This window comes from Pongo pygmaeus, chromosome X, assembly GCF_028885625.2.
Source record: "Pongo pygmaeus isolate AG05252 chromosome X, NHGRI_mPonPyg2-v2.0_pri, whole genome shotgun sequence".
Taxonomy (NCBI): Eukaryota; Metazoa; Chordata; class Mammalia; order Primates; family Hominidae; genus Pongo; species Pongo pygmaeus.
Window position 1 is genome coordinate 46819637 of NC_072396.2, and position 72089 is coordinate 46891725.

Below are 72089 nucleotides of genomic sequence, written 5' to 3' on the forward strand. Positions count from 1 at the left end.
TCAGTACACACTACATAGACAAACCTTGAAAACATTATACTAAATGAAAACAGCCAGACACAAAAGGCCACACACTGTATAATTCTGTTTATATGAAATGTCTAGAATACACAAATTAATAGCGACAGAAAACATATTTGTGGTTTCCAGGGGCTGGAGAGGAGGAAGAATGGGATGTGACTGCTTAATGAGTACAGAGATTCATTATGGGGTGATGAAATTATTCTGGAATTAGACAGCGGTGATAGTGCACAACATTGTGATTATAGTAAAAGCCACTGAATTGTTAACTTTTAAATGATTTAGAATGGTGAATTTTACCTCAATAAAAAAAAAATTAGTCTAGGTTGATTGTTCTTTTGTTTCAGCACTTGAAAAACATTGTGTGTCACTTTCGTCTGGCCTCCACGATTTCTTAAGAAAAGTCCAGTAAAATTGTTGTTCTATTATAGGTGATGAATTGTTTCTTTCTGACTGCTTTAAAGAATCTTTCTTTGTTCTTGGTTTTCAGAAGTTTGATTATGATGTATCTTGGCATGGATTTCATTGAATTTATATTATTTGAGATTCACTTGCTTTATTTTTTAAATAAGCTTTTTATCTTAGGATAGTTTTAGATTTACAGAAAAGTTGCAAAGATAGTACAAAGAGGACCTGTATACCCTGCATCCAGCTTCCTCTATTGTTAACACCTTACATCATACTATGATACATTCATCACAATTAATGAATACATTATTATTAACTAAAGTCCATCTTTTTTCAGATTTTGAAAGTTTTCACCTAATGTTCCAGGATTCAATTCTGGATACCACATTATAGTTAGTCATCATATCTCCTTAAACTTTTCTAGACTATGAGAATTTCTCAGACTTTCCTTGTTTGAAATTCCTGATAGCAGTCATTGACAAGCATCACCCAGTTAACTTGTGTCCCAGGATTCACTCTGCCATGTTGTAAACCTGAAAGTATTTTATCTTCTACACTGAATTTTCCCTTGACCTGTTTTCCTTGAGGCCGTTTCTATTTAACATGTTAAACTGTAACTCATCTTATTGAATCTGTATATTTATGTCTTTCTCTGATTTGGGAAATTTTCAGCTATTATTTTTAAAAATATTTTTCAGCCTTAATTTCTTTCCCTTCTCCTCATGGGTGTCCAATGGCATAGATGTTATTGTTTCATAGGTTCCTGAGTGTCTTTTTATCTTTTTTCTAATCTATTTTCTCTTTGTCATTCATATTTGATCGTTTTTATTTAAGTTCACTGATTATTTCCTGTGTATTCTCCATATGCTACTGAGTCCCTCTGATGGTTAATACTCAGTGTCAACTTGATTGGATGGAAGGATGCAAAGTATTGATCCTGTGTGTGTCTGTGAGGGTGTTGCCAAAGGAGATTAACATCTGAGTCAGTGGGCTGGGAAAGGCAGACCCACCCTTAATCTGGGTGGGCACCACCTAATCAGCTGCCAGTGTGGCCAGGATATAAAGCAGGCAGAAAAACGTGAAAAGGCTAGACTGGCTCAGCCTCCCAGCCTACATCTTTCTCCTATGCTGGATGCTTCCTGCCCTCGAACATCAGACTCCAAGTTCTTCAGCTTTGGGACTCAGACTGGCTTCCTTGCTCCTCAGCTTGAAGACAGCCTATTGTGAGACCTTGTGACGGTGTGAGTTAATACTACTTAACAAACTCCCCTTCATATATATGTGTGTGTGTGTGTGTGTGTGTGTGTGTGTGTGTATAGATATATAGATATGTATATATCCTATTAGTTCTGTCCTTTTAGAGAACCCTGGCTAATACAGTCCCCCTAGTGAATTTTTTTTTTATTTTGGCAAATGTATTTCTCAGTTGTAGGGTTTCCATTTTTTACAATGCATTTTATTTATTTTCTGAGGTTTTCTATTTTATTTATTTCAAATGTGTTTCTAAGTGCTTATTTAAGCATATTTATGATAGTTACTTTTAAAATTCTTGTTAGATAATTCCAATATCTGTGCCATCTTGGTTTTTGCATCTGTTCATTATCTTTGTTCATTCGAATGGAGATTTCCTGGTTCTTGGTATAAGTGATTTCCAATTATATCCTGACCATTTTGAGTATTATGAGACTTAGATTCATATTCATATTCATATCTTATTATATACTTTTGCCAGGCTGACATGGTAGTGAGAGCTCTCTTTATACAAACAGCGTCTGCTGATGTCTGCTGCCTGGGAGGCAGAACCACTTATCACTGCTATGGCTGGATGGTAGACTGGCCCTAATCCCACAAATCACATCTGCAGACACTCATGGGTAGTGGAGAGGCAGAGCTTTTCACCCACACCTTATTGTTGTTTTGTGGTATGTTAGTCAGGCTCTACTCTCATAGACAGCATTCTAGATCCCTGCTAGCCAAGAAGCAGAGAAGTGTCATTACCAGGGCCAGTATAGTAACAGGCTTAATTCTCAGGTACAGCTGCTGTTGATGCCTGCCATCCAGGAAACAGAGCCATCTTGTTGCATAGTGGGGTGGTAGATAGTCTCCATGCTCATACTAAGCCTCCCTAGATGCCCATAGGTCAGCATCAGGAGCCGTCTCATTATCAGCACTGGTAGAAAGGGTTAGTTCTTATATGCAGTGTCCATAGACCCCTCCAGTGGGCAGGCAGAGTAGTCTCATTACTGGGGCAGAATGGTAGACAGGCTCAGCTCTCAGGCACAGCCTCCACAGATTCCCACCGACTGAGACGCAGAGCCATCTTATTTCCATAGCATGATGATAAAAAGGTTCACTTCTCAAGCAGAGCATCTGCAGCCACCTGCCAGCCAAGATATGGAGCTACCTTGTTGGAGTAGGGTGGTCAAACAGAGTCTGTAGGTGCCTACCAATCAATATGCAGAGCTAGCTCGTTATTATCAGGGCTGGATGGTAGTCAAATCTCCACTCACACAATCCTGGTGCTGGCAGGGGGTGTGGAGGTGGGCATAGTTTTTCCCATGGTGTTTGGCTATAAGTAGAGCTACTAGTATCAGAAAGGTGCTGTCATGCAAGTCTGACCTCTGCCCAGAAGGTCAGGCCTGTCCTTTTACCTTTTTTTTTTTTTTTTTTTTTTTTGGCTTCCAGTTGTTGTTTCCAGATTTAGATCTCCTATGCCCATTCTGGGACATACAGGAGGTAAAGTAACAACAACAACAACAACACTAATAATAATAATTCAGAGAACTCACCAATGAATCATTCCTTGAATCCTGAGGTCCCCAGATAGTTTGCCTTCTTTTCTCCACCATTCAGAGTCTCCTGCGGTCCATTTCATTTATTTTATCAAGGGCATTTAGGAGTGATAAGGATGAAGACTAGGGTGAAATGTGCTTATGCCATGTTTTTCTGATCCTCCATAAATTTCAAAATGTTTTAATTTTAATTCAGTTGAATATATTTTCTAATTTCCCTTGTGATTTCTTCTTCAATCCAAGTATTCTTTAGAAGACTGTTGTCTAATTTTCAAACATTTTTTATTTCTCAAATACTTTTTGTTGATTTCTAATTTAGTTCTTTTGTGGTCAACGAACATTCTTAGTATGATTTCAATCCTTTTAAATGTATTTGGACTGTTTTGTGGCCTAGCGTATGGTTTATCCTGGAGAATGTTCTACATGTACTTTAGAAGAATGTATTTTCTGCTCTTATTGGGTAAAGTGCTCTAGAGATGCCAGTTATGTCAAGTTGGTTGGTAGCATTGTTCAAGTCCGTATCCTTCCTGAATTGCTGACCACTTGTCCTACCCATCATTGAAAGTGAGATATTGAAATCTTTATTTTTGAGTCATTTATTTCACTCTTCAATTCTGTTAGTTTTTGTTTTGTGTATTTTTTCACACTTTTTAGGTGTATATCTTTATAATTGCTGTATCTTCCTGATGAGTTGACTCTTTTATCATTATAAAATACCCTTATTTTTCTCTAATAACAATATTTTTCTTATTTTGTCCAATATTAATATGCTCACTCCAACTCTCTTCTGGTTGCTGTTTGCATGGTATATCTTTTTTTAACTTTTAAGTTCAGGGGTACATGTGCAGGTTTGTTACATAGGTAAACTTGTGTCATGGAGGTTTGATGCACAGATTATTTTGTCACCCAGGTATTAAGCCTAGTACCCATTAGTTATTTTTCCTGATCCTCTCCCTCTTCCCACCCTCTACCCTCTAATCAGACCCCGTGTGTGTTGTTCCCCTCTATGTGTCCATGTGTTCTTATCATGTATCTCCCACTTATAAGTGGGGACATGCAGTATTTGGTTTTCTGTTCCTGCATTAGTTTGCTAAGGATAATGGCCTTCAGCTACATCCATGTCCCTGCAAAGTACATGATCTAATTCTTTTTTTATGGCTGCATAGTATTCCATGGTGCATATATACCACATTTTCTTTGTCTGCTCTGTCATTGATGGGCATTTAGGTTGATTCCATGTCTTTGCTATTGTGAATAGTGCTGGAATGAACATATGCGTGCATGTGTCTTTGTAACAGAATGACTTATATTCCTTTTGGTATATACCCAATAATGGGATTGCTGGGTTGAATGGTATTTCTGTCTTTAGGTCTTTGAGGAATCACCACACTGTCTTCCACAACGGCTGAACTAAGTTACACTCCCCCCAAGGGTGTATAGGCATTCTTTTTTCTTTGCAACCTCACCAGCATCTGTTTTTGACTTTTAAAAATATCCATTCTGACTGGTGTTAGATGGTATCTCACTGCGGTTTTGATTTGCATTTCTCTAATGATCAGTGATGCTGACCTTTTCTTTATATAATTTTTGACTGCATGTATGTCTTCTTTTGGAAAGGGTCTGTTCATGTCCCTTGCCCACTTTTTAATTGTGTTGTTTGTTCTTTTCTTGTAAATTTGTTTAAGTTCCTTATAGATGCAGGATATTAGGTCTTTGTTGGATGCATAGTTTGCAAAAATTTTCTCTCATTCTGTAGCCTGTCTGTTCACTCTGATGATAGTTTCTTTTGCTGTGAAGAAGCTCTTTAGTTTAATTATATCCATTTGTCAATTTTTGCCTTTGTTGCAATTGTTTTGGCATCTTCGTCATGAAACCTTTGCCTGTGCCTCTGTCCTGCATGGTATTGCCTAGGTTGTCTTCCAGAGTTTTTGTACTTTTGGATTTTACATGTAAATCGTTCATCTATTTTGAGTTAATTTTTGTTTATGGTGTAAGGAAAGGGTCCAGTTTCCATCTTCTGCATATAGAATCCCAGCACCATTTACTGAATAGGGAATTCATTCCCCTTTGCTTGTTTTTGTCAGGTTTGTCTAAGGTCAGATAGTTGTAGGTTTGTGGACTTATTTCTGGGTTTTCTATTCTGTTCCACTGGTCTATGTGTCTATTTTGTATGAACACCATGCTGTTTTGGTTACTGTAGCCCTGTAGCATAATTTCAAGTCAGGTAGCATGAGGCCTCCAGCTTTGTTCTTTTTGCTTTGGATTGCCTTGTCTGTTCAGGATGTTTTTTTGGTTCCATACGAATTTTAAAAGTTTTTTTTTTTTTTCTAGTTCTGTGAAGAATCTCAATGGCAGTTTAGTAGGAATAGCATTGAATCTATACATTGTTTGGGGCAGTATGGCCGTTTTTACTATATTGATTCTTTATTTTAAATTCTGGGGTACATGTGCAGGATGTGCAGGTTTGTTACATAGGTAAATGTGTAAAAAGTCATCGTTCTTACTGGCATAAGATGCTATCTCATTGTGGTTTTGACTTGCATTTCTCTAATGATCAGTGATGCTGAGCTTTTTTTTCATGTTTGTTGGCTGCATAAATGTTTTCTTTTGAGAAGTGTCTGTTCATGTCCTTTGCCCACTTTTTAATGGGGTTGTTTGTTTTTTCTTGTAAATTTGTTTAAGTTTCTTGTACATTCTGGATATTAGACATTTGTCACATGGATAGACTGCAAAAATTTTCTCCCATTCTGTAGGTTGTCTGTTCACTCTGATAGTTTCTTTTGCTGTGCAGAATCTCTTTAGTTTAGTTAGATCCCGTTTGTCAATTTTTGCTTTTCTTGTGATTGCTTTTGATGTCTTTGTCATGAAATCTTTGCCCATGCCTATGTCCAGTATGGTATTGCCTAGGTTGTCTTCCAGGGTTTTTATACTTTTGGGTTTTACATTTAAGTCTTTAATGCATCTTGAGTTAATTTTTGTATGGGGTTATTATTAAATAGGGAATAATTTTTAATATGTGGTGTTGGGAGAACTGGCTAGCCATATGCAGAAATAAGATGTGCAGCCTTATTTCTGAGTTCTCTATTCTGTTCCATTGGTCTATGTGTCTGTTTTTGTACCATGCTGTTTCAGTTACTGTAGCCTTGCAATATAGTCTGAAGTCAGGTGGCATGATGCCTCCAGCTTTGTTCTTTTTGCTTAGCATTGTCTTGGCTATACGAGTTCTTTTTTGGTTCCATATAAATGTTAAAATGGTTTTTTCTAGTTCTGTGAAAAATGTCAATGGTATTTTAATGGGAATAGCATTGAATCTACAAATTACTTTGGGCAGTATGACCATTTTCACAATATTGATTCTTCCTATCCATGAGCATGGCAATGTTTTTCCATTTGTTTATATCCTCTCTGATTTCCTTGAGTGGTGGTTTGTATTAATAGTTCTCCTTGAAGAGGTCCTTCACTTCACTTGTTAGCTGTATTCCTAGGTATTTTATTCTCTTTGTAGCTATTGTGAATGAAAGTTCATTCATGATTTGGCTCTCTGCTTGTGTGTTGTTGGTGTATAGGAATGCTAGTGATTTTTGCACAACGATTTTGTATCCTGACACTTTGTTGAAGTTGCTTACCAGCTTATGGAGCTTTTGGACTGAGGCAATGGGGTTTTCTAGATATAGGATGATGTCATCTGCAAACAGAGACAATTTGACTCCCTCTTTTCCTATTTAAATACCCTTTATTTCTTTCTCTTGCCTGATTGTCCTGGCCAGAAATTTCAATACTATGTTGAGCAGCATTTTTTTGTGCCCGTTTTCAAGGAGAATGCTTCAAGCTTCTGCTGATTCAGTATAATGTTGGCTGTGGGTTTGTCATAGATGGCTCTTATTATTTTGAGGTATGTTCCTTCAATACCTGGTTAACTGAGAGTTTTTAACATGAAAAGATGTTGAATTTCATCCAAAGCCTTTCTGCATCTATTGAAATAATCATTTGATTTTTGTCTTTAGTTCTATTTATGTGACAAATTACATTTATTGATTTGCATATGCTGAACCAGTATTGATTGCTGGGGATGAAGCCAACTTGATCATGGTGGATAAGCTTTTTGATGTGCTGCTGGATTCAGTTTTCCAGTATTTTATTGAGGATTGTTGCACTGATGTTCATCAGGGATACTGACCTGAAGTTTTCTTTTTTTGTTGTATCTCTGCCAGGTTTTGGTATCAGGATGATGCTGGCCTCATAAAATGAGTTAGGGAAGAGTCCCTCCTTTTCAGTTGTTGGAATAGTTTCAGAAGAAGTGGTACTAGCTTCTCTGTTTACTTTGGTAGAATTCAGCTGTAAATCCATCTGCTCCTGAACTTTTTTTGGGTAGTAGGCTATTTATTACTGCCTCAATTTCATAACTCATTATTGGTCTATTCACGGATTCAGCTTCTCCCAGGTTCAGTCTTGGGAGGGTGTGTGTGTCCAGGAGTTTATCCATTTTTTCTAGATGTTCTAGTTTATTTGCATAGAGGTGTTTATAGTATTCTCTGAGGGTTGTTTGTATTTCTGTGGGGTCAGTGGTAATATCCCTTTTATCATTTTTTATTGTGTCTGTCTGACTATTCTCTCTATTCTTCTTTATTAGACTAGCTAGTGGTCTATATATATTATTAATTTTTTCAAAAAACCTGCTCCTGGATTCATTGATTTGTAGAAGGACTCTTCATGTCTCTATCTCCTTCAGTTGCACTCAGATCTCAGTTATTTCTTTTCTTCTGCTAGCTTTGGGCTTTGTTTGCTCTTGGTTCTCTACTTCTTTTAGTTGTGATATTAGGTTGTTAACTTGAGATCTTTGTAGCTTTTTGATGTGGGCATTTAGTACTATAAATTTTCCTCTTAACACTGCTTTAGCTGCATCCTGGAGATGCTGGTACATTATCACTTTGTTCTATTTAGTTTGAAAGAACTTCTTGATTTCTACCTTAATTTTATTATTCAGAGGTGGTTCCAAGATGGCCAAATAGGAACAGCTCCAGTCTACAGCTCCCAGCTTGAGCAATGCAGAAGAAGAATAATTTTTGCATTTCCAACTGAGGTACCAGGTTCATCTCACTGGGGATTGTCAGACAGTTGGTGCAGGACAGTGGGTACAGTGCACCAAGTGTCAGCTGAAGCAGGGTGAGGCATCACCTCACACAAGAAGCTCAAGGGGTCAGGGAATTCCCTTTCCTAGCCAAGGAAAGAGGTGACAGACGGCACCTGGAAAATCAGGTCACTCCCACCCTATTACTGCACTTTTCTGACGGTCTTAGCAAATGGCACACCAGCAGATTATATCCTGTGCCTGGCTCAGAGGGTACTACACCCATGGAACCTCGCTCATTGCTAGCACAGCAGTCTGAGATCAAACCGCAAGGTGGCAGTGAGGCTGGGGGAGGGGCGCCCTCCATTGCTGAGGCTTGAGTAGGTAAACAAAGCAGCTGGGAAGCTCAAACTGGGTGGAGCCCACCACAGCTCAAGGAGGCCTGCCTACCTCTGTAGACTCCACCTCTGGGGGCAGGGCATAGCCAAACAAAAGGCAACAGAACCCCTGCAGACTTAAATGTCCCTGTCTGACAGCTTTGAAGAGAGTAGTGGTTCTCCGAGCACACAGCTTGAGATCTGAGAAAGGACAGACTGCCTCTTCAAGTGGGTCCCTAACCCCCGAGTAGCCTAACTGGGAGGCACCACCCAGTAGGGGCAGACTGACACCTTACACGGCCGGGTACTCCTCTGAGACAAAACTTCCAGAGGAACAATCAAGCAGCAACATTTGCTGTTCACCAATATTCGCTGTTCTGCAGCCTCCACTGCTGATACTTAGGCAAACAGGGTCTGGAGTGGACCTCCAGCAAACTCCAACAGACCTGCAGCTGAGGGTCCTGACTGTTAGAAGGAAAACTAACAAACAGAAAGGACATCCACACCAAAACTCCATCTGTACGTCACCATCATCAAAGACCAAAGGTAGATAAAACCACAAAGATGGGGAAAAAACAGAGCAGAAAAACTGAAAATTCTAAAAATCAGAGTGCCTCTCCTCCTCCAAAGGGATGCAGCTCCTTACCAGCAATGGAACAAAGCCGGATGGAGAATGACTTTGACAAGTTGAGAGAAGAAGACTTCAGACAATCAAACATCTCCTAGCTAAAGGAGGAAGTTCAAACCCATGGCAAAGAAGTTAAAAACCTTGAAAAAAGATTAGATGAATGGCTAACTAGAATAACCAATGCAGAGACGTCCTTAAAGGACCTGATGGAGCTGAAAACCATAGCACAAGAACTACATGATGAATGCACAAGCCTCAGTAGCTGATTTGATCAACTGGAAGAAAGGTTTTCAGTGATGGAAGACCAAATAAATGAAATGAAGTGAGAAGAGAAGTTTATAGAAAAAAGAATGAAAAGAAATGAACAAAGCCTCCAAGAAAAATGGGACTATGTGAAAAGACCACATCTACATCTGATTGGTGTACCTGAAAGTGACGGGGAGAATGGAACCAAGTTGGAAAACACTCTGCAGGATATTTTCCAGGAGAAGTTCCCCAATCTAGCAAGGCAGGCCTACATTCATATTCAGGAAATACAGAGAATGCCACAAAGATACTCCTTGAGCAGATCAACTCCAAGACACATAATTGTCAGATTCACCAAAGTTGAAATGAAGGGAAAAATGTTAAGGGCAGCCAGAAAGAAAGGTTGGGGTACCCACAAAGGGAAGCCCATCAGACTAACAGCTGATCTGTTGGCAGAAACCCTACAAGCCAGAAGACAGTGGGGGCCAATATTCAACATTCTTCAAGAAAAGAATTTTCAACCCAGAATTTCATATCCAGCCAAACTAAGCTTCATAAGTGAAGGAGAAATAAAATACTTTACAGACAAGCAAATGCTGAGAGATTTTTTCACCACCAGGCCTGCCCTAAAAGAGCTCCTGAAGAAAGCACTAAACATGGAAAGGAATAACTGGTACCAGCCACTGCAAAAACATGCCAAATTGTAAAGACCATCGAGGCTACGAAGAAACTGCATCAACTAATGAGCAAAATAACCAGCTAACATCATGATGACAGGATCAAATTCACACATAACAATATTAACCTTAAATGTAAATGGGCTAAATGCTCCAGTTAAAAGACACAGACTGGCAAATTGGATAAAGACTTAAGACCCATCAGTGTGCTGTATTCAGGAAACCCATCTCACGTGCAGAGACACACATAGCCTCAAAATAAAAGGATGGAGGAAGATCTACCAAGAAAATGAAAAACAAAGGCAGGGGTTGCAATCCTTGTCTCTGATAAAACAGACTTTAAACCAACAAAGATCAAAAGAGACAAAGAAGGCCATTACATAATGGTAAAGGGATCAATTCAACAAGAAAAGCTAACTATCCTAAATATATATGCACCCAATACAGGAGGACTCAGATTCAGAAAGCAAGTCCTTAGAGACCTACAAAGAGACTTAGACTCCCACACAATAATAATGGGAGACTTTAACACCCCACTGTCAACATTAGATAGATCAATGAGACAGAAAGTTAACAAGGATACCCAGGAATTGAACTCAGCTCTGCACCAAGTGGACCTAATAGATATCTACAGAACTCTCCACCCAAAATCAACAGAATATACATTATTCTCAGCACCACACTGCACTTATTCCAAAATTGACCACATAGTTGGAAGTAAAGCACTCCTCAGCAAATGTAAAAGAACAGAAATTATAACAAACTATCTCTCAGACAACAGTGCAATTAAATTAGAACTCAGGATAAGAAACTCACTCAAAACCACTCAACTACATGGAAACTGAACAACCAGCTCCTGAGTGACTACTGGGTACATAACGAAATGAAGGCAGAAATAAAGATGTTCTTTGAAACCAACGAGAACAAAGACACAACATACCAGAATCTCCGGGACACATTTAAAGCATTGTGTAGAGGGAAATTTATAGCACTAAATGGCCACAAGAGACAGCAGGAAAGATCTAAAATTGACACCCTAACATCACAATTAAAAGAACTAGAGAAGCAAGAGCAATCACATTCAAAAGCTAGCAGAAGGCAAGAGATAACTAAGATCAGAGCAGAACTGAAGGAGATAGAGACACAAAAAACCCTTCAAAAAATCAATGAATCCAGGAGCTGGTTTTTAGAAAAGATCAACAAAATTGATAGACCTCTAGCAAAACTAATAAAGAAGAACAGAGAGAAGAATCAAATAGATGCAATAAAAAATGATAAAGGGGATATCACCACCAATCCCACAGAAATACAAATTACCGTCAGAGAATACTATAAACACCTCCACGCAAATAAACTAGAAAATCTAGAAGAAATGGATAGATTCCTGGACACATACACCCTCCCAAGACTAAACCAGGAAGAAGTTGAATCTCTAAATACACCAATAACAGGCTCTGAAATTGAGGCAATTGTTAGTAGCCTGCCAACCAAAAAGAGTCCAGGACCAGATGGATTCACAGCCGAATTCTACCAGAGGTACAAGAAGGAGCTGGTACCATTCCTTCTGAAACTATTCCAATCAATAGAAAAAGAGGGAATCCTCTTTAACTCATTTCATGAGGCCAGCATCATCCTGATACCAAAGCCTGGCAGAGACACAACAAAAAAAGAGAATTTTAGATCAATATCCCTGATGAATATCAATGCAAACATCCTCAATAAAATACTGGCAAACCGAATCCAGCAGCACATCAAAAAGCTTATCCACCATGATCAAGTGGGCTTCATCCCTGGGATGCAAGGCTGGTTCAACATACAGAAATCAATAAATATAATCCAGCATATAAACAGAACCAATGACAAAAACCACATGATTATCTCAATAGATGCAGAAAAGGCCTTTGACAAAATTCAGCAACCCTTCATCCTAAAAACTCTCAATAAGTTAGGTATTGACGGGATGTATCTCAAAATAATAAGAGCTATCTATGACAAACCCACAGCCAATATCATACTGAATGGGCAAAAACTGGAAGCATTACCCTTTGAAAACTGGCATAAGACAGGGATGACCTCTCTCACCACTCCTATTCAACATGGTGTTGGAAGTTCTGGCCAGGGAAATCAGGCAGGAGAAGGAAATAAAGGGTATTCAATTAAAAAAAGAGGAACTCAAATTGTCCCTGTTTGCAGATGACATGATTGTATATCTAGAAAACCCAATCATCTCAGCCCAAAATCTCCTTAAGCTGATAGGCAACTTCAGCTAAGTCTCAGGATACAAAATCAATGTACAAAAATCACAAGCATTCTTATACACCAATAATAGACAAACAGAGAGCCAAATCATGAGTGAACTCCCATTCACAATTGCTTCAAAGAGAATAAAATACCTAGGAATCCAACTTACAAGGGATGTGAAGGATCTCTTCAAGAACTACAAACCACTGCTCAACGAAATAAAAGAGGATGCAAACAAATGGAAGAACATTCCATGCTCATGGGTAGGAAGAATCAATATCGTGAAAATGGCCATACTGCCCAAGGTAATTTATAGATTCAATGCCATCCCCATCAAGCTACCAATGACTTTCTTCACAGAATTGGAAAAAACTACTTTAAACTTCACATGGAACCAAAAAAGAGCCCACATTGCCAAATCAATCCTGAGCCAAAAGAACAAAGCTGGAGGCATCACACTACCTGACTTCAAACTATACTACAAGGCTACAGGGACCAAAACAGCATGGTACTGGTACCAAAACAGAGATATAGACCAATGGAACAGGACAGAGCCCTCAGAAATAATGCTGCATATCTACAACTATCTGATGTTTGACAAACCTGACAAAAACAAGCAATGGGGAAAGGATTCCCTATTTAATAAATGGTGCTGGGAAAACTGGCTAGCCATATGTAGAAAGCTGAAATTGGATCCCTTACAAAAATTAATTCAAGATGGATTAAAGACTTAAATGTTAGACCTAAAACCATAAAAACCCTAGAAGAAAACCTAGGCAATACCATTCAGGACATAGGCATGGGCAAGGATTTCATGTCTAAAACACCAAAAGCAATGGCAACAAAAGCCAAAATTGACAAATGGGATCTAATTAAACTCAAGAGCTTCTGCACAGCAAAAGAAACTACCATCAGAGTGAACAGGCAACCTACAGAATGGGAGAAAATTTTTGCAATCTACTCATCTGACAAAGGGCTAATATCCAGAATCTACAATGAACTCAAAAAAATTTACAAGAAAAAAAAAAAACCAACCCCATCAAAAAGTGGGCAAAGGATATGAACAGACACTTCTCAAAAGAAGACATTTATGCAGCCGAAAGACACTTGAAAAAATGCTCATCATCACTGGCCATCAGAGAAATGCAAATCAAAACCACAATGAGATACCATCTCACACCAGTTGGAATGGCGATCATTAAAAAGTCAGGAAACAACAGGTGCTGGAGAGGATGTGGAGAAATAGGAACACTTTTACACTGTTGGTGGGACTGTAAACTAGTTCAACCATTGTGGAAGGCAGTGTGGCGATTCCTCAGGGATCTAGAACTAGAAATACCATTTGACCCAGCCATCCCATTACTGGGTATATACCCAAAGGATTATAAATCATGCTGCTATAAAGACACATGCACATGTATGTTTATTGTGGCACTATTCACAATAGCAAAGACTTGGAACCAACCCAAATGTCCATCAATAATAGACTGGATTAAGAAAATGTGGCACATATACACCATGGAATACTATGCAGCCATAAAAAATGATGACTTCATGTCCTTTTTAGGGACATGGATGAAATTGGAAACCATCATTCTCAGCAAACTATCGCAAGGTCAAAAAACCAAACACCGCATGTTCTCACTCATAGGCAGGAATTGAACAATGAGAACACATGGACACAGGAAGGGGAACATCACACCCTGGGGCCTGTTGTGGGGTAGGGGGAGGGGGAGGGATAGCATTAGGAGATATACCCAATGTAAATGATGAGTTAATGGGTGCAGCACATGAATATGGCACATGTATACATATGTAACAAACCTGCACGTTGTGTACATGTACCCTAAAACTTAAAGTATAATTTAAAAAATTTTTTTTATTATTCACCAGGAGTCATTCTGGAGCACATTGTTTAATTTCCATGTTGTTGTGTGGTTTTGAGTGAATTTCTTAATCTTCAGTTCTAATTTGATTTTGCTGTGGTCTGAGAGATTGTTTTTCATGATTTCAGTTCTTTTCCATTTGCAGAGGAATGTTTTACTTCTAATTATGTGATCAATTTTAGAGTAAGTGCCATGTGGTGCTGAGAAAAATGCATATTCTGTTGTTTTGGGGTGAAGAGTTCTATAGATATCTATCAGGTCCACTTGATCCAGACCTGAGTTCAAGTCCTGAATATCTTTGTTAATTTTCTATCTCGATCTGTCTAATATTAACAGTGGGGTGTTAAAATCTCACACTATTATCGTGTGGGAGTCTAAGTCTCTTTGTAGGTCTCTAAGAACTCGTTTTATGAATCTGGTTGCTCCTGTATAGAGTACATATATATTTAGGATAGTTAGGTCTTCTTGTTGAATTGAACCCTTTACCATTATGTAATTCCCTTCTTTGTCTTTTTTGATCTCTGTTGATTTAAAGTCTGTTTGGTCAGAAACCAGGATTGCAACTCCTGCTTTTTTCTGTTTTCCATTTGCTTGGTAAATTTCCCTCCATTTCTTTATTTTGAACCTATGTGTGTTTTTGCATGTGAGATGGATTTCTTGAATACAGCACACCAATGGGCCTTGACTCTTTATCCAGCTTGCCATTCTGTGTCTTTTAATTGAGACATTTAGCCAATTTGCATTTAAGGTTAATATTGTTATGTGTGAATTTTATCCTGTCATTATGATGCTAGCTAGTTATTTTGCAGACTTGTTAATATAGTTGCTTCATAGTGTCATTGGTCTGTGTAATTCAGTGTGTTTTTGTAGTGGCTGGTAACAATTTTTCCTTTCCATATTTAGTGCTTCCTTCAGGAGCTCTTTCAAGGCAGGCCTGGTGGTGACAAATTCCCTCAGCATTTGCTAGTCTGAAAAGGATTTTATTTCTCCTTCACTTATGAAGCTTAGTTCAGCCAGATATGAAATTCTGAGTTGGAAATTCTTTTCTTAAGAATGGTGAACATTAACCCCCAACTTCTTCTGGCTTGTAGGGTTTCTGCTGTGAGATCTGCTGTTAGTCTGATGGGTTTCCTATTGTAGGTGACCTGACCCTTCTCCCTTAACATTTTTTCCTTCATTTCGACCTTGGAGAATCTGATGATTATGTGTCTTCAGGCTGATCTTCTCATGGAGTATCTTAGTGGGGTTCTCTGGATTTCCTGAATTTCAATTTTAGCCTGTCTTGCTAGGTTGGGGAAGTTCTCATGGATGATGTCCTGAAGTATGTTTTCCAACTTGATTCTGTTCTCCCTGTCTCTTTCAGGTATCCCAATCAGTCATAGGTTTGGTCTTTTCACATAGTTCTCAGAGGTTTTGTTTGTTCCTTTTTATTTTTATTTTTTTCTAATCTTGTCTGTCTGTTTTATTTCAGAAAGATAGTCTTCAATCTCTGAGATTATTTCCTCCACCTGGTCTATTTGGGTATTGACACCTGTTGTTTCATTGTGAAGTTCTTGTGTTTTTCAGCTCCATCAGGTCATTTATGTTCCTCTAACAGCTTGTATTAGTTCATTTTCACATTGCTGATAAAGATATACCCAAGACTGGGAAGAAAAAGAGGTTTAATTGGACTTACAGTTCCACATGGCTGGGGAAACCTAAGAATCATGGTGGAAGGTGAAAGGTACTTCTTGCATGGTGGTGGTAAGGGAAAAATGAGGAAGATGCAAAAGTGGAAACCCCTAATAAAACCATCAGATCTTGTGAGACTTATTCACTACCATGAGAACAGTATGGGGGAAACCACTCCCATGATTCAAGTTATCTCCCACCAGGTGCCTCCTACAACATGTGGGAATTATGGGAATACAATTCAAGAGATTTGGTTGGGGACACAGAGCCAAACTATATCACAGCTCCTGTAATGTTTTATCATGGTTCTTAGCTTCTTTGCACTGGGTTAGAACATACTCCTTTAGCTCAGTGAAGTTTGTTATTGTCACCTTCTGAAGCCTACTTCTGTCAGTTCATCCATCTCAGCCTCAGCCCAGTTCTGTGCCCTTGCTTGAGAGATTTTGCAATCATTTGGAGGAGAAAAGGCACTCTGACTTTTTGAGTTTTCAGCATTTTTGTATTGATTCTTTTTCATTTTCATGAACTTCAATCTTTGAGGCTGCTGACCTTGGATGGGGTTTTTGTGGGGTCTGTTTGTTGATTTTGTTGTTGCTTTCTGTTTGTTTTTCTTTTAACAGTCAGGCCCCTCTTCTGTAGGGTTGTTGCAGTTTGCAGGGGGCCTACTCTAGAACCTATTTGCCTGGGTCCATCCCACACCTGGAGGTGTCACCAGTGATCCTGCAGAACAGCAAAGATGGCTGCCTGTTCCTTTCTCTGGGAGCTCCATTCCAGAGGGGCACAAACCTGATGTCAGTGGGAATGCTCCTGTATAAAGTGTCTGGTGACCCTGTTGGGGGGGGCGGTCTCACCAAGTCAGGAGGCACAGGAACAGGGACCCACTTAATGAAGCACTCTGGCTGCCCCTTCATGGAGCAGGTGCACTGCACTGTGGGGAACCTCCGTCTTCTGGACTGCCCGTACTCTTCAGAGCCAGCAGGCAGGAAAGACTAAGTCCTCTGAACCATGACCACCCCTCCTCCTGAAGGGCCTCCGTCTTATGGAGATCAGAGTTCTGTCCATAAACCCCTAGCTGGAGTTGCTGAAATTCTCCCAGGGATGTCCTGCCCAGTAAGGAGTAATTATTCCGGGTCCCACCTAAAGAAGCAGTCTGGCCATGTTCTGCCACAGCTGCTGTGCTGTGTTGTGGGGAATTCCTCCCAATCTAACCCACCCAGTCTCCCCAGCACCAGCAGGGGAAAATGGCAGACTGGAGCTGCAGTGATGGCAGCCGCCCCTCCCCCTGGGGAAATCGGTGGTCTTAGGCAGTAATCCAGTCTGCTGCCACTGGCCACAACCCAAGTGGTTGCCAAGCATCTGCACAGCTCTGTGCTTGCGACCCAAGACCCTGGTGGCATGGTCTCATGGGGAGATCTGATCCTTGGGTTGCACAGATCCATGGTAAAAACGTGGTTTCTTTGGCAAGGTAGTGCAATCACTCACTGTCTCCCTTGGCTGAGGGTGGGAGCTCCCCTTGCCCCATGTGGCTCCCAGATGGGCCGTTACTCCATTCTGCTTTTCCTTGCTCTCTGCCGGTCATGCCAACTGCCTAGTCAGTCCCAATAAGAGAACTTGGATACCTCAGGTGAAGGTGCAGGATTCACTCACCATTTTTGTTCTTCTCAGTAGGAGCCACCAATGGTAACTGCTTCTAGTCAGCCATCTTGGCCCCTCTCAATATTGATACTTTCTATCCATGAGCATGGAATGTTTTTCCATTTGTTTGTGTCATCTCTTTTTTTTTTTTTTTAGCTGTGGCTTATAGTTCTCCTTGTAGAGATCTTTCACCTCTCTAGTTAGCTGTATTCCTAGGTATTTGTTGTGTGTATGTGACAGTTGTGAATAGGCGTTTGTTCCTGATTTGGCTCTTGGCTTGACTATTGTTAGTGTATTGGAATGCTAGTGATTTTTGCACATTGATTTTGTATCCTGAGACTTTGCTGAAGTTGTTTATAAGCTTAAGAAGCCTTTGAGATGAGACTCTGGGGTTTCCTAGATATAGGATCATGTTGTCAGCAAACAGGGATGGTTTGACTTCCTCTCTTCCTATTTGGATGCCCTTTCTTTCTCTTACCTGATTTTCCTCCCCAGGACTTCCAATACTATGTTGAATAGAAGTGATGAGAGAGGGCATTCTTGTCTTGTGCCAGTTTTCAAGGAGAATGCTTCGAGCTTTTATCCATTTAGTATAATGTTGGCTGTGGGTTTGTCATAGATGGCTGTTATTATTTTGAGGTATGTTCCTTCAATACCTGGTTAATTGGGAGGTTTTTTTTTAACATGAAGGGTTGTTTAATTTTATGAAAAGCCTTTATGCATCTATTGAGATAATTATTTGGTTTTTGCCTTTAGTTCTGTTTCTGTGATGAATCACACTTATTGATTTATGTATGTCAAATCAACCTTGCATCCCAGGGATGAAGCTGACTTGATCATGGTGAACAAGCTTTTTGATTTGCCTCTGGATTCAGTTTGCCAGTATTTTGTTGAGAATTTTTGCATCAGTGGTCATCAAGGATATTGGCCTGAAGTTTTGTTTTTTTTGTTTTTTTGTTTTTTTTTATTGTATCTCTCCCAGTCTTTGGTATCAGGATAATGCTGGCCTCATAGAATGAGTTGGGGAGGAGTCCTTCCTCCTCAATTATTTGGAATTGTTTCAGTAGGAATGGTACCAGCTCTTCTTTGTGCATCTGGTAGAATTCATCTGTGAATCCTTCTAGCCCTGGGCTTTTTTTGGTTAGTAGGCTATTTATTACTGCCTCAACTTCAGAGCTCATTACTAAAGTGTTCAGGGATTCCATTTCTTCCTGTTTCAGTCTTGGGAGGGTGTATGTGTCCAGGAATTTATCCATTTGCTTCTAGATTTTCTAGTTTATGTTCATAGAGGTGTTAATAATATTCTCTGATGGTTGTTTGTATTTCTGTGGTGTCAGTGGTAAAATCCCCCTTGTCATTTCTGATTGTGTTTTTTTGAATCTTTTCACTTTTCTTCTTTATTGGTCTTGCTAGCTGTCTATCTATTTTATTAATCTTTTCAAAAATTTAGCTCCTGGATTCCTTGATCTGTTGAATGGCTTTTTGTGTCTCAGTCTCCAATTCAGCTCTGATTTTGGTTCTTTCTTGTCTTCTACTAGCTTTGGGTTTTGTTTGTTCTTGGTTCTGTAGTTCTTTTAGTTGTGATGTTAGGCTGTTATCTTGATATCTTTATAACGTTTTGATGTGAGCATTTAGTACTATAAATTTCTCTCTTAACACTGCCTTAGCTGTGTCCCAGAGATTCTGGTATGTTGTATCTTTTTTCTCATTACTTACAAAGAACTTCTTAATTTATGCCTTAATTTCATTATTTACCCAAAAGTCATTCAGGACCACGTTGTCCAATTTCCATGTATTTGTATGGTTTGGAGTGAATTTCTTTGTCTTGATTTCTAATTTGATTGTGCTTTGATCCAAGAGACTGTTTTTCATGATTTCAGTTCTTTTGCAGTTGCTGAGGAGTGTTTTACTTCCACTTATGTTATCAATTTTAGAGTGTGTGCCATGTGGTGCTGAGAAGAATGTATATTCTGTTGTTTTGGGGTGGAGAGTTCTGTAGATTTCCATCAGGTGCATTTGATCCAGTGCTGAGTTCAGGTCCTGAATATCTTTGTTAATTTTCCATCTTGATTTTCTTTCTAATATTGTCAATGGGGTGTTAAAGTCTCCCACTATTACTGTGTGGGAGTCTAAGTCTGTTTGAAAACCTCTCAGAACTTGTTTTATGAATCTGGGTGCTCCTGTGTTAGGTGCATATATATTAGTTTATAAGATAGTTAGCTCTTCTGGTTGAATTGAACCCTTTACTATTATGTAATGCCCTTCTTTGTCTTTTTTTTAATCTCTTTTGGTTTAAAGTCAGAATCCTGTTTTGTCAGAAACTAGGATTGCAACCCCTGCTTTTTTCTGTTTTCCATTTGCTTGGTAAAATTTCCTCCATCCCTTTATTTTGAGCCTATATGTGTCTTTGCACATGAGATGGGTCTCTTAATGACAGCATACCAATGAGTCTCAGCTCTTTATCCTGCTTGCCACTCTTTGTCTTTTAATTGGGGCATTCAGCCCATCTACATTTAAGGTTAGTACTGATATAGGTGGATTTGATCCTGTTATCATGATGCTAGCTGGTTATTTTGCAGGCTTGTTTGTGTGGTTGCTTTATGGTGTCACTGGTCTGTACACTTCAGTGTGTTTTTTTAGTGGCTGGTAATGATCTTTCCTTTCCATATTTAGTGCTTCCTTCAGGAGCTCTTATAAAGCAGGTTTGGTATTGACAAATTTCCTCATTCCCTCACCATTTGCTTGTCTGAAAAATATCTTATTTCTCCTTTGCTTATGAAGCTTAGTTTGGCCAGATATGAAATTGTGTGTTGGAATTTATTTTCTTTAAGAATGTTGAATATTGGCCCCAAATCTCTTCAGGCATGTAGGGTTTCTGCTGAGAGGTCTTCTGTTACTCTGATGGGCTTCCCATAGTAGGTGACCTGACCTTTCTTTCTGGCTGCCTTTAACATTTTTTCTTTCATTTCGACCTTGGAGAATATGATGATTATATGTACTGGAGATGATCTTTTTGTGAAGTATATTACTGGGGTTCTCTGGATTTCCTGAATTTGATTGTTGGCCTGTCTTGCCAAGTTTGGAAAGTTCTCATGGGTGATATTCTAAAATATGTTTTCCAAGTTGGTTCCATTCTTCTCATCTCTTTCAGGGACACCAATCATTCACATTAGTTTGGTGCAAACATAAGTGTGGTTTTTGCCATTACTTTTAAGTGGCTATTTTGTCTGTCAGTTTCTGCAATGTTTTATCATGTATTTTAGCTTCCTTCCCTTGGGTTACAATGTACTTCTGTAGCTCAATGAACTTCTTACCTATCCATATTCTAAATTTTTACCTCCCTCATTTTAGCCATCTCAGCCTTCGCCCAGTTCCAAACCCTTGCTGGAGAGGTGATGTCATAATTTGGAAGAAAGCACTCTGGCTTTTTGAATTTTCGGTGTTCTTGTGCTGATTCTTTCTCATCTTTGTGGGCTTATTTACCATCAATCTTTAAGGCTACTGACATTTGGATGGATTTTTTTTTCTTTCATCTTATTTGATGACTGAGGGTTTGATTGTGGTATAAGGTGGATTCAGCCAACTGGCTTTGTTTCTGGGAGATATTAGGGGTCCAATGCTCAGCTCCCAACTTCTGGACTGTGTGCTCTAACTCTGGGGGACTTGTACTGAGTCCCAACTTTGTTCTCTGGCCCCTCAAAGTTTGGAGTCCATTGTGATGCAGGGGGCCAAGGTGTGGCAGCTGCAGCAGAGTGCCAGCAGATTCAGGGGTGCTTGCCTCTTTGCCAACGTTCATCACAGTGGTGAAGGCAAGGCAACTGGGAGGGGGAGTGGGGGGGGCCACTGCTGGAGACTGTGTGCACAGTTGCACTGGAGGTGGTGTTGGCTTGGGGAGGGATGCTGCCCAGTGCAGGTCTGGGTGCCTTCTCTGTGCCCCACAAGCAGGAGTGATCACTCAGGGTGTGGGAGGATCCCCTGTTCACTTCACAGTGTTAACACAAGGGCAAGGTGCTAGTAGGGGCAGGGCTTGCTGGCTCTGTGCCCACCAAGGCTCTGTCTGCAATGGCAGTTGGCAGGGGTAGGGAGTAGGCTGCATTCCCACATGCTGCCAGGGCAAGTAGAGCAAAACCTGCTCATGCAGACACGTTCTAGCAAAGTGATATGGGGAGTTGCCATGGGCTAAGGGGAAGCTTCAGTATCTGGAGGGAGCATGCAGGCTGGTGCGTGGCTGTAGGGGCTGCCTTGCTGGAGTTCTCCACTGTTCAGGCATGGTCCATTGGTACTGAAGCTATGGTGTGGGTCCCCAGGGCACCCAAGACTGCCGTGTAAGCTGGTGTGGCCAGGCTGGGGCACTGGGAGAGACCAGCAGACCAAGGGGTGCTCACTTTGGATCAACACCATCAGATGTGCAAGACTGCCCTGCAGAGATCAGGTTCAACAGTTCCCCCAGGGCAAAAGTCTTTTATGGGAGCAAGTTGAGCCCAAGGGGATGGCTGTCCCTGGCTGTGCTCCTGCACCAACCCCTCTGTGCTCCACATCCACTGTCTTGCTGCTCCACCATTTCTCTAGGCAGCTCTCCCTGCCACCTCAAGTGTCCATGGCAGTTGAGGGATCCTCTCATGATGGGGTTCCAGAAGCCTGTGGTGAGAGCGGGTTGCTCCATACAGTTCAATTCACTCATTCTCCTGGAGCTGTTGTGGTTCAAAAATGAGTCCCAGTGTGCAGTAGCCCATGCATTTGGTTCCCAGCTTTCTCCTTCTTCAGCCCAGCTTCTGTGTTTTCCCTCTATCCACTCTTGGCACCTTTCCCTCTGAAGATCTATTAAAAGTATGCCAGTAATCTCAGTCCCTCTGAGGGAGCTGTTCCACTTGTCTGTGTCTGGTCAGCTATCTTGCCCTCACATGGTATATCTTTTTCCATCTTTTTACTTCCAACCTTTCTGTATCTTTGAATATAAAGTGTGTCTCTTATAGACAGAATAGTTATGTTTTTAAAAAATTATGGACTGACAATCTCTGCCTTTTGATTGGAGAGCTTACACAATTCACATTTAATGTTTTTTTATAAAAATATGATTTTATTTATATCTGCCATTTTGCTATTTGTTTTGTACATGTGTCATGTCTTTTTGGGTTCCTCTTTACCCCCCTTTAATGCCTTATTTTCTTTGTTAAACCAATATTGTCTAGCACAGTATTTTAATTTCTTTTTTGGTTCTTGACTATATTTTTTGAGGTATTTTCTTAAGGGTTGCTCTGAGGGTTACTATATAGATCTTAATTTGTCACTCTTTCTTTCAATTAATGCTAATCCAAATAAAATATAAAAACTTTTTTCCAATAGAGATTCATTTACTCCTCCTACCCTCCGCTTTTGTTGGAATATATATTATACTTTTTTATGCTTTGTTAAAATAATTAAATCGAAAGCCATTAGAGGGAGGTGGCTTTAATGTCCTCCATTCCTACATAAAGAAACTGAAACCTAACTAAGAATTTTAAAGAAAACCAAACATAAGCTCAAGCAATCACAGATGCCGATTTGGTATTAGTTATATTGTCTTGAACTTTCTCATAGGGATTGTCTAAATAAGGCAATTATTCAAAATTTAATTAATCAAATAACTTCTTTGCTCTGCTTCCACATTCACCCTATAAAAGGCTTCCCTCTGTTCCCTTTAAACAGAATTTTGAACCACTTCTGGTTTTGGAGCAGTCCGATTCATTAATTGCTGTTTGCTCAAATAAATTCTTTAAAATTTTAATGTTCCAAAGTTTGTCAACAGTTCTAAGCCTAAAAATAGTTTTATAATATTGTTTTTGAATTATGCTTTGAATTAGTTAAGAGAAGAGAGTCACACTTTTCTGGGTTTTTTTCCATGTCTCATAATTTTTTGTTGAAAAATGTATTTTTGAAAATAGTATATTCTAGCAAATCTGAATTCTGGTTCCTTTACTCCACACCGAGGAATAGATGTTGATCATTGTTAATTGTTTAGCCTCTTGCAAGGACTGTTTCTGTGGAGAATGTTCTTTCCTCAGTGTGTAGCTATTGATTTCTCTATGAAGTTGTTTTTTTAATTTTATTTTGTTTTTAATTTTTAAGCCTAACCTCCTAGGAGTCATTCTTGGGTCAGCAGTGCAGCATAGCTTAGTGATCAGCCAAATATTGGTCAGAGGTTGTGCTCAAACACATTAGGAAGTAAGATTTCTACCCTTTGCTGATGGATTTGTGTGCTGCTTGGGGAAAGGATTCAACATTCAGACATCTTACAGGTCTATTACAGCCTTTGCCTTTCTGCACTTACACAGCATCACAGTTATCCAAGAATAAGTAAGTCACTAAGGCTCTCTCCAGTCCCTCCTGAGCGTGAGCACTGTGCTGTACACACACACTCAGCCTCCCAGACCCCCAGGGATTTTTGACAGCTTATCAAGGCCCACTATGGCTATCTTATTCTCACCATTAAATTTCTTGCTATTATGCTGTTCTATTGTTTGTCCAACCAGTACCATGATCTCAGGCTAGCTGTGGTGTTAGCCCTTCCCGATTATTTGCCACTGAGATCACTGTTGTTTTCCAAAATACCCCTCAGCATGGTTTTTCTGTGCTCCAATACAAATCAAGTACAGCTCCCTCATGGAGCTGAGAAGAAATAGGAGCAGCACCAGACTAAAATGCCGCAGAATCACACTGTTGCTGCCTAAATGCTTCTCAATTTGATGTTTTACTTTAGTCAATTTCCAGAGTCCTGATATGGTTGTTTTTGTTAATTTTATCCAGTGTTATTATTGCTTTTGATGGAGAGGACTTACTGAGCTCTTCACTCCACCATTCTGGAAGTCTTGTTCCCTGGTCAATGCAATTTTATCTCTGATTAGGATATTGATGTGTTGAGCATCCTATGTAGCATAAGTTTCTGATTCTTGTATTCTTTCCCTTTTCATATATTTAGTAATATATAAATGAGTGGGTTAACATGAGCTCAATGGGATCGTGGAGCCAGAAACTCAGCTGAGGCAGTACCACAAGACCCAACAGTATATGAACAAATAGGGAAAACATATTTATGCTCATGTCCAGCTAAGAATACGTGACATTTTTTCAGGTATTCTTCAATACAATGGATCCAATTTCTTCAGTTACAAAGTCTATACTGGTGAATTTGAAGATAACTAGGGGTGCTCTCAGTCGTTTCGAATAGAATTTAGTAATACTTAGATGCATGTGGCCATGATTCTCACAAAGAACCAAAGATCAAAGCAGTTGTTCGTGCTATATTTTGTGCTTCTTCTAGTTTCTGAAAATTACCTCTTATTTCTGGATTGTTACCTTAGGCTTAGAGTGAATTTGGCAGAATTATATAATGTCAGTATGAACTTCATTGTTTTGTTAATTAATTGTGTCACACTTATTCTGGTTATTGACCCCTAATTATTGTGGCACCATTTTGAGGAAAGGAGTAATTTTAGGGATTGGCTCATTTTTTACCTAAACCCTAGTTGATGTAACAATAATTTAGCATTTGACAATTAGCTAGGTCAGATATGGACCAGATGCACAAGAAATCTGTGAATTTTTGTTTCTGATGTCTTTCTGCTTGGAAACCTCTTCTCTTCCCACAAACCTTTAAACTCAGCCGAAGAGAAAATGCCATTTCCAAGAAGGTGTCTTGGATGTTTATTGTTCAGAATTAAGCCCTCCTCACCTTATATTACCAAAAGAGTTTGCTGATAGACTATTTGAGGGGATTGCTTTCTTCTCTTCTCCCTGGATTCTCTTCCCCAATTTACTCTTCATGGGAGAGAAGTTGTTTAATATGATTGATAAGCTTGGGGAAAATAAACTGGGCAACCTCAGCTCAGCTCTGCTGTTTTTCTCCTTGAGGGCAATCCTACTTTCGGGTAGCAGAAGATCTCTGGAACTCAGTAGCATAGTTTTGACCCAATTTTGCCTGTGACAGAGTGAGTTAATCTGCCTAATTAGTTGGCTATACCCTCCTATTTAGCCTTTATTAGTAATAAAAGTTCGTAATTTGGCCTCTCAATCATTCTTTTACATTTTTTTCTCAAATTACTCAAAATCTCTTGAGGGTGTGGAAAGAAAGAGGGACTATTTATTTGACCCTCTTGTAGAGCACAGCAAAGATTTTAATATCTCATAATTCAGGTGGCTTTTTACCATGAATATAGTAGTTATTATTGAAGCACACTTTCCTCTAGAACATTGCTACACAAACAGTGGTACAGGGGCCAGGTACATTAGTATCACATGTGATCTTCTCAAAAATTCAAAATATTGGTCCTGACCCCAGACTTAAAAAGTTATAGCCTTCATTTTAACAAGATCTCCACTGCAGATTTAGGTGCACATGAACATTTGAGAAGCACTACCCTAGATGTCTCACCCCTAGAGAACAGGTGCATACACTGGTCATTCTCTGATTTCTCTCAGTGCTTAATACACTTCTTGTGCCATAAGGTTCTAATGATTTGTTAACTAAATTTCTTAAAACAAATTCTAAAAACTGAAAATGCACTCATACTTTAATTTTAATTTTTTCTTGAGATAAAATTTACATTACATAAAATTCACAATTTTAACCATTTTAAAGTGTACAATTCAGTGGGATTTAGTATATTTACAATACTGTAAAACTAACACCACTATTTAATTCCAGAAGATTTCCTTCATCCTAAAAAGAAATTCTATACCTTCCAGTATCCCTTCCCCCCACCTCCTGGTAAGAACTACCTTGCTTTCTGTCTCTGTGGATTTGCCTATTCTGTACGTTTCATATGAATGGAATGATACATTGATACATTATGTGGCCTTCCTTTTGTGGCTTCTTTCACTTAGCAAAATGTTTTCAAGGTTCATCTATAAAACTTTATTCCTTTTTATGGCTAAATAACATTCCATTGCATAAATATACCACATTTTATTTATCCATTCATCAGTTGGCAGGCATTTGAGTTGTTTTTACTTTTTGGCTATTATGAATATTGATATTCATAAGAAGATTTGTGTACAAATTTTTATGAGAACATGGTTTTTAATTTTGGAGGAGTATATTAGTAGGAGTGGAACTACTAGGTCATATAGTAAGTATATATTTAACTTTGAGGAACCGCAAAACTATTTTCAACAGCGGCTGCACCATTTTACATTCCCACTAGCAATGTACAGGAACTAAAATTGTTTATACCCTTGCCAACCCTTGATATTTTTCATTTTTAAAAAATTATACCCATTCTAGTGAGCATGAAGTGCTACCTCATTATTGGTTTTATTTTTAGTAGAGATGGAGTATCACTATGTTACCCAGGCTGGTCTCCAACTCCTGGGCTCAAGTAACCCTCATGCCTTGGCCTCCCAAAGCACTGGAATTATAGGGGTGAGCCACCACATCTGGCCCATTGTAGTTTTGCTTTGCATTTCCCTAATGACTAATGATGTTGAGCACATCTCCAGGTTCTTATTGGCCATATCTTCTTTGGAGAAATGTTTACTAAAAAGCATTGCCCATTTTTAACTGTTACTCATCTATCGTTGAGTTGTAGGAGGTCTTTATATATTCGGAATACTAGACGTTTAGCAGATATATGATTTGCAAATATTCTCTCCCATTGTGTGGGCTGTCTTTTCACTCAATTAATAGTTTCTTTTGATGCACAACTTTTAAATTTTTGATGAAATAAAACTTATCCTTGTTTTATTTTGATATGTATGGTTTTGGTATCATATTTAGGTAACCATTGCCTAGTCCAAGTTCACAAAGATATACATCTATGTTTCCTTCTCAGAATTTGACAGTTTTAGTGCTACATTTAGGTCCCTGATTCACTTTGGGTTAATTTTTGTATATGGTGTAATATAGGCGTGCAGCTTCATTATTTTGCACCTGGATATCCAGTTTTCCTAGCACCATTTGTTGAAAAAACTATTCTTTCCCTATTAAATGGTCTTGACACCATTGCAGAAATAAGTTGACTGTAGATGGACGGACTCATTTCTGGATTCTCACTTCTATTGCATTGAGATTACATAGATAGGTAGATAGATAGATAGATAGATAGATAGATAATAGACAGGTAGATATAGAGATATCTTATGCCAATACCACACTGTTTGAATACCATTGTTTTGAAATTGAAAAGTGTGAATGTTCTGACTTTGTCCTTCTTTTTAAAGAGTTTTGGCCATTTTTGGTCCCTTGCAATTCCAAATGAGTTTTAATATCAGCTTGTCATATAAGACCATGTCATCTGCAAATAGGGATAGTTTTATTTCTTCCTTTCCTGTGTGGATGCATTTTGTTTCTTTTTTCTTTTCTTTTTCCCCCTAATTCCCTGGGTAAAATTTCCAGTACAAAGATGAAAGGAAGTGACAAAAATGGACATCCTTGCCTTTTTCCTGATCTTAGAAGAAAAGCTTTCAGACTTTCAACATTAAGTATGATGTTAGGTGCGGGTTTCTCATAGAAACCCTTTATTAAATTGAAAATGTTTTCTTTATTCCTAGTTTGCTAAGTGTTTTTATCATGAAAGCATATTGGATTTTGTCAAATGCTTTCTCTTTGTCTATTGAAGTGATCACATGTATTGTTCCTTTCATTTTATTAATATGGTGTATTACATTGATTAATTTTTAAATGTTGAACTACCCTTGCATTCCTGGGATAAATCTCACTTGGTAATGGTGTATAATCCTTCTAATGTTCTGCCATAGTCGGTTTGTTAGTACTTTGTTGAAGATTTTTGCATGTATATACGTAAGGGATATTAGGCTGTAGTGTTTTTCTTAAAAAAAAAAAAAAGCTACATGTCTTTGGCATCATACTGAAGTAGTATTAGCCTCATGATATGAGTTAAAAATCATTCTTTCCTCTTCGTTTTTTTTTTTTTGGAAGAGTGAGAAGGATTAGTCTTAACCCTCCTTTTAATATTCGGTAAAATTCACCAGTGAAGCTATTTTGCTCCTGAACTTTTCTTTTGGGAAGTTTTATGATTATTAATCCAACTTTCTTATTTGTTATATGTCTATTCAGATTTTCTATTTCTTCTGAGTCAGTTTCAGTAGTTTGGGCCTTTCTAGGAATTTGTCTGTATTATCTAAGTTATCTAACTTTTTGCCATACAGTTGCTCATAGCATCCTCTTATAATTGTTTTCATTTCTGTAAGGTCAGTAACAGTGTCCTTACTTTCATTCCTGACTTCTTGCTACTTTCAAAATTATCTTTGTTTTTTTCTTTCAATAGTTTGATTATGATATGTCTAGGGGTAAATCTCTTTGAGTTTATCCTGTTGGGTTTTGTTAAATTTCTTGGGTGTGCAGATTAGTGTGTTTCATCAAATTTGGGGAGTTTTGAGCCATTATTTATTTAAATATTCTTCTGCCTTTTTTCTCTTCTCTCTCCTTCTAGAACTCCTCTTATGTGTATGTTGGTATACATGATGATGTCTCACAGATCTCTCATGCTGTATTCATTTTTTTCTTTATTCTCTTCTCTTTCTGCTCCTCAAATTGGATAATCTCAATTGATTTATCTTCAAATTAACTGATATTTTCTTCTGCCTGCCCAAATCTTCAGTTGATGAATTTTTCATTTTAGTTATTGTACATTTCAACTCTTAAATTTCTATTTGGTGTCTTTTAATAATTTCTATCCCCTTATTTCTAGTCTCTATTTTATGAGATGTTCTTTTTGTAAGCAGGATTTCCTTTAGCTCTTTGAACATATTTAAAATAGCTACTTTAAAGTCTTTGTCTTATAAGTGTAATGTCTGGGCTTTCTTAGGAACCAGTTATATTAATTGCCATTTTTTCTATGTATGGGCCATACTTTCCTGTTTCTTTTCGTGCCCCCAAATTTTTGTTGCAAATTTGACAAGTTGGATATTACAGCATGGAAACTCTGGAAATCAGATTCTTCCCCTCTTCAGAGTTTGCTTTTTCTGCTTGATGTAGTTGTTGTTTATAGTTTGGTGATTTTTTAAAATTAGTTTTAAAAAAATTAAGCTAATTTACAAAACTAGTTTTAAAAAATCACTAAAATTAATTCTGTATTATTTGCCATGTGTGCCCCCAAAGTCTCTGTTCTATTAGCTTAGTCGTCAGCTAAAGATTTAACAAAGATTTCTATAAATATCCTGAACAAAAAAATTTCCCAATCTTTCCAGAAGTGTCTGTTTTGATGCATGACTTCAATATTCAGCCTGGCAATTTACAACTCAGCTATAGCTTTCACTTTCTGATTGCACAGAGCCTGAGGATCAGCCAGAGGTGAGAGCTTATGGCTTTCTCAAGTCTTTCCTGAGCATGCACACAGCCCTGTGCATGTCCATGGCCTTCTAGATTTTTGGAATATGTTGGAGATTTTCAAAACTTTTGTTCCCTGAAATATCTCATTCCCAGCCTTTCTGATCAATCATTTTGTTTAGTATATTGTTTTCCCTGTTTTCCATTGCCTCATGTGACAGGGGAAAAAATATTTGCCTGTAAATGTTTTTGAGCAACGCTTTCCAAGTAGTGGCTTTAGTACGGGGTGACTTCTGACTTAGGTAAGATAAAACAAATCTTTTGAGTCAACCTTCCAAGGAACCACCAGGCAGACAAAGGATGATCTTTGCAAAAGAGGTTTATTCTGCTTCTTCAGTGCTGGAACTGGCAATGCAGGCTGCTATTGTCAAGGCTACTGCTGAGCTGAGGAAAAAAGGATAGAACTAGTGTAAGTTAAAACACCACAAAGCTCACTATAATTATAAAGATTCAGCAGTTTTTCTTGAATAAATGCTCCGTGGGTTGTTGCAAGCTTTTGTTAGTTTTCAGCGTTCCAAAAATATTGATTCTGACAGGTTTTTTTCTCCATTTTTTAGTTGATTTTAATGAGGGATAGACTTTTAGATGTGCTGACATCATTCCTCTGCACACATACTTTTAATCAGAATGAGTCAGGTACATAAAGGAGCAAATGCATTGTAGGTCAACAGGTTACTTTCCAAATTGTCTCTTCAAACTCTCTTTTCTTTATGAGAAAATATTTTGCTGAGACTTGCTTCTTAAGAAAATGACCTGTGATTTATTTCGTGATTCAAACTTTATGTTGCAAATCTTCATATGAGCAAACGCATCTCTGAAGAGATCCAGTGAGAGAGTTGCTCAATCATCAAGATGAAACGAGAGCGCCAGGCCAGGATGAAAAGAAACTAGTGATGAACAAGAAGAAAGATAGATGGTGAGTGCTTATCCAAGTTACAAGTTTGAGCAACGTAATGGGTAGTGACAGCCCAGGTAAATCAAACTTGGGCAACCTTATCTAACAGTTTTTGCCACCTCAATATGGACATAGACCAATAAATTCAAATTAAGAACCTATGTTTACCTCATGGAAAAGTGAAATCATTTCTATGTTACTTCAAAATACAGAAGATCAAAACAAAAATCGGATGCTTCCTTCCTACAGAGCTAGACACTGTAGACTGTAGTAGGACCACATTGTGTTTGGGTATGCAATAAGAAATATATTTAATGATTTTATTGACTCTTATTCTCAAATTAATGCCCTGTTCATTACTGGTAATCTACTTAGGAGGCCATAGCATGTTTAAACAGTGTTTCTTGAGCAAAGAAAAAAATGCATTGTGATATACTTATATTCAATACCTTTCATGTACTAACAGACTATGAGATGCAAATTAAATAAACTAACCATTAAGAGGACACAGAAAAGTCAATCAAATAATTTGCTCATTAGATGATCTTTGAGAGAAGTTGTCTACCATATTTATAAGTTATTAAATCAATTATTTATTTATTTATTTATTTATTTATTTTTGAGACGGAGTTTCACTCTTGTTGCCCTGGCTGGAGTGCAATGGCTCAATCTTGGCTCACCACAACCTCTACCTCCTGGATTCAAGTGATTCTCCTGCCTCAGCCTCCCAAGTAGCTGGGATTACAGGCATGCATCACCAGGCCTGGCTAATTTTGTATTTTTAGTAGAGACGGGGTTTCTCCATGTTTGTCAGGCTGGTCGTGAACTCCCAACCTCAGTTGATCCGTCCGCCTCAGCCTCCCAAAGTGCTGGGATTACAGGCGTGAGCCACCGTGCCCGGCCAATCAATTTATTTTAGTTGCAAGAAGTCTTTGTAATAACCAAGTCCAATATTTTCACTTAAAAATTATTTATTAATATTATTGTCAATTATTCTAAACATAAAATATGAAAAGAAAATAATATAATAAACTTCATACATCACCATCCAACTTTACAAAATATGAACATCGAATAAGTATTTAGTTACATCTAATGATTTTCATGGGTAGTACTTTCATTGTTATTTATTTCTAGATATTATATAATTCTCAAAATGATCCATAAGTCATTCAGATGTGCATGTGAAGTTTTCAAATGTGTATATTGTTTATATATGTATCTGTTTGTATTTACTCTCTTTTTGTTGTTAATTAGTAAATTGTAATAAGCAAAAATTATCTATATGATATTGGCTTTTTGAAATATCTGAGACTACTTTGCAACCTAGTATGAGGTAAATCTTCATAAATGTTTTGTGTGAACTTGAAAAGAAAGTATATTCTCTACCTATTCTGTATACACCCATTACGTATAGATTATTAGTTTTTCTACTCAAAGTTTAAAAATTCTTACCAACATTTGTGTCTCCTTGTCTAATAGAGGTATATTAAAGTTCCCCCATGATTATAGATTTCTCAACTTCTCTTATAATCCTGGCTTTAAAAATGTTATATATTTTAAGGATATGGTATCAGGTGGCTACAAGTTCTCAACTGTTATATTTTTGTTTCTTTTAATGTGTGTCAATGTGATGTGTAGTATGTTGGTCACGATAGACTATGTACTTCTATAGTGACAAATAATCCCAAAATCAATAATGTAAAACAGTTTAAAAAAGTATTTTGCTCACACTACACTGCATGTTCAACATGAGTGGACCCCATTGAGGTTTTATCTCGATATCTCACCTGTTTCCATGATCACCACAGCAGTGAAGAGAATATGGCAACTTATGCAATGCCTCTTAAAGCTTCCACCTGAACGTAACACACATCCCTTCTACTTACATTTCATTTATCAAGGCAAATCACATGGCCACATCTATCATTAAGAGGCTAGGGAAACGCAATTTTACCACGTGCTTGAAAGGGGAAAGAACTAAAACTATTTGGTGAACTGTATTAATGACTGCAATATGTAATGCCCCCACTTAATTCCTACAGAAACCAAAAGCAGTAGCTGATGAATAGGCAAAAATAAAAAGGATAAAAAGGCATAATGTGACTCCTTTTCCATTATGTGTTTCTGAGCCTGAGGGAGGCCTGAGCTGTGGGAATGGGAAGATGCTTTGAATTCATTAGAGAGTGACGTTTTCATTCAAATTGACTTTTTAATACCTAGAAATCTGACTTTCCCCATGTCAGAGAAAAAAATTTAAAAATTATTGGATCTGTGCTAGAAATGTCATCTAGTTAGGAGAGAAGAGCTAGAATAGTTCTGAACATCAATGGTAGAGAATAGATTTGCTCTCCGTTAACACATCCAGTCGGATGTGTTAACACATTTCTGACTATGTGTCTCACTAATTAAGTCAGCTTTTCATTATTTCTATTCTGCCCCAGTCTAGAATTTAAGCACTGTTTATTGAACACCATCCCAAATCTGATTACTGCGTCGAATTTTGGCTTTCCCCTAACAAACAAACAAAAAAATTAGGATGCAAGCAGAAAACAACTTCATTTATTTCACTGTCTCTTTTAATTTGTTGAATAATTCTTTCCTTATCTCTGAATGAAATCCTAGATTGCTCTCTAGCTTTCATAATTAGCATTATATAACAAAAAGCCCTCTTGTCATATTCAGTCACAAGAATACATTCAATTTAGTACTTCAAAACACCTAATCAGTGTGCTAATCAAAACTCCTGTCTGGTCTAGTGTTATAAACCACTCCAGCTCATACCCACTTGATTTGTGGATGTCCCTAGTGTGGGAGAGGGCATGGTGGCCTGCTCCTGTCTTCCTTATTCTTCTCTTCCCATTCATTAATTTTCTGGTTCCTAAGGATGAGAGGGATTAGGGGAAAGGGCAGAATGTTAAGTTTTTGGTACAGGTGTCCTCCGACATTGATCACCTCTAGATGTGGCGTATGTATAATTGCTAGCCCTCTCCCTCCTAGAAATCATGTGGGTTTTTCAGAGACTGTACCACTAGGACTACTGACCGCAGCTCCTTTGGCAGAAGTTTCAACCGCAAATGGTTAGCACCCACAAAAGGTTTTCATGAGTAATTATTGTAATTGAACAAATATTGCTTGTAATTAGCACTGTTCTCTGAATGAATAAAATAAATCAAGTAAATTGGTGGTACTCTTGACATCTCATAGTTACCTAACATTTACTTGACATTTGTTTTTTTAATCATACATTTCAGTTCAGCAGCTTATATTATAAAAAAAATAAACCCACACACCATAGCTGGAAATAACCAAACTTCATCATTTTCAATATTTTGTATAAAGACACTTACATAGGTTAAAAATGTTTCTGCTCTGCAGCTATAAAGTAAAAGAAGGAGCTATTTGGGATTCCAACTCTATTTAAATGTTCTTGATACAATCAGCTGTATGTTCAGTGCCCTGGGTCATATTTGTAACTCTAAGAAAACCCCTGAAGTGATGAACACACAATTATAAAAAAGAAGAGCCCTAGTTTTTAAACCAGATAAAACCACATAGGCCTTCGCAAACTACAGCCTACAGGCCAAATCCAGCCCACAGCCTGTTTCCACACAGCCTATAAGCTAAAGATTTTTTTAAAAATATGTGTTAGATAGTTAGAAAAAAAACAGAAGAAGAATATTTTACAACATGTGAAAATCATATGTAACTCAAATTTCAGTGTCCACAGATAAAGTGTTACTGGGACACAGTCACCCTCATTCATTTATGATTGTCTATAGCTGCTTTTGTGCTACAAAAACAGAGCTGAGTTGTTGTGGCAGAGACTATATGACCCTCAAAACCTAAATTGTTTACTATCTGGCCCTTTGTAGAAAAAGCCTGTTGATCCTTGATTGTCGATTGTCTGTTTGTTCAATTCAGAGTAAATATTGTTCAATTAATGCATCAATTTTAAACTATTGGCACAGCAAACTGAGGTAACTCCATAAATATCAAATTATTTCTGCCTGATTAGTTGTCCTGACGGTGATACCACCCCGCAAATGTTTCTTGTTCAGCAAACCCTATTAGTCGCCCACCCAGATCCCTCAGACCTTACTATTTCAGCGTCCTCTGTTCAATGTTCAATGGCTGGTATCTGCATTTCTCTATCCAAAGGCTTTGTGTCAGAACTGGGAAAGGCTGTTCTGCCTACTCATGTGTAGTAGGCTGAAAATGCCAGGCGATTAACACCTCCCCTGCCCCAGCAGCCCTCAACAAATGACTTACAGGATTTGCTGTATAAATACCCCAGTTCTATTGACTATGGAGTGGGCTAATTCTGAGCTGTGGTGTTTTTTCTTTTTCTTTTCCTTTCTTTTTTTTTTTTTTTTTTTACACCATTTCTCAAGAGTTTCTGTCTGAGATTAAGCACCAGTTGCCCATTATAGCAACTAGCTTAATAATACACTTTTCTTTTCTGGCTGCCTTTTCTTCCCAGTATTAGTTCTCCATTTCCCTACCTGCACCTCTATCCACCCCTGAATAAACTACTGGCACTGAAATCCTTGTCTCAGGATCTGCTTTGAGAATCCAAACTAAGACATCACACAATTAGACAACATTTAGCTTCTAATATTGGCTTCCTAGACAACCTCAAAATATCCTCGTTCTCAGACAGCAAGGCACCTCAGTTTCAATATTATTCTTACAATTCTGAGCTTTTAGCACCACTTAACAATGGAGGTTGAGTGAATGTGAGAAGTAGAGACCATGACATGAATCAAAGAAAGGCTTGAAACACGACATTAGGGGAACTAATGTCTTCCATATATCTGCACTCTTTAGCTAGATGTCCTAAACACTCCTCAAATTCTACCAAACTTTCCCAATATATTTCTAAGCCTCTATGAAGTCACCATTTTTCACATTAGGATGCTGAGATTGAGGAAGGTTAACCCAAATTACCAGCATGTTGTACATTTTCATCAAAGACAGACCAGAGGAAAGGGGCTGAAAAAATAGTTATGGTTTACATTTGATACTAAAGAATTTTGAACTGAATAAATGTAAGTTGCTAAATTGGCTGCCAGAAAATGAAACAAGTTAGGGAAATCAGCATAGTGTGGAGTTACACAGACTCAAATTTAAAATTTGAGATTCTCCACTTAAAAGCTGTATGATTTTAGGTTAAGTGGCTTAACCTTTTAAAGACTCAATTATACATCAATGAAACAAGAGGTAGTGATTGAAAAATTAAATGAAATAATGTGCACTCAATAAATAGTAGCTTTTATAATTTTTTAATTTCCATTTTTTAATTTTTAATTTTTATCGATACATAATAGTCATACAAATTTATGGAGTATATGTGATATTTTGATATAAGCATATAATGCGACTTTTTATCATTTTTATTTTCCTAGGAGTTTGTTTTTAAGTAAGATATTGCTTTGGATGAAGATTCTGGCATTTCCCACAGTTATTCCACTCCAATATGGAAAAGGAGCTGATCTTCTACCAGCACAAATGCTAGCTCATATTCAGGATAAAAAGTTCAACCTTTTTGTCCTGTCCCACAGTTTACAAATCTGCACTTAAACAGCAGAATGCCATTGGTCACTCATTAGAGAATATAATTTAAACTCTCTGCTATTCATCATTTGTTGAAAGCACAACAAAAATAAATAATGTAAAAGGAGGGTAATCATATTTCTACCTTTGGAACTGGGAAAAACTTGAATTCCTCTAGGTGAAGTCAATACTCCTTTCTGGTAAGAAGAGCCATGTACTTTCTCGCATTTTCGTCTTTGCTTTGGCCTTAGACTTCTAGGGATTTAGACTCACATTTTCTTATACATATTTATGTATTTATAATGAAATATTCTATGTATTCTTTTTTTATATATAATTATTTTTCCTCAAATCAAGTTTTTATACTTTTTGTTTTGTCCTTGTTATTTCTGTAATTTTTTTAAAAGCTACTTCATTTTTGTTGTTTATTTGTTCATTTGGGTTTTTGCGAAAATGTGGTTAAGAAATAAACTCAATAACTTAAAAAATGGAAATTAGCCCAGTATATTTGTTTTTAGGGTAGATTAAATGCAGTGAAGCTTGGCATTGGAGGCAAAGATTTTTGCAGGCTCATTTGAACCATGACTCTATTGAGCTAGAGTCTTCTTTCCTCATAATTATGGTTCCTTCTGGTGTATCATTTATTCTCCTAAATATGTCATTTGATATTTTGTATCATAAACAAAATGAAAAACGTGATGCCATTCTTATTTCTTTGTTCATTCCCTCAACAGATATTTATTGAGACTATCCAGAGCTGAAGATACAGCAGTCATCAAAGCATAGAAATTCTTGACTCTCAAGGACCTTACATTCTAGTAAGAGAAGAAGAAAATAAATAAACCCTGTTCTCTCTGTTCTGTCATCTATAAAGAGCCACAGTATGCTGGTGATTTGGTTTAACCTTACTTGACCTCAGTTTCTTCATGTGACAGGTAGTGATCAAATAGAGGCGTAGAGATATGTTGGGAAGTTTTGAGTTTTTGAGTGCTATGTAGGAAATATAGGCAGGGTAAAAGTATAGTAAGTAACGAAGAAGGCTATTATTTATGACAGAGTGGTCAAAGATGTCTTTGAGAAAGCAGCATATAAGCAAAGACCTGAGTTGAAGTGAAGGAGCATGCCATTCAGTTATCTGGGGGAAGAGTGTGCAGCAGAGAGGACTGCAGGAGCAAGGGCCTTGAAGTAGGAATACACCTGGCATGTTCAAGAAATAGCAAAGAGGTCAGTGTGGATGAAAGGCAACAGGCAAAGCTGGAGCATTCAGAGATGAGCTCAAAAAGATAGGCAAGGAGCAAGATCACATAAATCAAAAAAGCCTTTGGTTTTATTCTGATTAAGATGGGAAGCCATTGCCGGGAGGGGAGAATAAATTTAGGAATGACATTATAGCTTTAAGATACTCTTTTGGCAACTATATAGTTACAAGCATAGACACAGAGAGACCAGTTAGGAAGTTGTTGCCATAATCGGGGCAAGAGATTAGATTATTGAGACTTGGACCAGGGGATATGGTAAATCATCAGTGGTCAGAGTCTAAACATATTTTGCAGGTAAAGCCAACAAGAATTGCTTAACGGGTCGAATGTGGGAGAAAGAAAATGAAGAATTTTCTCACAGACTAGCTTCTGGTAATGAAGCCGAGCACCACTTCATGAGCTGGGCACCATAAGATAGGTTCATATCCTGATATGAACTCTGGCTCTGCATCTTCATGTCAACATATCTGGTGAGTCAGCATAGTGGGCAGTAAATGTCTTTCTAGAAGCCATTTCTACAGCTAGCAGTAACTTAGCTATATATGGAAGTGACTGTGAATGTAACCCAAACTAAATATATTCTTAACTCAATTTCCCTTTAGCTGGATCTCAGAATTGCCCATGGCCACTCCAACATCACTCATCTCAAGGGAAATTGTGATGGAGTGAAAGTTGAAGTAGAAAGAGCCAGCGGTTTTTAACTGTTTGCAGTTAAAATATCTAATTTTTGCAAATTTTACAAAGCTGAAGGGTTATAAGAACACGTTGCTAGGGCTTTCCCAAGAGCCTTAGAATGAGCTTTTTTAAGTGCAGGCCCCTGCATCTTAAAGCCAATTAGCTTCACAATCTTTTCACTTCTGTATGTAGTTTTGGAGATAGGAGTAGGAATCAGTCTAGGAGGCTGAGTGAATGAATTGTCAATGCAGAAGGAGAACTAAGAGAGAAGAGTAACTTATAAGCCAAATAAAGATCTTAACGATGAGACCAGTCAGATGAGACTAAGAACTGAGAAATGTATTTGGCAACACGAAGGTCATAGTGAACTTAAGAGAAGAAGAATTATTGGAGAGCAAGAGTAAATTGAATGAATGTGTTCAATCAAGAGAGACTGGGGGAAGAAGACAATGAGTAAGCACAATCCTCTTGACACTGTCTTTTCACTTACTTTAAAGATCCAAATCTTTTGTGAGTTATATGAGTAGTTATTATATCAAGAATTCTTCCTGTAAAGAAATAATCCATCCTCCACTCAGTCCACCTCTTATATCACACTTCAGGTCCTACAAAATTTTCAGCATTTTCCCAACCACATCCACCTCCTTGGCACATTAAAATGAGTGTTGTACCAAATGCCTATCAATGATAGACTGGATAAGGAAAATGTGTTACATATACACCATGGAATATTATGCAACCATAAGAAAGAATGAGTTCATGTCCTTTGCAGGGACATGGATGAAGCTGGAAGCCATCATTCTCAGCAAACTAACACAGGAATAGAAAACCAAACACCGCGTATTCTCACTCAAAAGTGGGAGCTGAACAATGAGAACACAGGGAGGGGAACATCACACACCAGGGGCCTGTCGGGGGATGGGGGGCAAGGAGAGGGAGAGCATTAGGACAAACACCTAATGCATGTGGGGCTTAAAACCTAGATGATGGGTTGATGGATGCAGCAAACCACCATGGCACATGTATATCTATGTAACAAACCTGCACATTCTGCACATGTATCCCAGAACTTAAAAAAAAATTAAAAAGAGTGTCATATTGCTTTATCCTATGAAATGTAGTGAATTTGACATTTAGAAAATTAAACAGGCATTTATTAGAAATATGGGAAATTCTCTATTGATATCCACGTTAAGACATTTGTATGAAAACTGTAGAATGATGAGGAGACCCTCGTCTGTGGCACATGCCAATGAGATTAAATATTGGCACTTAACATATCATGGGAATCTGGGGAGAAGCCCAGTATTATTAAACATAGAGGATGGGGACTACAGAATAACGTGTAAAACACTACTTATTGAGTAGAGTTATGAACTAAAAATAGCATTGCTATGCTATTGGGAATGAGGTGAAAAGAGTGAAAAGGGAGTTTTCAATGAGAACAATATTAAATCCCCTATCTATGCTGATAATATCAGACCTAACAACTGCCACCAAAACCAGAGCAATGATATAGTGCGGGTTCAGGATGTAGGGATGTCAGTAAGGCAGGTTAAAACCTAAGGCAGGAGAACAAAACAAGATGTGATCCACTGTGATTCTGAAGAAGGGAAAGCCAGTAAAAACATTCCTTTTTTGCCTTTATTCTAAAGGATGTGCCTTTGGGTGATTTATAAAATGAAGTTTAGCTCCTTCTCAATTTTGTGAACATCTCTGTTGCTCTAAGGGCAGCTATTTCTAGACATTGCCAAGCTTGGATGGAGGTATACGTTTGGAAATGTTATACAGGCAGAGTAGTACAGCGGGGAAGAGAGCTACATTCAAGGTCAGAATATTTGGATCACATCCTGATTTTTCAATGAGGCTTATAATATTTTATTTGTATACAATTAAGGGGTACAAGTATACTTAATGTTACATGGATATATTGTGTAGTGGTGAAGTCTGGGCTTTTGGGGTAACCATCACCTGAATAGTGTACATTGTACCCATTAGGTAATTTCTCATCCTTCACCCCCCGATACCCTCCCACCCTTCTATATCTCCAGTGTCAATTATCTCACATTCTATGTCCATGCATACACATTATTTATCTCTCACTTATAAGTGAAAACATGCAGTATTTGACTTTTTGTTTCTGAATTGTTTCACTTAATATAATGGCTTCCAGTTCCATCCATGTTGCTGCAAAAGACATGATTTCATTCCTTTTTATGGCTGATTAGTATTTCATGGTATGTGTGTACATACATATATATTTATGTGCATACATATTTATATGTAAATGTGTTTATATGTACATATATTTACATGTACATAATGTATGTATATGTATATGTGTACATATATTTATATACATATATATTTATGTATATACACACACGTCACGTTTTCTTTATCCAATCATCCATTGATGGGCACTTTAGAGACAAACTCTGACTTCAGCTGCAATACTTATAATTACACATCTAGTCATGTCATTCCCTTATCTAAAACCTTTCAGGTGTTAAAAATTGTGAGAAAAATGGGGCTCATGCTCTTCATCCACACAAGGCCCCCTATGGCTGTATCCTACCTCTTTCACCAGTGTGATCGCTCTCTACCCTCCACCTGACTCCTAAGAGCCTAGTGAGACTGAACTGCTTGACATTTCCTCCTGAACTGTGTTCTTCCAGAGGAGACATTGTTCCCTTCTTTTCCCACCAAACTCATTTATATTTATTCTCAACGTTCAGTTCAGCTGTTATCCCCTTCAAAAATCCTTCACTGGATCCAGTTAGACTGAAGCCCTCTCCCTGCTGTTTCCATAACATGTCATATTAGGATGAAAAACATCTGTGACCCTGACTATGAGGGCATGGCCTGTGTTTTTGTTGTCTCTATATCCCGAGGCCCATCACGGGAAAAATAGTCACTCCAGAAAAAAATCTATCGAACCAAACAATAATAAATTGAGGGAAATAACACTTGCCTAATACCTAACAGATTACTGGCAAGCAAAAGTTGGGTATTAACATAATACATGTAAGAGTGTATAGAGGAATGAGCATTTACTTAACCCTTAATATGTTTATTTATGAATATCAACCATGTGTCTGCAGTACTGGAGATATAACAGAGAATATCATTGACCAAGTCCTTCTCTTCATAAAATCTACCTTGCAAGAGGAACATATGTCTGCCTGTATGCCATTTCCAAACATATACCTCCATCCAAGCTTGGCAATGGCTAGAAATAGCTGCCTTTAGAGCAATAGAGATGTTCACAAAATTGAGAAGGAGCTAAATTTCATTTTGTCAATCACCCAAAGGCACATCCCCCAGAATAAAGACCAATAAATATATATCCCATTAAGTGAAGAAATAGTATAAAGAGAAACAGAGCAATGTGAGCAAATGGAGATTGAGGAGCGTTACTATTTTAAACATGGTGTCCAGTAGGACCTGTTTGATGAGGTGGTGATTAATCTAAGGGAAGTAAGAAAGTAGGCCATTTGATACTCTTTCTGACAATGTTCTAGACAAAGAGAGTTCATCAAGTCTGAAGGCCTGGAGACAGGACCTTGTTTGCCATGTGCGAGGAATAGCAAGGAGCCTGGTGTGGATCGAGGGCACTAAGTGAGGGAGAGTCTGATAGGAGATGAAACAGAAGAGGTAGTGAGGATACCAGATGATATAAAGGCCTTGAAAACCACGGACAGGACTTGACTTTTGTTTTAAGTGAGGTGAAAGTCAGTGGTAGAAAAGGTGAGGGAGCAGACGTGATCTGACTTATAGTTTAGAAGGCTTCCTCAGGTAAGCTGGACTAAATGGGAAGCAAGGATAGATGCTAGTGATCAGAAGATCATAGCATGGACTGGGGAGACAGCAGTCAGATTTCGGATTTAGTGTGAAGACAGAGCAAACAGGATTTGCCAAATATTTGAATGTATGAGAGAGAAAGATGAGTTAAAGAGGCCTCTGGGATTTTGAATCCCCAAAAGACTGGAGTTGGATTTATGAGATGTGAGGAGCTACAGAAAGGATACGTTGGGGCAAGGGGTGGGTAGGTAATCAGAAGTCTGGTTAATTAATGTCATAGCATGGTTATATGCTAATGGGAGTTATGCAGCACTAAGTAAAAAAAATCATGTAGGAGAGTGGCAAATTGCTAAAATGATGTCTGTGAGATGACAGAAGGGAATGGGATCTAGCATTGACCTTAGATAAGGGCATAAACAATATCAGATATTACACTGGGGGTTTAGGCCCTGTGAAACACTGCACAAACATAAGTCACTTATAGGCACAACTTCATTAACTAGATTTATGAATATTCTAGCTGTTGTATTCTTTGAGGGCTAAGTATATTTTCCAGTTGAACTAGTTCAATGAATTAAAATGTCTAAAAGGCCATAGCAATGACATGGTGCATATTGGATTTGTGCTCCCTGGAGTCATCCTCAGGCATAGAACTGCAAATTTAAAGATCATTTGGCCTTTTCAAGATTATATCCGTTTCCACGGTCTCCCTTGATCCTCAAATTCAGGTAAAGTAGGCATTATAATCATTTTATAAATGAAAAAAAAACAACCAACAGAGGCCCAAAATACTAAAGAGTTTACCCAAAATCACATGGTTTGTTAGTGATAGAATTAGGACTGGAACCTGGGTTTTCTGTCCTACACCCCAGGGCTTATCCTAATAATTGGAATCACAGTCATATTATGCACCTGCCTCCTTAACCGTGTCCTGACCCAGAAGAAACTTACATAGTTCCAAATGGGCATTACCCTGGCCACTTGGTCTTTCAGTTCACTAATTTTTCCTGCTTTCTTTTCTTCATCATTCTCATTCTTGGAGTAATTGAAAAGGCTTGTAACCTTCTCATGGGAAAGCAATTAACTATGGGGATAAAGAACTGGACTCCTGTTAGGATGCACAAGAAAAACTATGTCTCTCCTCCTCAGGTAACAAAGCTAACCTGTTGCCATGGTTCTTTCTGACATCCTGGTTTAATGTTTCTCATCTGCACGCAGGGGGCTTAAAGGATATTGATTCTCCAGGCATTTTAGATAAGTAGAGAAATTTCCACATGTTTGTTTATGGGTTATATTGCAGATTCTGCATTTTTTTCTTCCTCTCCCTCCTCTTCTTCTATTTTCCAAATGCCTTTAAAGGGGCTTACAGAATTCATACTGTCAAACATAGCAAAAATAAATAGCAGAGAAAAAAAGGATGAAGGGAAGATAATAAGGACTGGATGATTCTCAAGTGAGATTAAATAAAACGGCCAAAGCCCTACACATCTTCTAGAGGTAGCATGTATTCTTGGCTCTGTGCTTCTCAACAGCCAAAGCAAAGGGGAAAACATGACCAATAAAATATCCATGAGCATCCACAGAATTATGACAAATTATTTGCTCAGAAATGTAGCCTTTTCTGGTACTAATATGAAAGAGAAATTTGCCCCATAGGCCATTAAAAGAGGACTTGGAAAATAGAATAGATGAAGTCCTTATAAAATCCTCACAGTGAATACTGCAGTGTTTCCCAAGGCTAGAGACTAGAGATTAGACTCTTCTAAGAGGAGAAGAGGGAAGAGGAGAGGAAAGGAGTCTGATAATATAAGGCTTTAGATGAACTCAGTTCAGTAATAGTAACCCAAGGAAGAGACATCGCAAATTGATCCAGGTGAAAAGCTTTCTGTTAATCTGACTTGATGCATTTCTCAAACATTTTGATCTCAGGACTACTTTGCATTTTTTAAAATTATCGAGGACTCCAAAGAACCTTTGTTTATGTGGAGTATATCTACCAATATTTACTTGATTTGAAATTTAAATGACAACTTTGAGAAATATATATTTGAAAAATTCATTTAAAAATAATCCATTACATGTCAACATAGCAACATATTTTTCAAAACAAAAAATTTAGTGAAAAAGTGACATTGTTTTATATTTTGGCAAATCTCCTTAATGTCTGGCATAATAGAAGACAGCTGGGTTCTCATATTTCCTTCTGCATTCTAATTGTTAAGACATATTTTGGTTGAAGTATATGAAGAAAATCCATCATCACATAGATATGTCATTGGAAAAGGGAAGAGTATTTTAAGAGCCTTTTCTGATAACTGTGAGTATTCCTTGGTACTACAACAAAATTTGACAAGTGGCTATTTCTTAAAGGTTAGTTGCAATGTGGAATCCAAAAGTATATTGACGAACTTTTCATGTGCTGTTACATTACACTTCATTGCTCTATCTTGCACTTTTAATAGATCTTTTACCCATGCATGATTTTGTAGTATCATTCGTCATTCAGAAAATACAGATTCACTAAGTTGAGTAGATCTTCTAAATGTTGATATATTTTATTATATCAAAAAATCACATTTGCTAATGTTGCCACTGATCTCATTAGAAAGCCCTTAAGTATTTGGAAGCTGTCAAGCTCACAGTAACAGATATAAGTTTTCCAAATTTCCAATTTTCAGTTGAAAGCTAAAATTTTATCTTTGGTAACAAATATGATCAGTTGTTTTACTTGAAGTGACAGGTTCTTTTTGATCATTTTGAAGAAAATATCTGCCGAATGCCCAAATCTGAATAACCACAGTTTGATTGTTAGTCATTCTTCAAGTAAAAATGGTGTTTGAAGGAAAAAAAAAAAGAGAGACTAGTCAGCTTATGAGTCAGTTGCACAAGTGCTCTTCCTGGAGACAACCCTCATGCTTCAGTGTGCAGTGGAATTGTTTTATTCGTGCTTTCCATTGCATCACACATTCTGTGAGTTCAAAGGTTGAGATTTAATAAAATTAGTCACTTTTACCTTAGCATCAAGGACATTCTTAACTAAAATTTACTCTTTCCCTTTATTTTGCTTGTTGTTTCTTTTTGTTTTGTTTTATCTTTTACTGTGAGGGAATGGCATTGAAGAAGATGATGACTACTAGTATAGTTGGTGCCACTGCCTTGATTCATGCCAGGGTGCCAGCCATTTGCCATTATATTTGTACCATCACAGTGTAAAAGGCAATAAATCTTAGTATTAATTAGTATAATTATACATTAAAATATAAAAGCATATCTTGTTTAATTGCACTTCACTTTACTGTGCTTTGCAGATAATGTATTTTTTTATAGATTGATGGTCTGTGGCAACCCTGTATCGAGCAAATCTATCGGTGCCATTTTTCCAATAGTATGTGCTCACTTCGCTTCTCTGTGTCACATTTTGGTAATTCTCACAATATTTCAAACTTTTTCATTATTATTATAACTGTTTTAGTGATCTGTGATCAGTGAGCTTTTATGTTACTATTGTAATTGTTTTGGGGTGCCACAAACCGCACCCTTGGAAGACAGCAAACTTAATCAATAAATTTCACATGTGCTCTGACTGCTCCACTGACTGGCTGTTTCTCCATCTCTCTCCCTCTCCTTGGCGTCCCTATTCCCTGAGATACAACAGTACTGAAATTAGGCCAATTAATAACCTTACAACGGCCTCTAAGTGTTCAGTTCGAAGAAAGAGTTGTGCACCTCTTACTTTAAATCAAAAGTTAGATATGATTAAACTTGATGAGGAAGGGAAGCTGAAAGCCAAAATAGGCCAAACACTAGGCCTCTTGTGCCAAACAGTCAAGTTGTGAATACAAAGGAAAGTTCTTGAGGGAAATTAAAAGTACTACTCCAGTCAACATATGAATGACTAAAAGCAAAACATCCTTGTTGTTTATAAGGAGATAGTTTGAGTGGTCTGAATAGAAGATCAAACCAGCCACAACATTCCTTGAAGCCAAAGCCTAATCCAGAGCAAGGCCCTAACTCTCTTCAATTCTGTGAAGGCTGAGAGAGGTGAGGAAGCTGCAGAAGAAAAGTTTGAAGCTAGCAAAGGTTGGTTCATGAGATTTAAGGAAAGAATCCATCTCCATAACATAAAAGTGCAAGTTGAAGTAGCAAGTCTTGATGGAGAAGCTGCAGCAAGCTATCCAGAAGATCTAGCTAAGATCATTGATGAAGGTGGCTACGCTAAACAACAGATTTTTAGTGCAGACCAAACAACCTTCTATTGGAATAAGATGCCTTCTAGGATTTTTATACCTAGAGAGAAGTCAATGCTTGGCTTCAAAGCTTCAAAGGATAGGGTGATTCTCTTGTTAGGGCCTCGTACAACTGGTGACTTTACAGTGAAGTCAGTGCTTATTTACCATTCAGAAAATCCTAGGACCCTTAATAATTATGCTAAATCTACTCTGTCTGTGCTTTATAAATGGAACAAAGTCTAGATGACAGCACATCTGTTTACAGCATGGTTTACTGAATATTTTAAGCCCAGTGTTGGTACCTACCGTTCAGAAAAAAAAGATTCCTTTCAAAATATTGCTGTTCATTAATGGTACACTTGGTTACCCAAGAGCTCTGGTGGAGATATACAAGGAGATTCATGTTGTTTCTGTGCCTGCTAAAACAACATCCATTCTGCAGCTCATTGATCAAGGAGTAATTTCTATTTTAAGTATTATTTTCTAAGAAATACATTTTGTAAGGCTATAGCTGCCATAGATAGTGAATCCTCTAATGGATGTGGGCAAAGTAAATTGAAAATTTTATGGAAAGGATTAACCATTTTAGATACCATTAAGAACATTCATGATTCATGGAGGGAGGTCAAAATATCCACACTAACAGGAGTTTGGAAGACATTGATTCCAACCCTCATGGATGACTTCAAGAGGTTGAAGACTTCAGTGGAGAAAGTAACTGCAGATATGGAAATAGCACAAGAACCACAATTAGAAGTGGAACCTGAATATATGACTGAACTGCTGCCATCTCATGGTAAAACTTGAATGGATTAAGAGTTGCTTCTTATGGATGAGCAAAGAAACTGGATTCTTGAGACTGAATGTGCTGCTGGTGAAGATGCTGTGAGTATTCTTGAAATGTCAACAAAGAATTTAGACTATTCCATAAACTTGGTTGATAAAGCATGGGCAGGGTTGGAAAGGATTGATTCCAATTTTGAAAGAAGTTCTACTGCAGGCAAAATGCTATCAAACAGCATTGTATACTATAGAGAAATCTTTTGTGAAAGGAGGCATCAATCAGTGTGGCAAACTTCATTGCTGTCTTATTTTAAGAAATTGCCACAACTCTCAAAAAACTGGGTATAGAGGGACCATACCTCTACATATACATAATAAAAGCCATATACAATAGACCTACAGCTAACATCATACTGAATGAGGAAAAAACTGAAAGCCTTTTCCTGTAAGATATGGAACATGACAAAGATGCCCACTTTTACCACTGTTATTCAACATGGTACTGGAAGTCCTAGCTAGTGCAATCAGACAAGAGAAAGATATAAAGGGCATCCAAATTGGAAAGGAAGAAGTCAAATTATCCTTGCTTGCAGATGATATGACCTTAGATTTGGAAAAACTTAAAGACTCTACAAGAAAATTATTAGAACTGATTAACAAATTCAGTAAAGTTGCAAGATACAAGATAAACAGACAAAAACCAGTAGGGTTTCTATATGCCAACAGTGAACAATCTGAAGAGGAAATTGAGAAAGTAATCCCATTTACAATACCCGCACATAAAATTAAATACCTGGGAATTAACATAACCAAAGAAGTGAAAGGTCTCTGTAATGAAAACTACAAAACATCAATAGAGGAAATTGAAGAGGACACCAAAAAATGGAAAAATGTTCCACATTCATGGATTACAAGAATGAATATTGTTAAAATGCCCATACTGCCCAAAGCAATCTACAAACTTAATGCAATCCCTGTCAAAAATACCAATGACACTCTTCACATAAATAGAAAAAACAATCCTAAAATTTATATGGAGCCACAAAAGGCTCAGAATAGCCAAAGCTATCCTAAGTAGAAAGAACAAAACTGGAGAAATCACATTACTTGACTTCAAATTATTTTACAGAGCTATTGTAACCAAAGTAGCATGGTACTGGCATAAAAATGGATACATAGACCAATAGAGCAGAATACAGAATCCAGAAACAAGCCCACACACCTAGAATGAACTCATTTTTTACAAAGGTGCCAAGAACATACACTAGGGAAAAGACAATCTCTTCAATAAATGATGCTGGGAAAACTGGATACCCATATGCAGAAGAATGAAACTAGACCTCTATCTCTTGCCATCTTAATCAAATCAAGATGGATTAAAGACTTAAATTTAAGACCTGGAACTATGAAACTAATACTAGAAAACATTGGGGAAAATATCCAGGACATTGGTCTGGGCAAAAATTTCTTGAGCAATACCCCACAAGCCCACAAATGGGACTGAATCAAGTTTAAAAGCTTTTGCATGGCAAAGGAAACAATCAACAAAGTGAAGAGACAACCCACAGAATTGGGAGAAAATATTTGCAAACTACACCTCTGACAAGGGATCAATAACCAGAATGTATAAAGAGCTCAAACAACTCTATAGAAAAAAAATCTAATAATTCAGTCAAGAAATGGGCAAAAGATTTCAACAGACATTTCTCAAAAGAAGACATACGAATGGGAAACAGGCATATGAAAAGTGCTCAGCATCACTGCTCATCAGAGAAATGCAAATCAAAACTGCAATAAGATATCATCTCACTCCAGTTAAAATGGCTTATATCCAAAAGACAGGCAATAACAAATGATGCTGAAGATGTGGAAAAAAGGAACCCTTGTACACTGTTGGTAGAAATGTAAATTAGTACAACCACTATGGAGAACAGTTTGGAGGTTCCTCAAAAAACTAAAAATTGAGCTACCATATGATCCAGCAATCTCACTGCTGGGTATATACCCAAAAGAAAGGAAATCAGTATATGGAAGAGAAATCTGCACTTCTATGTTTGTTGCAGCACTGTTTACAATAGCTAAAATTTAAAAACAACCTAAATGTCCATCAATAGATGAATGGATAAAGAAAATATGGTACATGTACACAATGGAGTACTATACAGCCATGAAAAGAATGAGATCCAGTCATTTGGAACAACATGGAAGGAACTGCAGATTATTATGTTAAGTGAACTAAGCTAGGCACAGAAAGACAAACACACATGTTCTCACTTATTTATGTGATCTAAAATTCAAAACAATTGAATTCATGGACATAGAGAGTAGAAGGATGGTTACTAGAGGCTGGAAATGGTAGTGAGGGCTGGGGTGTAGAGAGTATGTTTAAGAGGTACAAAAAAATAGAAAAAGTGAATAAGACTTACTATTTGATAGCACAACAGCATGACTATAGTCAATAATAACTTAATTGTACATTTTAAAATATCTTAAGAATGTTATTGGATTTTTTGTAACTCAAAGGATAAATACTTGAAGGGATGAATACCCCATTCCCCATGATGTAATTATTTCATGTTGCATGTCTGTGTCAGTACATCTCATGTACCCCATAAATATGTACACTTACCAAATACCCACAAAAATTGGAAAAAAAAATTTTAAGAAATTGCCACAGCCACCCCAACCTTTAGCAATCACCACTCTGATCATTCAGCAGCCATCAACATGGAGGCAAGACCTTCCACTGGTAAAAAGATTACAACTCACTGAGAGCTTAGATGATCATTAGCATTTTTAGTAATAAAGTATTTTTAAATTAAGGTGTATACTTTTTAAAGACATAATGCTATTGCACACTTACTACACACTACAATATGTATAAACATAACTTTTATATGTACTAGGAACCAAAAAAATTATGTGACTTGCCTCATTGCAATATTTGCTTTATTGCAGTGGTCTGGAATTGAACCCACAATATCTCCAAGGCCTGCCTACATTAGTATGTATTCAGTATAATTGGCCTTTGTATTAATATGCAAACAGTATTGACACTTAAATGCTTTCAAAAGGTGTCTGTAGAGAACTCTTTGAGAACTGCTCATCTTGGGGAAAGGATGGGCTGCATATCCACCAGGTAATTTTATATACATATTTTTATATATTTTGTATGTATATAAAAATTTTAAAGGTCATATAGTATCCTTAAAATGGATTTTTAAAATTAAATTTCATATTTTGAGACCATTATAAATTCACAGGCAGTTTTAAGAAATAATAGGAAGAGATCCTGTGCATCCTTTGCCCAGTTTCCCTCTAGTAACGTCTTCCAAAACTACAGTACAATAGCACAAACAAATCATTGACATTGATACAATCAAGATACAGAATAGCTTCTCCACCACAAGAATTCCTTGTATTGCCTTTGCATAGTCACACCCACTTTTCCCCTTTCCATTGCCACCTATCTCCTTCTCCCCACAATCTTTCATCTGTTTTTATTTCTAAATTTTGTCATTTCAGTAAGATTATCTGAATGGTATGGTATGTAACCATTTGGGATTTTCAATCTACATAATTCCTTGAGGATTCATCCGTGTTGTATAAATATTTTGTTCCTATGTATTGCTGAGTAGTATTCCATTCCATGAATATGACACAGTTTTTTAATTAATTCACCCTTTGAAAGGCATTTCAGTCAGATTCTGGTTATTACAAATAAGCTGCTGTGAAGATTGATGTATATGTTTTTGTGTGAATGAAAGTTGTCTGTTCTCTGGGATATTTGCGGGTTTTTGTTTTGTTTTGTTTTGTTTTGTTTTGTTTAAAGACATGGTCTCACTTTGTCACCTAGGCTAGAGTGCAGTGGCGTGATCATAGTTCACTGTAACTTCAAATTCCCGGACTCAAGCCATCCTCCCCGCTCTGCCTCTGGAGTAGCTGCGAATGCAGGCACACACCGCCATGCCTGGCTAATTTTTTTTTTTATTGATTTTTGTAGAAATGAGGTCTTGCTATGTTGCCCAAGCTGGTCTCAGACTCACGGCCTCAAGTGATCCTTCCACCTCTGCCTCTCAAAGTGTTGGGATTACAGGCATGAGCCACTGTGCCCTGCCAGGTTCATATTTTAATATACCGTCAAATTGTTTTCCAGAATAGCTGTGTTATTTTCCATCCCCACCAGCAAAGTATGAGTGATCCATTTTCTCTACCTCCTTGCCAGCATTTGGTATAGTCATAATGTTTTTATTTTAGCCATTCTGATATGTGTATAGTGACATCTCCTTATGGTTTTAATTTGCATTTCTCTAATGATTAATAATGTTGAATGTCTTTTTATGTGCCTATTACCATCTATATATCCTTGTCATAAAAATGTGTGTTCACGTTGCACCCATTTTCTAATTGGATTGTTTGTTTTTTTTACAGTTGAGTTTTGAAAGTTCTTTATAAATTCTGGAAACTAGTCCTTGCTTTTTTATAAAACTTTTATGGTTTTACATTTTACATTTAAGTCTGAGATCCATTTTGAATTACCTTTTGTATAAGGCATGAGACTTAGGTTGAGGTTATTTTATTTTATTTTTGCCTATGAATGTCCAATTTCTCCTGTGCTGCTTTTGCACTTTTACCAAAAATTAGTTTGGCATATTAGTATGGGTCTATTTCTGGGTTATTTTCCATTGAGCTATGTGTCTATCACTGCTTCATTACCACACTGTCTTGACTATTGCAATTATATAATAGGTTTTAATGTCAGGTAGAGTGATCACTCCTACTTCATTCTTTTTTTTTTTAAAGATTAGTTTAGCTATACCAAGGCCTGTGCCTTTCCATTTAAATTTTAGAATAAGCTTCTCTATGTGCACAAAAAATTTGCTGGGATTTTGATTGCATTGAACTTCTTTAGTATGCTTTATCTTTCCAATTCGTGAAAACAATATATTTCTCCATGTATGTATTTCTTCTTTGATTTCTTTTATCAGCATTTTGTAATTTCCAGAATAGGGATTCTGTGTGTGTTTTCTTAGGTTCGTACCTAAGTATTTAATTTTATTTGGAACAATTGTAAATGGTATTGTGATTTAATCTCGGTTTCTACATGTTCATTGTTAGTATGTTGAAAGGAGATTTCTGTGCTTTCATTTTACATTCTATGACCTTGCTAAACTCATGTGTTAGTTCTAGGAGTTTTTCTTGAATAGACTTCTTTAGATTTTCTATGTAGATAATCATGTAACCTGCAAATAGGGAAAGTTTTTTTCTTCCTATTCAATTGCTACTCCTTTTCTTTCTTTTTCTTGCCTACTATAGTGGCTAGAACTCTCACTACTATGTTGAATAAGAGTGGTGAGAACAAACATGCTTTCTTTGTTCCCAATCTGAGAGGGAAAGCATTCAATCCTTCACCATTAAGTATGATGTTAGCCGTAATTTTTTTGTAGATGTTCATTAAGTTTAAGAAATTCTTATTTCTTTCTGCCTGGCTGAGAGATTTTATCATGAATTGGTATTGGGTTTTGTCAAATAGTTTTTCTGCATTGATTGATATGAAAATATGGTTTTTCTTCTTTAGTCTATTGATATGATGGAGTACACTGACTGATTTTTGAGTGCTGAACCAATTTTAATAACCTTACTAAATCTCACTTGGTCATGGTGTATAATTCCTTTTGTAAATTGATGAATTTAATTTGCTAATATTTTGTTGAAGATTTTAATATCTAATTTCATGAGAAATATTGATTTGTCTTTTTTTCTGTCATCTTTCTATTAATTTTGTATAAGGGTAGTACTAGTTTATAAAATGAGTTGAGAAGTGTTCCCTCCTCTGAGATTTTCTGAATGAGATTGTGTAGATTGGTGTTAATTTCTCTCCTCCTCCTCCTTCTTTTTGTAATTCTTCTTTAAATGTATCTCCATTAAAAATCATCTGGACCTGGAGATATCTTCTTTGAGAGCTTTTGAGAGCTTTAAAATTACAAATTCAGTGGTTGTAGGGCTATTTAGATTGTCTATTTCATTTTACTTTAGTTTTGATAGTTTGCGTTTTCAAGAAATTGGCTCATTTCTTCTATTAAATTGTCAAACTTAGGAATGTAAAGTTGGTTGTAGTATTCCCTTATTTTCTTTTTCATGACACAGGATATGTAGAGATAGTCATGTTTCATTTATAATATTGTGTTGTCTTTTCCCTTTTAAGTTTTCTAAAGGTTAATGAATTTTGTTGATTTTTTGAAGAACCTGATTTTTGTTTTATTGATTTTCTTTATTATTTTCTTGTTTTCAGTTTCATTGATGTATCCTCTTATCCTTATCATTTCCTTCCTCCTGCCTGCTTTGGATTTATTTTCTGCTTCTTTCACTGATTTCTTGAGGGAGAAGCTTAGATTATTGATTCAAGACTTCTTCTTTTCTAGCATTTAGTGCTGTAAATTTCCCTTTCTGTTTTAGCTGCATTCCAAATATATTAATATGTTGTGGCTTTATTTTCTTCATTTCTATGTATTTTTATATCCTTTGAGCCCTTCTCTTTAGTCCAAGGAATATTGAGAAGTGTATTGTTTAATTTCCAATATTTGGATATTTTCCTGCTGTTTTTCTGTTATTGATTTCTAATTTGATTCCATTATGGTCAAATAGCACACTTTGCATTATTTAAATTGTTTTAAATTTGTTGAAATTTATTTTATGGCCCAGGGTATGGTCTATCTTGTTGATTGTTTCATGAGTCCTTAAAAATGTATATTCTGCTATTGTTGGATGGAGAGTTATAAGTATATCAATTATATTTTGTTGGTTGGTGATATTGCTCAGTTCTCCTGTAGTCTTGATGATTTAATGTCCAGTAGTTCTATCAATTGCAGAGAGAGGGACACTGAAGTTCCAAGAATAGTTGTAGATTTGTTTATTTCTCTTTTCACCTCTATTAATTTTTGCTTCATATATTATGAGGCTCTGTTGGTTGGCATATACACATAGGATTGTTGTGTCTTACTGGTGGGTTAATTTTTCTATCATTATGCAGTGTAACTTTTTGTATCTAGTAATTTTCTTTGCTCTGCAGTCACTTTACCAGATGTTAACTTGGCCACTTCTGCTTTTTAAAAAATTAATATTTGCATAGTATATATTTTTCCATCCTTTTATTTGTAATCTACTGTTATCAGTTTTCTAGGGCTTTTGTAAAATATGTATCACAAACTGAGTAGCTTAAAATGACTAAAATTCATTCTCTCAAATTATGGAGGCCAGAAGTCTGAAATCAAGGTAGACCAGGCCATGGTCTATCCAAATCCTGTAGGAGAGTATCCTTCTTCGCTTCTTATAACTTGTGGTAGCCCCAGGCGTTCCTTGGCTGTGGCAGCATAACTCCAATTTCTGCCTCTTTCTTCACATGATGTTATTTATCCCTATGTCTCTGTGTTTTTATGGCCATCTTCTTATAGGAGCATGAAATGTATTGGATTAGGAACCCACCATACTCCAGTATGACCTTATCTTAACATATATCTGCAATGACCCATACAATTTACATCTATCAATGTATTTGAAGTGAGGTTTTTATAGACAGCATATGGTTGGATGACTTCTTTTATCAATTTTTGTCTTTTAATTGATGTATTTAGATCAGTTACATCTAAGGTAATTATTGATATGTTAGGGAATAAGTCTCCATTTTATTATTTGTTTTGTCAGTTTCTCTCTCTCTCTCTCTTTTTGCTCTCCTGCAGGTTATTTGAATATTTTTCAGTATTTGTATTATTCTTGAGTATATCACCTTGTATAATTTTCTTTGTGGTTGCTCTAAGGATTATTTTATATAAATATATGAAAAACACTTATTACATTCTAGTGGTATCTACCTTTAAAACTGACTTAAGTGTAGAAAACTTACTTCCACTTAGGTGCCTTTACTCTCTCCTTTACCGCTTTACATTATTGGACATATTACTTTGTGTAAGTAAAGGAAATGCCTTAAGCATTTGAGTACATAGATTGAGTAATACATCCATTTCCTTTACATACATTGAGCACTATGTCCAATAATGTTGTAATGTTTGTATCAACCATCAAATACGATTTAAGAATCTCAGGAGAGTAGTCTATTGTATTTACCATCCCCTCCTTTTTTTACCCATTCCAACGTTCTTTCATTACTGAAGTTCTAATCTTTCTGTTACCATTTCCTTTCTGCTTAGAAAAATGTCTTTTAGTCATTCTTTAAGAGTATATGTGAAAAATTTTCTTAGTTTTCCTTTGCGTGAGGGTGTCTTCACCTCCTCTTCATTCCTGAAAGATATTCTTTCCAGATATAGAATTCATGGTTGAGATTTCTTTTCTTTCAGCACTTGAAAAATGTTATTCTACATCATTTTAGATTCTGGGGTTTCAGATGACAAATTTGCTGCCATCCTAATTGGTGTTTGCCTATAAAAGTAACACGTTGTTTTTCTCTGGCTGCTTTCAAGATTTTTTTCTTTGCTTTAATTTTCAGAAGTTTAATTATGATGGAGTTTGGCGTGGATTTTCCTACATTTATCTTATTTGGGGTTCACTCAGCCTTTTTGAATATGTACATTTATGTCTTTCACCAAATGTGGGGAGTTTTCAGTGTTATTTCTTTAAATAATTTTTCAGTCTCTGTTTCTCTTACCCTTCTGAAACTCTAATATTACAAACATTATCTTTTTGGTTATTTTCCCTGAGATCCTGTTCATTTTGTTACAGCCTATATTCTCTCTGTTGCTTACGCTGGGTAGATTGTATTGATTTGCCCTTAAGTTCATGGATTTTGTCCTTTGTCATCTCCACTCTACTATTGATCCCATCCAGTGAGGTTTTTTTCTTTCTTTTTTTTTTTTTTTTTTTTTTTTGGAGACAGAGTTTCACTCTTGTCACCCAGGCTGGAGTGCAATGGTGTGATCTCGGCTCACTGCTACCTCCACCCCCCAGGTTCGAGTGATTCTCTTGCCTCAGCCTCCCAAGTAGCTGGGATTACAGATGCCCACCACCACGCCGGCTAATTTTTGTATTTTTAGTAGAGACTGGGTTTCACCACGTTGGCCAGGCTGGTCTCGAACTCCTGACCTCAGGTGATCCACCCGCCTGGGCCTCCCAAGGCGTGAGCCACTGCACCCGGCTCCAGTGAGTTTTTATTTGGGTTATTGTATTTTTCAGTTTTATAATCTCATTTGGTTCTTTTCTATAACTTTTATTTCTTTGCCCATATTTTTAAAATTTTTTCATTTGTTTCAAGAGAATTCATAATTGATTGCTGAAGGCTTTTTATGATGGCTGTTTTAGAATCCTTGTCAAATAATTCCAATGTCTGATTCACCTTGGTAAGGGGGTTTGTTGATTGTCTCTTTTCATTCTTGTTATGATTTTCTGATTCTTGGTATAACAAGTGATATTTTATTGTATAAAATATCCTTTGGCCAGGCACAGTGGCTCACATCTGTAATCCCAACACTTTGAGAGGCCAAGGCAAGAGAATCTCTTGAGCCCAGGAGTTTGAGACCAGCCTGGGCAACATAGTCAGACCCCATCTCTACAAAAAATTATTTAAAAAATAGCCAGGAGTGGTGGTGCATACCTGTGGTCCAAGCTACTCAGGAGGCTGAGGTGCAAGGATCACCTGAGCCCAGGAGGTTAAGGCTGTAGTGAGCCATGATCACGTCATGCACTGTAGCCTGGGCAACAGAGCAAAACCCTGTCTCAAAAATAAAATAAAATATCCCGTATACTTTGGATGTTATAAAACTATGGACCCTATTTAATATTCCTTTTTTAAAAGCAGGCATTTCTCCTGTTGACTTGTAGCAGAAGAGCTAGATGGGTTTGTATGTTTAGCTTGCCACTGGGTCCCACTGACACCAGCCCAGCAACTGTTAAGTGCTGACTTATTGCAGATAGGCGGAGTGGAAATTCAGATCCCCTCTTGGCCCTGAAGACATATTCCCAGCGAAAGTTTGGAATTGACTCATACCACCTTGTTGTCTCCAAGTGGTAGTGTAAGCTCAGCTCCTTGCTGAGCCCCACTGACACCAGGAGAGGGGAGAATAGGAAGTGAAGTGCCAACTAAAACCTCCCACAACCTCCTTCTGCCTTGTTGAAGCCGAGTGGAGGTAGAGGCTCAGCTCACCACTGGGCTCTAATGACAGTATCCCAGCTGGGAAATAGAAACACTCCCCGGTTCTTCTAGGCAGGGGATGGAAGATCAGCTGCGTGCTTGGCCCCACTTACGCTCCTCTGGCAGGGGAATTGGATTGCTGCCATCTGCTTCTCCTGGTTAAGACGAAGAAGATAATCTCCTTGCTCAGATAGCCAATACCATCCAACAGGGGAATTGGAATGTGCCGTCTGCTTCTGCTGGGTTAGGAGTGGGATGAGGTGGAATATCAACTTCCTGAGTAGGGGGGCATTGACTGAAAGGTTTTCTGTTGCTAGGCCACCCTTTTTCCAATACTTTCACTAGAGAGAACACGCTTTTCTTAGAGTTGTTTTTGGTTTTTTTTTTTTTTTCTGAGCCTGTAGGCAGTTCTGAGTTGGAGGTTTCTGCAGCATCTGTCTGGGATATATAGGAGGCAAAAAGGAAACCAGGAAATTCATCATAGCGTTGTTTCTCAAATCTCAAGGCCCCTAGGTAGCTTGTTATCTTTTTACCATATTACAGAGCCTTCTTATGCTTTTTTGTTGTGTTATGTTTAGGGTTTTGTTGTTGTTGTTGTCAATATAGAGACTGGTTTGAGTCTCAAATTCTTCTTTGTCTCTACCCAATCATGTGGCCTGGAAAGGTCATGTTAACAGATTGCCTTCCAGTTCCTTTTCTTTCTTAAGCTTTTTAAGAGGCTATTCCCCAACAAAGAACTTTAAATGTTTTTTATTGAAGTACAATATACATGCATATAAGTGCACAAATCATAAGTGTACAGCTCAGTGAATTTTCACAAAGTGAACACATCCATGTAATTAGCAGCCAGGTTAAAAGATAATAGGACCAGCAATCCCAAAGGTTCCCATTCCTACCTGCATCCAGTGACTGCCCCTCCTAGAGGTTACTATCCTGTCTTCTAATAGTATAAATTAATTTTGACTATTATCTTCTGTGTGTAGATATTTGTATTGGTGATTGTGGCTTGTTCATTCTCATTGCTGCCATGTATTTCATTGTGTGAAAATACTACAATTAATTTATTCTTCCCTTTATGAGTATTTGTATGTTGTATTAGGGTTCTCTAGAGAAACAGAACCAACAGAACCAATAAGAGAGATATATATATCTCCTATTGGTTTAACAATATACATATATATTTAAAGAGAGAGATAGAGATGTATTTTAAGGAAAGGGTGATTATGGAGGCTAGCAAGTCCCAAAATCTTCAGAGTGAGCCAGCTGGACGTTCGGGAGTGTTGATGATTTAGTTCCAGTCTGAGTCTGAAGGCCTGAGAGTCAAGAAAGCTGATAGTGTCATTCCAGTCTGAAGGCCAGCAGGCTTGAGACCCAAGAAGAACTTATATGCTTATGTTTCAAGTTGAGTCTAAATGAAGAAAAAAAAACCTGATATCTCAGTTTGAAGGCCATCAGACAAGAAGGATTTCCTCTTCCTTAGGGTAGGGTCAAGTTGTTCTATTCAGGCCTTCAGTTGATTGGATGAGGCCCATGTATATTAGAGAGGGCAATCTGCTTTACTGAGTCTACTAGTTTAAATGTTAATCTCATTAAAAAATGCCCTCACAGAAATGCCCTGAATAATGTTTGACCAAATATCTGGGCACCCTGTAGTCCAGCTAAGTTTATGTAAAATTAACTACCACAGGTGTTTTCTAGTTTGGGTTATTATGAGTATGCTGCTATGAACATTCTTGGATATGCCTTTGGGTGAATATATGTGTGATTTTTTGTTGAGTATGTATCTAGGAGTATACATCTAGGAGGGAAAGCATTCTATCATAATGTGGGTATATTCAGCTTTAGTAGATATGGCCATCTAAATTGGATGTGCAAATTTACATTCCCATCAGTGATGTATGAGAGATGTGGTTGCTCCACATATTTGCGATGCCACAACACTTGGCATTTTTTGTTTTTTGTTTCAGTTATTTTGATGAGTGTATAGAGACATTGTATTATAGTATGAATTTGCATCTCCCTGATGACTAAGGACGTTGTTCTCCTTTTGATGTCTATTTACCCTTTTGTTATCCTCCTTTGTAAAGAGTCTGTTCAAGTCTTCCACTCATTTTTCTATTGGGTTGGCTATTTTCTCCTTAGAAATGTATAGGATTTCTTTATGTCATCTAAAAAGGAGTCTTTTGCTGTATACATGTACCATAAATATCATCTCCCAGGTTGTGGCTTGGCTTTTACTCTCTTAGTGATAGCTTTTGATGTACAAAAGTTCTTAATTTTAATATAACTCCAACTTGTCTTTTTTCCCTTTATAGTCAGTGCTTTTTGTGTCCTGCTTAAGAAGTCTTGGGACTCCACTCTTAACATTTTCTTCTCTTTTCCAAAACAACAATTGCTCAAGAAGGAGAGAAGTGGCAGAAGAGGATGGGATGGAAGGATGGATCAGGTAGCGTTCAAACTCAGTCTTGCATTGTTCCTGAAGCCACAACCACTTCAAACACTAAGAGTTTTGTGCTAAATTGAACCTACCTTGCTCAGCTATATCCACCCATGGTGATTTCTCCTTCTAATGGCAATGCTGTGTTCCTTGTAAATTCCCTTGATCACTTCCATCCCCATTTCATCTGTATGTGTCTAATTCTCTAATTCCATACTGAGCTCCAGGGTTCTTTTACATTTAGCTCCTGGGCCATAGGGCAATCATGAAATGGCACATGCATTTAAGTGTTCTTGAGCATGTGCTTGAACTTAGAAAACTTTATTCAATCTGGTTCATTGAGGACTTTGGGTGTGCTGTCTAATTGCATGAGCTAACACACTTAATTGTCAGTTCCAGGCCAACCAAGACACCCCCATACTCACATTTCTGTTGTGCTGTTCTTCAGATTCTCTTTTTATTGTTTAAATAAGAGCATAAGCAGACTCTTAAGCTAAGACTTTACTGCAGTTCTAGAACTGCCAATTGATGTATCAGTCTAATTAGGGAAGTAACATGGAATAGCATTATGATTATAATATTTCAGAAATTACGATCATATTAAATATTAGAAGCTCACAACTTACCAACGATTCTTAGCAAGAAGTTAAATGTTTGAAACAAGGTGAGAATAAAAGAACAAATTTATACAAAAGGGAAAGAAAAAGGGTATTATTCCTAGAGAAATAATTCTGAAATTATGTTCCAAAAGATCATTTTAAAATCAGTATTTGGAAACTATAGTGTAATTTTCCCTGGAAGAAAAGAAGTTAGACAAACTCATGCAGTATCTAGGGTAGCCTACAAAAATTTCGCCCACAATGTAGCAGCAATAGTACCACGTCTTGCCCTTAATTCTGAGTTCCCCCAAAGTGTCTGCATCCCAGTCCTTGAGTCTACACTCATCTAAGCTCAGCAACAGAGCTTGAGCTTCATAGAGACCTAAACCCAGAGAGAGGCAACTCATGAAAGGGGAGGGGGTGGGAAATGCAGTTCCGTGGCAGCAAAGGGATAAAGACTCCTATAACTGTGAGTTGGAAAGAAAGGTGACTTGGGCCTCAGGTGTCCTCAGATCTGCTAATAATATTGGGAAGGGGTTCCATGGATCCCTCAGAAACATAGGTAAAGGATGCGGTGAAGCAGCCATCCCTGCTTGGCCCAGGGAGCTATGGTAGGAACACGGATGTCAACAGATATCTGCAGCCTACTTGGAAAGTGTCACCTATTTGGCACTTCTCTCTAGTCTTGATCTAGTTTGAAGGCACTGAGCATCTACATTAAATCAGAGCTGACAGACACTGTAATGCCTCTAGTTTATTAGTTCTATGGGGGTTTGAAGCAAATTTACCAAATGTCTTAATTAGATTCCTGAAATTCCAAAAACACTAGGCAAAAATTCAATCTTGGCAAAAACATGTTAGTCCCACCCACACCCCCTTCTGCACACCCAGCTGCCAAATTGCTTAAATCTCTAAATAATTGCTTTCTAGATTAAATAAATTAAGCTCATTCATTTGCACTCAAGTTTTAAGACTCAACTGCCCATCCTTGCTCCCAAAGTTTGTCATCAGCAAATATAAATAGTGCAATTTGTTTTGTGATATACATATATATACACACACACAATTAGGAAAATGAATTTTTCAAATGATATATATGTCAGAGGAACCAAATCAGTGAGTACTTAAAAATCTATCATAAAACTGAAGTTACTTTCACTATCCAGGACAGAATAAAAAGGAAAGAGAATTATTTACCTTACACTTATTAAAAGCATGCAGATTCAATAGGATTATACAAAGTACATTCTATTGTAATAAGATGTGTCACTTATAAAGAAACATGTCTATAGAAGATGAAAGAGAAGATGAGAGAGGAAAATGTACATCATTCACCTCAGGAAGAAAAGGTGAATGTTACAGTTAACATTCTTTTTTAAAAAAATCTAATGATGTGTCTGGAAAATAGCTTTGCTGAGTTCCTGCTGCACCATCAGGTGAGAGGCAGAGGACAGCTTCCTCCGGAGTGAGGCTTCTTCTCTCCATCATCCAGTCCAGCAGTCCCTAGTGTTTGGTCCCCGGACCAGCAGCATCAGCATCATCTGGGAACTTGTTAGAAATGCAAATTCTTGCTCCCTCCCTAGATAGGCACTCAAAAATCAGTTTTTAACAAGCCTTCCAGGTGATCCTGAGGCATGCTAAAATCTGAGAACCACTGATCTTGAAGTCTTTAAATTAAATTGATGGTGCTTCAATAATATGGCTTTCAAAACCAATAATTTATAGATTCACCAGAAACAATTACAGGGTATCTGATGAGTAGTGGGATCACATGGGCCTGGATTCAAATTCTAATTCAACTACCTACAGCAGGATCAATTTGGGTGAGCGACTATATTTCACAGTGTGCTAATGTCTCCCTCTGTAAATGGAACCTTACATGGTGGGATAGGGCCCACTGAAAATATAGGCCTAGGTCTCATGTCTTCATTGAAACTGCTTGGGAAGCAACCTGTGGCTTTTGAAAATCTCCCTTTCCCATTCTTCCTCATGATCTGAGGAGGCAAAAATAATGTAGATCTAGAAGGTACCACATTAAATTGAGATATCTGTAGAGAATCTAGTGAAAGCATGTTCTTGCATTCAAGCAGCTATATGTTGCATCTATAGTTGGATTCTCAGCTGTTGTTTTATGAGAACTCACCTACTTTTGCTACAGTAAAATCTTATAAAAGGAACATACTGTGGAAAATTCCATCATTTTGTAGTTATTATCAGAGATGAGCTTCTTTTGAGCTATTTCTTTAAAGATGAGTGAGTGTTACAGCTACCTTAATTCAACTGGTGAAATCACTCTCCATTTCCTGCAGTAATCTTTCCTGTTTCTGCTTATTTTCATTCTTGGAAGTAAATGGGGTGGGGACCCAGAAACCTTAGGTGAATAAGGTAAAGAAGAGAGGATTCTAGGTGTGAAATAGGCTCTGTATATACTAAGTATGAGGAGTTAGTTCTTTACCATCTGCTTTGTGGCTGGGTATGGAATCTTCAAAATTTTACCTTCGGAATGGTTTGATGTCATAAGAAATCCCAACTTTATGGGAAAGAGGGTAACCTGGCTAGAGGTCGGTGGGGCAGAGGCTTGTCATGGCCAAAATATCCCACTGGGGTGTATTGCACTTTTTTTTTTCTTTTACCTTCTCAGTGGAGTCACAGGCATCAAAATATTAAAAGATAGTGAAGATAGTGGACATTACTGCTCTTAAGCAAGCTTTAAGACTAAAAGGAGTCATAGTATATAAAGATTAGCTTTATGGCAACTGGAACGAAGTCACTGTATCTTCCTGTTAGGATATGTTGATTAAAAAGATATAAACATTGTGTGCTAATAACATTCCAAATTTTTCTTCATCTTTGTGTCAGATGGTTCTTTAATAGGAAATGAAATGGCTGTCCTGTGGCCCCTGAAAAGGCTGTATCTGTATTGTTTTAGAGTAGGAGTTCTTAATCCAGGGCCCATAGATGGGCATCAGGAGAGTTCCTAAACCTGAGGCTGTATGCAGGATTTTGTGCATTTTTCTGAGATGGAAGTCCATAGATCTCAAGAGATTTGCAAAACATTCCTAACATAGAACAGTTAAGACTCACTAAAAAGTTCTTTCCTAGTGTTTTCATTTCTTCATTATTCTTCACAATATTGCCTTACTGTAAAAATACTCCATCTTAACGGAGGGCTTGATAGCTCGTCCAACCAGTTGGTGGACAGAATATGGACACAGATCCTGGTTTTTCTAGGAAGAACAAAGTAAGACTCACTGAACACTGCCAGTTCTTTTTAAAAATTATTCTGTATTTTTATGGGCAACACAAGCAAATGATACAAACTTCAAGAAGGTTTAGTGTGAAAAACAAGCCTCCCTCTCAATAGCTTCCCCCAGAGTTTCTTGTGTACCCTTCCAGTGCTATCCTATGCATATACAGGGATATAAATATGTGTATGTATTTTTACAGAAATGACAGCATAATTTACTCAATATATTCCTTGATTTTTCACTTAGAAGTATATCTTAGAAATCCTTCCATATCCATACATATACAAATCTTCCTCATTCTCTTTAATGGTAGCATAACATTCTATTGTATTGTTGTGTCATACTTTCTTTGACCAATTCCCTATTGATGGATATTTAAGTTGTTTCCAATCTTTTCCTAATCAAATAAAGCTGTGATTATTATCTTTGAATGTATGTCATTTTGCCCACGGGTGTGAGCATTGGATCAATTCTTAGAATGTAATCATTAGTTATGTATTGGGTAGCTTTGTTAGATATTCTCAAATTCCATTCATAGAGGCTGTGCTACCTATTCTCCCACCAGCAGTGTATGAGACCATGAGTTTCCCTGCTCATATCTTTGACAATGCTGTTAAACTTTGACAAACCAATGGGTTGAAAAATGGTATCTTGTTTTAGTTTCTATTTATATCTCTCATTATTATCTAATTTTTCATTAATAGTCTGACCGCATGCCAGAGTTCCACATAGAACTTGGCACTAAAGTGCTTATACAGGGGCTGAATCCTTAGTAAAGCCCTGTTTTGGCATTCTGTTACAAGCAGAGCCATTGGAAATAAGGAGACATGAGCATTTTTCAATTATACTCCACTGATGCCCTATTAATAGCATCATCAACACAGATGAAGGACTGCATCCCTACTGCTAAGGATGCATTTAAAGAGATAACTCATTTAATCTATGCCTCGTTCAAAAGTGGTCCCTATAGGCAGGGTGCAGTGGCTCATGCCTGTACTCCCAACACTGTGGGAGGCCGAGGAGGATGGATCACTCGAGGTCAGGAGTTCCAGACCAGCCTGGTCAACATGGTGAAACCTCATCTCTACTAAAAATACAAAAATTAGCTGGGCGTGGCGGCACACGCCTGTAGTCCCAGCTACTCAGGAGACTGAGGCAGGAGAATCACTTGAACCCGGGAGGTAGGGGTTGCAGTGAGCCGAGATCACACCAATGCCCTCCAGCCTGGGCCACAGAGTGAGACTCCTTCTCAAAAAAAAAGAAAACAAACAAACAAAAAAAGTGGTCTTTATAAGGGAAAACTAATTAGACAATCAGATTTTGCTCTATTTGGTATTATATAATTCTTTAATCTACCTCCTTTTCTGCACTTTTATATGCTAGTGGCACCACCACCACCAACAACCACAACAACAACAAAAAAACATGTTAAAGTACAAGACATTTTAAGTAGATGTTAGAAATTTAAGTGTAGCTTTCCAATTCAAAAACAGTCTCATTTCTCTTTCTATTTTCTTTTCTTTTCTTTTGGAATAATATTAAGTACATTAAAAATACAATACGTGGATATTTTGTACTAAATGTAACAGGCTCTATAAAAGACATTCTTTTGCATATAGTCTGTACCTGGGCAATATTGTTTCTTATGTGACAAATCTGACACTGCTATAAATGAATTCAAGTCTGAAAAGACACTGAGAATGAAATCTTTATGTGCACTATAATATTTGTTACATTCAGACCAATAGCTGGAGAGGTAAAAAAAATAAGTATTGCTAATTATTGTATCTAATTTATTTTTATAAGACACCAATTAGGAAGAAAAGAGGTAATTAGATGAGTCTTCAACTGATGCAAATGTAATAATCCCAGACAATCCTTTAAATCACAAAGGACCTGAGGCCTCTTTTATCATTAGTTAATGTTAATCTCTCTGGATAGCCATTAATTATTGGGAAAATTTGTTGCTATTTAAAGTCTATCAGAAAATAAAAACTGCAAGAAGAGGGGAAAAAATTATCTCCAGTACAGTTACTCCATGACCAAGATATATGTGTGTGGATCTCTCTCTCTCTTTCTCTCTCTCACACACACACACATACACAAACAAACACACATACACACACACAAATGTTATTATCATATACTTTCAACAGGACTGATACTTATATTTCCTGAAAATAATAATTTTATTTCAACAGTTTAGATGAAAGCAATATAGTTCCTTGCCAGTACAAATAATATTTATTCTAAAGCACAGATTATATGACTGGTACTCAAAATTTGCTGTGATTACTTCAGAACTGTGTTAAATTAAGCAAGATAGTTTCTTGAATATTGAGGCTCTATGAGTATATCAATGTTTTTCTCTAATGGTTACTACCCTGGAGAGGGTATACAGAAAAGTTGTTCATAAAAGTTACTTAGTTATCATTTTGGTAATATTGTGTTTCCAGGGATAAAAATCAGTTGAAAATATCAATGTCTGAAATTAGTAAAATGAAAAAACTAATTATGCCATGTTAGGAATTCATTTAAAATGATTTAATGTTGCTTTTCAATATTCTAAGGCTAAAGAGAGTTTACATTTTAAGTGGTAACAAATTTTTGGAACTTCCAATGTATTAGGTAGCTGACTGGAGAAACATCAGAAATAAGAATAATAAATTTTTAGAAAATGATATTAGGTTCACTCATGACACTCATCTCCTATCGCCCATAAAATAATTCTAATGTTATTAAAGAATGAGAACATGGTGCATCTTAGCAGCTTATTAGATTAATTTGGAATCTAAAGATCCTAATTCCATGTTTGGCATGTAAAATGTAAGTTCAAATTAATGAATATTCATTGTGATCCTACAATGTGCAGAAAAAAAATGCTAGTTTGTTTCCCTAAAAGGGCTTATAATTTAGTTTGAAAAGGTCCCAGGGTGAAAAAGAATCAGTTCGTTTAAACAGGAATTAGAAGAAACTGAAAGAAGATCAGCTACTATCATCACTGAAGTGTTAAAACTCTTAGGCCAAATAACAAAAAATTACATTTCCTTGAAAACCTTCTACACCTAGTGAAAATCTTGTAAGGTGAAAAGCTTCCATGGGTTCACCAGAACTAGCTCATACTGGCTATGAGAGCTAATTTTTAAATTTTCAGAAATTTTGTTGAGACAATTGTGAAAGACAGATATTATTAAAACTTAAATTACATAAACTTACAATTAAATACATTGTATTAAAAATAAAGGTAACGAATAACCCAAACTCATTACTTCCTAATTATTTTGCTAAATTTTTCTGTGATCCATTTTCTTGACCTTGTTAATATCTCTTTTATCTGTGTGGTGAAAACGTTATGTGATGATGTGCTACTGCACACCTCTTCCCAACTCTGCATTCAGTGACGTCACACTGGTGGCTTGAAATCAGCCATGATGGGAGTATTTACACCATGGAAGTTGGTAAATGCTACAAATCACAGCTTGTTGTTTCAGAGAGGCAGTTGCTAAATATTTATCAGCACACCGTTTCCTATACAGCACATCAGGCTGGAATTCCAGGTCTGAAGAAAACTTGAAATTAAATACAAAATATCTCATCAGGCAGGTGAGTAGGGTGTCTGTGAGAGCACTTTGGGAAAGGAAATTGGGAAAGATAGGTCATATTCCAGATGAGTTAGTCAGAGTTCACAATCACTTGGTGAGCCAATGATCAGGCACTCCGTCTCTACTAGGGTATACCTGCAGTTATTTCTTGAAAGATGTACATGACATGGCTTTTCTCCAGAAGCCCAGGGGTCTATGCTGTGTTGTCTGATTGGAGTTAATTTCACACAATTTTTACCACTACTGATACTTCAAATACCATAAGGTCTGCCACGTCATATGCCCCAAACAGCAGGGCTAATTGCATCATACCCTTGACCTTCTGCAGAGCTTTTTCCTGCTCTGAGCCCCATTAAAGCTGGAAGACATTAATGTCACCCAATATATGAGTCATAACATTATTCCAAGGTGTGAGCATATTCCAGGTGCCTCCAGAACCCAAAAAGACCTGTAAGGTGCCATGCTCCTTCGTGGTGTGGGGGGCAAAATGAAAAAATATTTTATGGTTGAGGGGATATCATGACATACCCTATGATACTGAAGTTCTAAACCTTTTGTTGATTTTGTGGCAGTCCGTTGATTTTTCATAGGGTTTATCTCCCACTTTCTGAAATGGATGTATCTTAACATTTGGAAATGTCATAGGCACTTTTTGCTTAACCAGTCAGATTGACAATAGAGTAGACCATCAGGATGTTCTCTGGGATGTGTGGCTGATCTAGGTCTCTTTGGACTATTTTAGGATGGAGGACAGGAGAATTAACGTATCCATGAGGTACGACTGTAAATGCATTCTGTTGCATGCTCCAAGGAAATATAAACTTTTCTGATCCTCTTTTCTAATAGGGAATAGAAAAGAATGCATTCTGCAGATCAACAGCTATATACAACGCACCTGAGATCATGTTCATTTGCTCTAGCAATTATACTTCATCTGGCATAAGTAGCTGATGTTGGAGCTACTATTTGGTTGAGTTTGCAATAGTCTACTTTTCTCTTCCAGGATCTGTCCAGGTTTTACAAGGACTAGAATGCCGACATAAGTGGAGATATGATGGGGACTATCATCCCTGCATCCTTTAGGTCTTCGAGGGTGGCATTAATTTCTTCCATTCCCCCCCTACCCCAAATTAGTTATTGGGTTTGATTTACAATCTTTGATGTGGGAGATAAAATTTTAGAAAGTTCCACTTGGCCTTTCTCACTATAATAGCTCTCATCCCGGAGGTTGTGCCAACTACTAAGGATGTCCATTTCAATTATACTTTTGGGGCCAAGAAAATGATCACTGAGCAGATCTGTAGACCACGTGAACAACTGTCATCCAGATCTGGGCTATGACTCCATTTATTACCTGACCTCCATTTGCCGCCTCTAACAGGGAGCTCATAATAATGCTTCAGGTATGCAGGTATCAATGTCAACTTGGATTCTGTGTTCAACAGTCCTCAAAAATGTTTGGATATTACTCCTTCTCCAGTGTACATTTACCTAAGCAAATGGCTATGGGCCCCTCTAGGGATGGACTGGGGGAATCATTACTGATGCACTTTGCATAGTGTTGCAGGGTCCTTCCTTCCAATGACTTACCTCTCCTTCAATCAAGAGATTCCGGTTCCAAAAACTGACTTAAGTCCAGGAACTTTTACTGGGGTGACTGTGTTCAGCCACCTGATCATCTATCTCTGATTTCATTTGATTTTGTGAATTGAGCAGCTGCCTTCTGTTTTTTCCCTAGTGATGCTGTGTTCTGTTAAACATCACCATTACTCTTTGAAGGTCAGGGCTCCTTGGCTCTTGCTCCAAACTTGTTGCTCATCCCTACAATTATATCAACTTGGCTTTTGATGATTATAGCACTGCCACCTAACTTCTCATGTATCAGGGCCCTATTAGTCCCATTTCTATACTTTACCATCACCACTGGCCAACAGAGGATTGCCACCATAAAATATTTTGTGTGGTGTTTGTTCCCACTCACCATCACATTTCTGACTGCCTTGGTAAATGGTGTATCCACTTAGTCCTCCAAATAAATGCAGTCCTCCAGCAGGTTTTCTGTTCTTATGTATATCCACTCTAGCATTCCCACTTCTGCCATATAGTCCGTCAATATCTGCAATGGCAATTCTGATCTTTCCACCTAACTTAAGGTGAATCTTTGCTTTTTCCGTGTTTGGAAAAGGATTCTTGCCAAGGAGCTAAATCCTCTGTCCTGGAAGAGTGCTCCCAAATCAATAAACTCTCCCTTATTCAACTCATGCCAGTACATGCTAGCTGGGAACTGCAGCTCCTTTGAGGTAGAGTTCTTTTCCTCCCTTATCAGACAAGCATTTTCTTGGACAGGCCATGATATGTCTTAACCCTAGTTATTGACCTAGTGACCAGAAGAGTGATGAGGACGGATCCTGGGTAGGAGAGGGGGGCATATGTTGTCTTATGTGGGAGACACTCTGCATCATCTTCCACCAAGTTGGGAGAGCTAATCTTCTACAGGGAAGACAGGCCAGAGGGTTCAGGGAATCTGGGGATTTAAAATGTTAAGCATATGAACCTAGTTGCCAGGGTCCTATTTTTTTGCAGCTAAGATCATGAAATTGGCAGAGCAGATGTGGTTATTTTAAAAGTTTATTTTCTTTGGATCTCTGCTGCTACTTTTAAAATTAAGTCCCAGCCCAGTCTTCAGTTTTCTCTGCCCCTCTATCTGAAGAAGATGAGAGTTCCTTTAAAAGCATAACCAGGCCCTCTGGCTTTCATACTTGGTTGTCGATTAATCACCTTATAGTTATTCTTTCCACCACATTTCTTAAATGTCTGAATCATAGCATCAGCTAGTACATTCCTTTCCATCAGTATATCATCCCATTTCTCCAGAGCGAAAGTTTTAACAATGGTACTGCTACCTCATGCCAAAGGCTCTTTATGTTCCACCCACGACCAGTGATGGAATTCTTTTCACCAGTTGTGTGGCAGATGATCTAGTTCCTAAATCTACTCAGCATTTGCTTTCTCTGTTCTGGCACCAACTGTTGTAGATTGGGTACCTTGAGAAGTAGACTCTGAGACAGAGTTTACAGTGCAAGAAAGTTATTAGAAATCAACACCCTTGGAAAAAAAAGATTAGAAAAAGAGAGAAGTTAAACTGTTTTAGAATCAATGGCAGTCTCAGCTGACCCTACAGGGAGTTCTAAAGCTTGGATAATTCTTTGGAGTTATCATGAGTCGAAGTGAGATGGTCAGACCTTCAGATCTCCTCTTCAATCTGTCATTAGGTGTGGGCTGCCCTGGGAAGAGAGTATGACCCTGGGCAAGGCAGCTCTCTGAAGGCACCTCTGAAGATGGCTAACAGCTGAGGGCTGTCTGTCAGTAATATTCCCAGAGGCTGGCCAGAGAGAATGGAGAGGATTTCTTTTCTTAAGGAGAATCTAGGTGGCACAGCACAGCGTACATCAACTATAACAGAAAAATGTCTTTGATAATTTCTAGATTTCTAACTTTCAATACCTGTAAAACTGCCTGGAGATGATGAATGTGGTAAACAATTGCAAATATTGTTTAATGATCCACTACAATAGCCCCCTGTCTTATTCACAGGGGATACATTCCAAGACCCCCCAGTGGATGCCTGAAACCACAGATAGACTACCAAATCCCATATATACAAGGTTTTTTTCCTATAACTACATGCCTATGATAAAGCTTAATTTATAAATTAGACACAGTAAGAGATTAGAAACAATAATTAATAATAAAATAGAAAAAATATGACAATATCCTGTAATAAAAGTTATGTGAATGTGGTCTCTCTCTCTCTCTTTCTCTTTCTGTCTGTCTCAAAATATCTCAGAGTGTGCATCAACTATAACAGAAAAATATCTTTGATAATTTTTAGATTTCTAACTTTCAATACCTGTAAAACTGCCTGGAGATGATGAATGTAGTAAACAATTACAAATATTGTTTAATGATCCACTATTACTCACCTATTTTCTGGCTTCAATCGACTACAGGTAATTGAAATTGAGGAAAGCAAAGCATATGACACTGGCATTTCTGTAGGTCAAAATGATTGAATATTAACAATGACATGCTATCCAATCTAGTAGAATACATGGGGAAGGAACTTGTATTAGATATGTGGTCATATTTAAATGTTCATGCATTCTAAAATGATCTATCAAATACCTTTACCTCCCACACAACCCCTACACTGCTATTCTCCCCATTTTGGTTATATGCATTAAAAACTCTGTTATTAAAACATCTGATGTCGAGGTTGCAGTGAACCAAGATTGTGCCGCTGCACTCCAGCCTGAGCAACAGAGTGAGACTCCGTCTCAAATGAAGCCTCGTGAATGCAATGGGAATGTATCTACTTCTATTTACCACATTCATTCTACCTCTGAATCTCGAATTGTGTTTCTCCCATTACCTAGAATGCTTCTCTCTGCACTATCCCACACCCTAACCAAACAACAATAACAACACCCTTCTCCAAACCCACCTCTTCCTTGTAGCCTCTTCTGATGACACCAGGTTTGTCATAGCTTTCCAGCATTTCTCCAGCATTAAAGGCCAGTTCATCACAATCTAGGATTTAATGATGGTGTGGTGTACCTTATGAAAGGATTCCATTTCTTGGAGATTATCTTTGTTTCACCAGCTAGGTGAACATTCCTTGAAATTAGAGTTTGTAACATTTATTTTCTCTGTTTTACCCACATCCCTAGCACCCACATGAGCCTGAAGATTTCAACTCCTGGGTTTTAAAGACCTTTGAATCTGTATATTTTCTGTTTACTTACCTTAACCGTCCCTTCAAAGTTATACATACATAAATTAATTAAATCATTCATAAGTACTCAAAAACCCAAGGAACAAAATTAAGGATC